At 37.4% G+C, this 72,089-nt stretch overlaps 1 protein-coding gene and 2 long non-coding RNA genes across 4 annotated transcripts; 1 reads left to right on the plus strand and 2 right to left on the minus strand.

Annotated features, from left to right (window-relative positions):
* Positions 1-4,646: 4,646 nt before the first annotated feature.
* Positions 4,647-6,330, plus strand: LOC131655448 (uncharacterized). Its single transcript, XM_058925322.1, has 2 exons — positions 4,647-5,757; positions 5,944-6,330. The coding sequence occupies exons 1-2, from the start codon at positions 5,443-5,445 to the stop codon at positions 6,049-6,051; spliced, it is 423 nt and encodes a 140-aa protein (XP_058781305.1). The 5' UTR covers positions 4,647-5,442; the 3' UTR covers positions 6,052-6,330.
* A 26,248-nt stretch (positions 6,331-32,578) lies between these two features.
* LOC131655449 (uncharacterized) lies at positions 32,579-33,512 on the minus strand. The gene is made up of 2 exons (XR_009299767.1): positions 33,393-33,512; positions 32,579-32,886 (listed from the first exon to the last, which is right to left on the minus strand). It is a non-coding gene; the product is annotated as an uncharacterized LOC131655449 (long non-coding RNA).
* Positions 33,513-42,359: 8,847 nt separating this feature from the next.
* Positions 42,360-44,209, minus strand: LOC131655450 (uncharacterized). Of its 2 annotated transcripts, XR_009299769.1 has the most exons (5): positions 43,789-44,209; positions 43,575-43,673; positions 43,336-43,372; positions 43,089-43,194; positions 42,538-42,574 (listed from the first exon to the last, which is right to left on the minus strand). It is a non-coding gene; the product is annotated as an uncharacterized LOC131655450 (long non-coding RNA). The 2 variants fall into 2 exon arrangements; XR_009299768.1 differs by having other exon boundaries at positions 42,360-43,194.
* Positions 44,210-72,089: the final 27,880 nt, after the last annotated feature.

The following is a 72,089-nucleotide window of genomic DNA, read 5'->3' on the forward strand; positions in this document are numbered from 1 at the left end:
CACACAGTAATTGAGGAACAGAAAATTAGAGGTTTGACACAGGTTCCCTTGTCAGTATACCTGGGACCAGAATTCAACATTTGAAAGTTCAAAAGGCTGACACGGCCACATGTGTAAGCTTACACGACCCATGTCAGCATGTGACGTTGATTTCCTGATATTTTCATATTTTGTCCATAGGTTAAGTTGTGGGGGCATTTTTTGGTATTTCCAACCGATCTGAGTGAATGTTTGCTATTTAGATGAGTTTTGAAGAGGAATTAGGGATCTTTTTTAGCAAAGAAGAAATCCACGACTGAGAATTTAAGCATATGAGATTTATGGTGAATGGAGAATTTTCATGAGCGGAAGCGATTGAAGACTAAAGTTTATCATTAATTTATAATGTCTAATTCTTATGCTTTTGAAATTACATTAAACAATGTGAGTAGCTAAACACCCCAATTCTATGGGGTGTCCCTGATTTGCTATGTAAACAACTTTGATTTCGGATTTCTTTAATATATATATATATATATATATATATATTTTTCCTACTCAATTTGATTTCATAATGTTTATCATTCTTTCCTTGTCATACAAACTAGGGTTGATCCGTGGTTAACAATTAGGCTGGACCGCCATTATTAAGATTTTTATGCAATTAAACTATTGAAGATATTACATAGGACTAAGGATAACTTATAGTTACCGGCTAAATCTTGATATAACTAGGGCTTGATGTTATCATAAATCTCTAAGGACTTAGGATTTAGGATAAATGCTTAAACGCTTGCATTTAAGGCTTTAGAGAAAAATACTCTAAAGTTTTGGTAATTGAACATTTTGAACTTGTTGAAGAAATTAGGATTCAAGGTTGTAACAAGGCAAATCATACACTTTACCCTAGCATTTCCTCATATTTGTGAAAAAGCCATTTTTATATTTTGCTTATTTTTATTAATTGCTTATCACCACTCATGAAACAAAATCCCTTAATCGTTTTGTTTAATTGAACCACAAAGTAAACTCGATAGTTAGTACGTAGTCCTTGAGTTCAACATTCAAGGAATTTACCCCTACAAAAAACAAAATAGTACACTTACTATTTTCTGATTAGTTAACAACTGAAATATGTTATTTACTTTCTGCATATTCCTTTAAATTATTCATTGTTACTTCTGTTGTTACGATGTCTTAACATTGCGCTCGACATTGTGTTTGACATTCTGGTACCGTGAAATCGTGTCATACTCAAAAATTTTCCCTCATATATTTGCAAATGTCATTTTATTTCGAATAAGTGATGTTGCACAATTGGTAAGAATTTGAGGTTAAAAGGTACAAGAGCAAGACGTCCCGGTTTCGAATCCCACTTCTAACTTTTTTTCCTTTCATTTGTTTCTAACCATAATTTATTTTTATTTTTATTAAAAAAATCACAAAAAAAAATCATTTTTTATCATTTTTATTTTAATTTTCGTAGTTAGTTAAATATTTATTTTTTTAATAGTCAATTTTTCATTTTTTGCATTTTTAATCAAAAAATTAACAAAAAGTCATAAATAAATAAAAATTTGAGATTATGTTATTCATGTTTATAGATAATGCATTTTTAGGATAGTTTTTATTTTTAGGAATAAATCAATCCAATATGTTAATAATTGAAATCAAATTAAATTTGATTTAAATTTTTAATTATATTGTTTAACAAATTGATTATTACCTTTTTTTAATTTAACCTAAAAATTCAATATAAATAGAACCAAAACTAACACTTAGAGAATTTTTTTTGGTGAATTCTTATTTACCCACCTCAAAAAGGTGGGTAAGGTTACCTTTAGTGTAAAATGCATTGAAAATATCAAACAATTGTTCTATATGATAAATAATTAAATACATAAAAATTAAATGGCGTCATCTGATTGGTGGAATGTACACTACCCATCTTTTTGTGATGGGTAGAGAAGTTGTCCCCTTTTTTTTCTAACCCTATTCACCAACTTTTTTCTCACCCCTAATGAACACCATTCACGTATGAAATACCGCCCACCTTGTTTAACCCTTTTGGCCGTATCATACAAATTTTTGCATTACCATCCACAATTTTCTTTCTTAACTTCGGTCACCTACATGTTAATCACAACATCACTCACACAAATTTTCCATAAAACCTACACAATATTTTCATCAGAAAAACATACATAGCTCTCTTTTATGTTTTTACAGTACTAACAATACACCATTACAATTTCAAAAAAATTGCAAAGCAAGTATCCAACTTTCAAAATCAATGACAACAACAGTCCCTTCGTGCAGCACCTCTGTGCGGATCAAACACCACAATCAATAACCTTTCACCATGAGTCACAAAAGAACTAACAAGTTTTCTAGTTTTTATTCTCTTTGCAGAAAAAGGATCAAGAAAAGAAGGATTGAAGCAAGTCGGTAATATCTTGAAACTCTAGATGGATCTACACGCCAAAACGCACGACAAAGGAAACCGCACCGCATACGACGGATCCCGTCCGCCTGCCACCACGGGGAACAGTCCCGAAAGCCCCCTTGTGCACCGATGAAACTGCGCCGACGGATCTCCGCCGCGAGCTCCCGGCATTCAGCTCTGGTCGAACCTCCTGAGCCATCGCTTCAAGCCGCGCCTCCGCCGTTAGGATTCTCGGATCCGGTAACTCTTGCGATCTCATCTTGTTTTGTTTTGAGGTGTGTTTCTGTCAATTGCAATTGGTATTTAGAAGGAGATTGTGTTCATTTGATTATGATTATCTTCTTTTTGTTTGAGATTTGGAGTTTAAAATATGAAATTTGATATTTGTTTGAAGAAAACTAATCTGGAAGAAGAAGAAGAGTTCTTTTAGTTAGTATTTGCTTTTCCAAAAAATTTGTTGTTGTCATATTATTTGATTGTTTCTTTTTATTTTTTATTAGCCATGTGTCAACTAATTAGCAGTTCTTGTGTCATGGTTGAAAAGTCAAAGCATGTTAAATCCATATAATTCTATTAACTTGGAATTAGTCTTAAAAAACAAAAAGGAACACATGCTTGAACCTCTCCACTGCTATATTTTCTAGGGTTAAATAAGTTTTTGGTCCCTATAAATATTGCAGTTTTCATTTTTAGTCCCTCTCTACCTTTAGGCAACAGTTTTTACAAAAAAAACTGTTGCCAAAACCAACTAAAACTGTTGCCAAAACTCAGGAGGGACTAAAAATGAAACTGCAATATTTATAGGGACCAAAAACTTATTTAACCCTATTTTCTATTTCTTTCTTTAGTCATATTTTGTTTTTTTTTTTTACTACTTTATTAGTTTTAATTAATAAAATTAGTGATTTCTAAAAATGTACCCCTTTTTGACTCTCAGCCATTTTCAATTAACACCCCTAGCATATGTATTTTATTTTATTTTCTTGATATTTGTTTAGTTATTTTTTTATTCTAATTTAATTATTATATGTAATTATTATAGTTTAATGTTATTCTAACTATTAAAAAATACTAAGAATATTTGTTAATTTTAATTTCTCCTTTTTAGGATTTAAGATAAATGTTTTTTTTTATTAAATTTTGATATGTCATTTATGTTTCATTACGAACACTTTCTTGTTTTTGCGAGGTGCTACCATCGTGAGCATTTGACTGCTTTGCAGACATTCATAGCTTATGCATGCGCGGATCAATCCAACGTTTCTGAGTCTGCAGTTTTATGGTGGACCTTCAAGAGTCGACCACACCTGATTCGAGCATCCAGTTTTTTCAGGGTTATCATCAGGGTTCTTCCGACTACGCGCCACGCCAATCGAGAAGCTAAGTCTTTTATTATTTTAAATATCATTTTATTTTGCCTCTTTTATCTAAAATTAGGGTTTACTTTTAAAGGTCAATGAGCTCCTCCTACACTTACCCTCTTTTTTTCCTTGCCTTTATTATTTTTCAAGGTTAGCTAGCCGGTCAAAGCTCGATTGTTCGGTAACCCTAACACCTAATTTATTTTAATTTCTTTTTTTTAATTATTACTTATGTCAGACCTACTGCTCTGTTGGGGTTTTATCATTGCTTTCTCCCCCTCCCCATGTTTTATCATGTAACTGCTTCTGGTTTGTATTGCTTAGCCTTGAAGGCACTTAAATTTGTCATATTATATTATTGTGTGGTTAGTAATCCTAGGGAGTGATAACCATGAATTAAATTAGAATCACCTAATTATAAGATAATTTTTGAATTAATCACGTGATTGTTGCACCCACGCACCTTTTATGGTACCTCTCTTGTTGCCTGTTGCCTTGTGTTTTTTTGTTTTTGCAGAATAGCCTTTTCCCTCTAATACGAGAATACCTCAGCAATGTTCCCTCAGTTCATTCAAAGGTCATAAGTCCCTAATGATGCTGCCTTCGATTCGCCAAATATGACCTCGTCCCTTGAAGTTGCCTACGAAGTGCTGAGGTATCCTCTGGTTGCCTAAGGCTATGTTTGGGAGTTTGGAGGGGAAGGGAGGGGAGGGCTTTGAAAAATAGGAAGAATTGAGTGAAAAGGATAAAAGGATTTTGAATAGGAGGGTTTTGGAGGGTTTGAGTTTATTCATAACGCCAAAAACCCCATAAAATGGGGGAACTTAAAAATTGTATTGAATGAGGGTTTTGGAGGGTTTTGAAGGGCTTACATAAATTTTCCAAATATCTTTTAGGTTGTTATACTATTTTGAAAATTAAAAATTTAGTAATGATAATGACTCTTTTATCATTCTAAACAAAATCATTTTTTCAAAAATGTCAAATATTTTCCTATATTTTTTTTTTAAAATTTTGTTTTTGGAAGCCTTCCCCTCCCCTCCCCTCCAAACTCCCAAACATAGCCTAAATGAAAGGCTATTCTGATCCTTCCCTTAGACTACCTGTCCCTCTATGGCATGGGACAGTCTTATGGCGAACGATAATTCGACGACCCTTCAACCTCCAAATCAAAGGACTTCCTTATCCTCCTATGATATGGATAGCCCTGAAAGGCTAAAAGAACATTTTTCATCTAACCAGGTAATTTTCCCCTAATTGCTTTGCTCTGTTTTAAATTTCTTTTTCTACCTTTTTTCTAAAAAACTTCAATAAGGCTACGCTCATTTACGAGCTAAAGTCCTTGTTTCTCTTCTTCTACATTTCTAAATTTTTGGTTTCAAAGAGCAAAGCAATTAAGAGCCCATGGAAAACCATGGATGCAAAGGGTGTCTTACACCTTCCCTTTGCATAAATTACCCCCCGTACTCAGTTTCTTTTTAAAAAAGGTTTTTTCCTGTTCTTTTAGCCTTTCTATAAATTGGATAAAATAAAAGTCGGTGGCGACTCTTGCTATCCGCACATTTCAAATAAAGTCAGTTCACCGTATTACAAATCGTATATGATATCTTTCTTGTTGTGCCACAATTTCCCTTTTGTTATTTTTTTTCAAGGATAATGGCTGCAAACAACGACAGGATGAGACTCAGTCGTCCCACCCTAACCTCGTCTGCTCGCCGCAAGGGGACTCGTCAGCATGAACAGGCTAGAGCCGTCCCTATGCCTCACGACAGGGGGGCGTCGAGCTCTAGGAGCATACTATCAAATAGGTCGTCATCCCAGGATCGTGCACACCATAAGGATGAGGTCCTAACTACACAGCAGATCCCATCTGCACAGGAGGCCCCACTTGCAGATCCTTATCCCGGAGGGCCCACTTCATTACTGATTTACTTTGGAGATCATGTGGCTTCGCATATATGGGACGGAGAGGTATATTTCTTAACGGTTCTACTTTTTAATATTTTAACCAAATTCAATTTGAATCAGATTGTTATATTTTATTTTCAACAAGAACGAGAGTGTTCGAAATCAATTAACCATTCCATAAAGATTCACAGGGTTGCTCAGCCCAGGCAGAGTGGTTCCTTAGTGTACTTATGTCCTCCGATCTTGCAGGTCTTTGTGCTTCTAGGTACAACATCATCAGCCATGGCATGCAAGCGGAATTTGCTGAGAGATGGCATAGCGAAACGCCATATTTCCACCACCCTATTGGCGAGATGACTATTACTGTAGATGATGTAGCTTCCTTCTACACCTCCCCATCAGAGGAAGGTTATTTGATCATTCTAAGACCACCAAGACTAATGCAATGGAGATGATGGTGGTTTATTTGGGAGTTGACCCTGAGGCAGCCATGAAGTAGTGTAACAGCATCACAGGTGCAGATGTTAAGTTTTTTTGTTTGGAGACGTTGTAAAATGACAACTTGCATCTTCGAATAAAATTTAGACAAAAGAATGATATTTGATACATTCAGAGTGTCATACCCCAATTTTTGACCCTAAGATCATACATCATGTACATCCCAATCATTAATCAAGAGCTTCACTTTGAAGTTCTGTTTTCGGTGTTTTGCTCGCTTCGTCTCTGAGGGGAACTATCAGGCACCTAATTCTGTTTAATTTGTTTTATACTAATCAAAATCCAAAAATATGCATTTTGTCTCCTTTGTTTGTGTTTTGCAGGAGAGAGGTCGAGCAAGAATCAAAAACAGTGCAAGAAGAAATTTTTTTGAAAATTTGAAGGTGGAAATCGATTTACCCATATGGGAAATCGATTTCCTGGGGCGAAAATTCAAAAAAATAGAGAGGGAAGAATGACATCATTTTGGCACCTATTTTCTTTGATCATTTTTGTTATTTTACCAATTTTCCACCTCACCAAAGTTAATTCCCTTTATTAACCCCATTTTACCAATAAAACATCAATTAAACACAAATTAATTACCAAGTGCAGAATGACCAAATTGTCACTACTCTTTCTCCAATTCTATAAATAGAGGCCTTCACTCCCTCATTTCACAAACTTGGAGAGCCAAAGAAATTCACTTCTCATCCTTTCAAAAACCCTCACCCAAAGTTCATTTTTATAGAATTAGTAAGATTCACCTCGAATCTTGCTAGTTTTGAACTAAACCTTCTTCATTTCACTCTTTTCTTTGTTTGTTCATCTCCAATTTTGAAGGATCTACTCATTTGGTGTTTGTTATTGAAGCTACTCCAACATTTTGTTCAAGAAGTGGTAAAATTCTAAACTCTAAGATGTAGATCTTTGTTTCTTATGTTCAATGCATCTTGATGCTACATTGGTCCTATTTGATGGGGAATTGATGGAGAGCCAAAGAAATTCTTGCATTTTCACTTCTCATCCTTTCAAAAACCCTCACCCAAAGTTCATTTTTATAGAATTAGTAAGATTCACCTCGAATCTTGCTAGTTTTGAACTAAACCTTCTTCATTTCACTCTTTTCTTTGTTTGTTCATCTCCAATTTTGAAGGATCTACTCATTTGGTGTTTGTTCTTGAAGCTACTCCAACATTTTGTTCAAGAAGTGGTAAAATTCTAAACTCTAAGATGTAGATCTTTGTTGCTTATGTTCAATGCATCTTTGATGCTACATTGGTTCTATTTGATGGTGAATTGATGGAAATTTCGTGCTCCAATTAATATGTGATCATAAGGTGTTTGTATGTTTGTTTAAATCAAGTTTTATGCTTCATAATGCTGTTTTTTTGAAAACTGTATGCAGGAAATCGATTTCCTACAGAGGGAAATCGATTTCCACTCTGTTTTTTGCGCCAGATTTGAAATCTGCACTCAGGAAATCGATTTCCTACAGAGGTAAATTGATTTCCACTGAGGCAGAATGTTTTTTTTTGTTGCTTTTTTATGCTTGTTTTGACTTCCTTCTTCCTCTACTTCATTAATATCATTGGATTTAGGATGTTGATAGGTTTGAAATGACCAAATTCATAATATTAGATTAATGATATTAATGATAGTGTGAGTGATTTTATTTTTATGCATTTTATTCTTCTTCTCCTTCTTTTTTCTTTTGATCGATGAAAGTCTTTGATACCTTGAGAATTCTTATGGATTCTCGGTAAAGACTAGATTGTTACATATTTTCTTTTCGTGTGGTATTGCTTTCGGAGAGTGATCTATATATCGCTTTTCTCGTATGCATTAGCACACAATGTTTTGACCGGCCTCGTTGTAGGGTGATTTCTATATAAATCACTTGGCGATCTGCTTAACATATTTCGTGTCCCGAATAAAAAAAGATCAAACATGAAAGAGAATTGTATGCGGTTGATTTATGACTTATGGAAGTTTAGCGTGTAGTCGCTATGATTTTATCAAGATTCTGATAAATTTCTAATGAATTTAAATCCGAGAACATCCTTCACTCACCATTGATCTTCATTACTAACTTTGATAACATACTTGACAAGTTTCAAGATGGTTATCTTTAACATCTAACAATTGACTTTAATTTCCACATTTTATTTGTTCTTTATATTTCTCGCTTTATCGCTTTATTTTATCATTTCATCATGTTTATGTTTTCGCTATTTTCTCTTTGTCCATTTGGACGTTTACATTCCGCTATTTTCTCTTTGTCTATTTGGACGCTATGTTTATGTTTCCGCTATTTTATTTTTTTCCACTTAGACCATACTCTATTTTTGTGCTAAAACACTAACAAATAACAAAAATCTAAAAAAAGCTTAAGGCTCTCTATGGACTATTAGTTACTAACCCGAGCATTTTGGAGACTTGGACTTGTTGGACTTAGTACCTCTGGACCCTATTATTCTGCTATTACTTTGTCGTTATTCTGTCTGTCTAGCATTGGATTGATGTCTGTTTGTGTATGCAAGTTTTTCCTTGAAAGTCCTCGATGGTTAATTCCAAGGCATTGATATAAGGATTTTACCCGAAAACAGCCGTTACTCTGCCCGATTTTCGTCAGAATTTTAATGTGCTTAATGCAAAGCAGTGCTAAAATAATAAGTTCATCTGGATCCCCAAGTGGTAATGTGTTGGTTTAGTATTGATAGTCCAAAGGATGGGAAATCTACCTTGACTCTTAATGTCAAGTGTTGGCTTCTTCTTCGGTTAGACCGTTTCTTTCCTTAGCTTTTATTTTACGTATTAGGATAGCCTCTTCATCTCCTCCCCTTCTTAGATTTTCAAAATTTTCTCCCTTTTTCAAAAATCTTCTTATGTTTGTAAATCTCTTTTAAAACCTTTCTTAAGAATATCTTTTGCCCTTAGTGGCTTTTCTTCAAAAGTATAGACACGATTAATTGTTGTAACGAGTGTCGATACCTCACGATTTTGAAATTGATTGATATAATGAGATCTTTTCCGCGTGAGAGAGATAGTGGCATATGTCATACCCCAATTTTTGACCTAAGATACCACCTCATATCATTTGCATATGCATCATTTGCATCTCTAACAAATTGCATAGCTTGTGTTTGTTACTTGTGACTCAGCAGGATTTAATCAAGAAATCACTCAGCAGTACAAGTAATAATCAATTAGGGTTTTGTTCTCCCTTCATCTTAAAAGAACTATCTTCATCAACAATCAACATTTGGTCCTCAGAAATTCATTTCAACAAGCTCAAAGGCACTGAACCAACCAGATTAGGGTTTTGACTGAAGATAGCATACTCCTGACCTCTGCTCAGGATTTGACCTAATGACTTGGGACATGACCTCAAGACCCCAAGTGCATCATTTTGACCTAATCCATTGGCTCAGAACATCTCCTATACAAAGATTGATCAGACAAATCCTCAGATCAGGGTTTTTGAACTATCAGGGACTGAAATCAGGGATCACATTTGGGAAACCCTAAAAATCCCCAGGAAGTCAATAAAAGGTTTCAATCATCTTCAAATAATCCCTATGACAATATACAATGGAAATTACATCTCAATTCAAGACCTACAGTCATCAATTTCATCTTGTCGACAATTAGGGTTTTTGACCTAATTCACTGAACAACTGCCTTTTTAATCAGGACATGGTGTCACAACTCAAACTATGATTCAATATCCTCCAATACCTCAATATGATCCATTCATACCATTCATTTGATGAGGATAGCCTGTTTCATTTGAAATCTCCAGAAACGCGATTCGTCTGAAAAAGTCCACTGTACAAGATCACCATTGACTTTTGGGGAATTTTGGTCAACCATGACTTTTGAAGTTTTAAATCATCAATATATGATATGAGAAGTAATTTGATCAAGGAAAATCAAGAAAATCAATCAAGAATCAAAAGTCAAAAGTTTGACTTTTCATACTTAGAAAAATTTCTAAGTGTTTTTCAATGGTTTTTTCCAAACTTTGGAAGGGAATTTCTCAAAATTTCACCTACAAACTGAAAAAAACTCCCAACATGAAAGTTGTAGATTTTGATCCAATAAACAACTTTGACACATATAAATTTTTTCCATAAGATCAACCATTTAAGAGATATGGTGCTTCAAAGTTGGTATCTTTGGAAAATTTCACTTAAAACTTCATTTTCTTCAAAGTTCATGGATCTTTTTCACCCACTTCCTTAAAGATCTTGAAGAAACTTTCAACTAGGGTTTTGAAGTGTGTAATATGAGCTTTCCAAAATGTCCAAGAGCATGAAAAAATTTGAAGTGTAGCTATGGTTTTGAATTTTGACATTAGTGAACTTTTCACTTGAAATTTCATGCCATTTTCACTAAGTTATGAGCCAATTTGCCAAATGATCCAAATAATGATGCATAGAGGCAATAATTGGAGATATTTTTCTGATTTGAGATCAGAATGGAAGAGGATAAGAAGCTTGAGTTTTAACCATGGTTTGGTCACTTTAACCATTTTGCATTAAATGTAAAAGATTCCTTTTTATCTCTTAAGCCAAATCACCAATTCTTGATCAACTTGCAAAGGTCTGAGTTCAGAACTCTTGGCCTATAAATAGAGGTGCAAATCACTCTTCAGTTCACACCAAAACCTCACAATTATATGTTTTCTCTCTTCTTTCTTGAATTGCAAGTTTCTTAAGTTTCAAAGAGGTAAAATGCTCAACCTCTAAACCTTTGAAGTTCTGAGCAAAATGATGCTTCCCACAACTCACAAACATCATTTGGAAGTTGTTTGATCCATCCATACACCCCAAAAACACCAAGAACTCAAAATCACTACCTCACTTCCATATGAACACATATTGAGCCTTATCATGCCAAATCTCACCCAAGCTCATTTCTGTCTAAGCTAATCATCCAAACACATCCTATATACCATATATGAGCTGTTCCAACCGTCATCCATGACCTGTAACTCCAAAATCACATAGCATGATTCTCACTTGAGCCATACTGCAGATCGGGTTCCATAGCTTTACACAGATGAATCCAAACAGTTCCAGGCATTCAAACATGATTCATAAGGTTCGTTGAAGGTGTTCAGATCAAGAAACAACATCTGGAAGCCCTCATTTGCAGAATTCGATTTCCAGTTTGGCCGTTTTTGAAGGTAAGTCACTTGAACTTCAAACTCATATTTGCACGCATCATAAATGAAATGTGAGCATACCATCTTGTTTCTGCACCTATGAGGATCATTAACCCTCAATCAATTGCATCATAACTTGCACATACACGATTTCACATTGAATTTCAGTTTTAGGGTTCTTCATGTTCATGCGAAAATTGACCCCCTTAGAGTGAAAATAAATGAAATTAAAGACCACCATCATGTTCGTCGTGAAAAACCAAGTGGAATAGACCCTTTACCTGATCAAAACAACACAGATTTGAAGAAATTCAAAATTCAGTTAGGGTTGTGTTCTTGGCGCGTTTTTTGGTTTGGAAATTTCAAATATTTGTTTGAAAATATAATTGAATGGAAGCGTATCATAAACAAGCTGCACGCGCAGCTCAGTTGGTTGTTGTTTTGAGTAGTGAACCTCAGGGCGTGGGTTCAAGCCCTTGTGTAGACAAAACCCAATTTTTTATCACTATTTTTCTCTATTTTCTTTACAACTTTAACCCATTAATTAACCAATCAAATTAATTTATTTTCTCTTCATTTTTTACACACCTCTTATTTAATATACATATTTTGACAATATCAAAAAAAATCACAAAAAAAGATTTATTTAATATGCTTTTAATTAGGTTTAAAATGATACATTTTAAGTGTTTTTAAATACTTTAAATATTGTTTTTCATTTAATTTTCAAACCTAATCACTTGTAAATATTTTTTGTGATCAAACCCTAATCGCTTAGGTCTTAATTAAGCATTAAAATTTGATTTTAACTTAATTAAGTTGATTTTTGTCAAATTCAAATTGTTTTAAAACAAACGATCATTCTTTTCAAAACAATGAACCATTTCTTTTTGAAACTATTGATTAAATCTTTTTAATTGATCAATTGATTTTCAAAACGATGTGGGGCCTCTCAAATATTAGAGAGTATAAGACCCACTCCTTTTTTCCTTTTATACAATTTTTTCTTCAAACAGAAAACTCTTTCAAAACAACTTTCAAACAGTTTTACAAAAGCGAAACCTCGCGTCCTGTAAATAAAACAATCAACCATGTTTTGTAAATAAAACACGGGCCTCCATGTAGGTATAAGTCCCAAGCCCCTTTTGTACATACCCATTCCTGTACATGAAATTAGGTATTTCATTGTACACACACCGTTTTGTACATATCTCGATCAATTTGATTTTTAACTTTGAATAACAAACCAAAAATGAAGTTTTCTTTAAATCTTCCCAAAATATACCATGGGCCTCCATGTAGGTATAAGTCCCAAGCCCTTTTGTGAATACCTGTTTACATAGCTTTGAATAAACTCAGTGGACCTCTCCTCGAGTATAAGTCCCGAGCCCCCGTGTATACAAATGGATCATGCTTACAGGTATATTTCCTTCATAAACTCCATTATATACACACACTTTGTCATATATATAATTGTTCATACCTGTTCATGTTTGTTAATACTTGTCCATGTTTGTTCATATGTGTGATATGTGTGCTTGTTCAACTTAGTACAACACTAGGTTCCCCATAGCCTCCTATTGGGCTTCGTGCAAAGAATCTCCACTAGTTTAGGTTAGGACATAGAGTATGGTTTCCCGGTGAAATCGCTCTAAGAGCTCAAACCAACTATACCATGCCTCCCCTTGGGCTTTGTACAAACGAGTGACCCTCCCATAGCCTCCTCTTGGGCTTACAATGCAAGGACCCTGGATTGTCCCTCCCATAGCCTCCTCTTGGGCTTACAATGCAAGGACCCTCGGATAGCCTCCTCTTGGGCTTCGTACAAGGACCCACGGGCTTCTTATAAGCATTCCCAATATCCAAATCAAATACCCTAGGAGATTAGACATTTATCATCTCTATGATAGGAGTATCTCATCTATATCATCACAAACAATCAATCAATCAATCAATCAATCAATCAAACTTATCAAACTCTTTTTGCCACAAGGCTGGCTAATCAATCAAACCTTTTTCGCCACCGTACTGGCTGATTAATCAAAGTTTTTGTCACAAGGCTGACTTCATTGAAACTTTTGCCACAAGGCTGGCTGATTAATCAAAACTTTTTGTCACAAGGCTGACTTCATTGAAAGTTTTTCGCCACAAGGCTGGCTAAAAAACATCTTTATCATTCTAAGCACCATAAGTGGCATGGCCCAGGGCTTATAATGAAAAGATTTTCAAACAAAAAACAAACAGATGTATGTGATGATATAGATTAGATACATCGAACATTGAGATGACATTTGTCTCTTTTCCTTTGCTTCCACTAGCATAAGTGGGAACTACGATTGCTCTGACTTTCTCAACATCCCTTTGAGAATACGTAGGCACAAGGTCTTATTCCTTGGCGAGCAAAACTTCCCTCTCAAACCACTCAAACCTTAGCACCCGTAGACCCGAGCTACAGATGCTCTGATTCCCTCTAGGGGATATGTATGCAGAGGATCGCGATGATCTTTGCGAGCATAATCAAACAAACACCTTAGGTCCCACCTCTTTCTCACAAGAACCTCTCAATAACATGGAATGAAAAACAAAGCAAAGAAACCTATAGAGTACTATAGATACGTTGGGTGCTAATACCTTCCCTTCGTATAACCAACCCTCTTACCCAAAGATCTCTCCCCCACTTTTAGGTTATTGCAGCTTTTTTCCTTCTCCTCCTTTGGAAATAATAAAAAGTTTGGTCGGAACAAAAGAAAAATCATTTTTTTTGAGCACTCGAGCCCAAAGAAGGCATCAGGTGTCTCATCCCAAAAAAAGACAAACGATTTTTCCCCGCGACAGAAAAATGGCGACTTCACTGGGGATCATCTTTTTATTGTTTCCAAAGAAAGGGTTATTTCTATTTGTTTTGTTTTTATTTTGTTTGGTTCTTTGATTCTGTTACTTGTGTGGTTCTGTTACAAGTGATACATTAAGTGATACATTATGGACAAATCCTAACCCGGATTAAGTACACATAAGAATTAGGTGGAGGGTATAGTCATGTGCAGGCGCACGTGAGAATCCTTCCGCTCAGTGGAGGTTCCTTGTTTGTAATATATGTTTAGCGAGTTAATTGCGAAGACATTATTGCTTTCATTGAACTGTAGAAGCTGAGTTGGCTGTAGAACCCCAACCCATCCTGGCCTTATTAGGTTGTGGTGCAGAAACTATTCAGGTGAAGACTTGGATTAGTTGTCATGCGGAGAACCACACTCAGACGAGTTTTTCTTGAGAATATTGCTGGCTCATGAGTTTAATTGTGGAAGGCCGGTAATATCCGAAAGAAAAATGTAGACTCTGACGTATCAGTAGAACATGTTGTACAGGTGATTAACTAGAACTATCCCATTTTTGGTTCTCTGACCTCATGCTCGTGACTTTGGACCTTTGAACCTATGCGTACCATGTTTGTATACCATATTTGTAGTACCATGTTACCATGTTTGAACTACCATGTTTGCTTTACCATGTTTGAATATGTGGCATCCATGCATCCATGCATTCATACATTAAAAAAAAAACCATCTTTTTCCATAAAAACATGATTTTTCCAAAAAAATTTAGAGAATTTTCTTTGCAAACATTATAGGATTAAGTTATGGAAAAAAGGTATACCAAAAAGTACGGTTTCAAAGCGCCTGATGTAGAAAGACTGATAGAGTTAGCATCTTCTGTACAAGATCCTTGTAGTTTTAGGAAAAGTTATGGAAAGCTTTTGCCTATTCTGAATACTCATGTTGATGAAGGACTTCTCAAGACTCTGGTTCAGTTCTATGATCCCGTCTACCGTTGTTTTACCTTTCCAGACTACCAGTTGGTACCGACCTTGGAAGAATATGCCAATCTTTTGGGTATTCCTGTGTCTGACAAAATACCCTTCAATGGTTTGGAAGCCATTCCTAAGTCACACGTCATTGCAGCAAGTATCCACATGAAAAAGTCTGAAGTAGAGAGTAATTGGACTACCAAAGGAAACCTCCCGGGTTTAACTTCACACTTCCTGGTAAAGAAAGCCTTTGATTTCATCGAAACTGGTAGCATGATAGCTTTTGAAGCTACACTAGCCTTGCTCATCTATGGGTTAGTTCTGTTTCCCAATATCGACAACTTTGTTGATATCAATGCCATAAAGATCTTTCTGATTGGAAATCCTGTTCCGACTTTACTTGGTGACATGTATTTCTCTATCCATCATAGGAATCGCCAAGGCGGTGGAATCATTGTTTGTTGTGCACCTTTATTGTTCAAATGGATTGTTTCACACTTACCTGAGTCTCCTATTTTCACAGAAAACCGAGAAGGCTTGCGTTGGCCTCGAAGACTTATGTCTCTTACTAATAATGATATTCATTGGTATACCTTGGCTCGCTGTGGTACAGAAACCATTGATAGTTGTGGAGAGTTCGCCAACGTACCCCTCATTGGTACACAAGGAGGAATTAACTACAATCCGGTCCTAGCCCGACGACAACTCGGGTATGCAAATTCAGCTAAACCCATTGGTCCTACAGTGGAAGGTTACTTCTACCGAGAAGGGGATAATCCTAAAAGGTTGAAAGCGAGAATGGTGAGAGCTTGGTACGACGTCCGATGGAAAGAAAAAGGCGAGGAAAGAAATTGCATTGCCATGGACGCCTACACCTGCTGGGTAAAGAAAAGAGCAAAAGAGTTTCAAATGCCTTATGCTTATGAAAAACCCATGTTTCATGCAGTATCTCAACGACCCAACATTCCCGCTATGGAGGAATACCAAGACACTTTGGCTAAAATGAGGACAGAAAAAGATGCTTGGGAAGAAAAGTTTCGTAGCACTGAGGTGGAAAATAGAAAGTTGAAGAAAAGAGTGAAAGATCACGAAGAAACTCTTTATTATCAAGATGGTTGGCTCATGAGTAAAGATGAGAAGATCCGTCAGAAAGATGCTGCAATCAAGAGATACATCAAAGAAAGCAAGAAGAATCTTGAAGGCTCGACAAGCAACGCTCCGACTCCTGATGATTGGAAGAATATTGTTGACAAGTTGAGGACTGAAAAGGCCGAATTGAAAGCTCACTATGGGAAAGAAATCATGAAGCTCAAGCTGCACAATGCATTTGGTTCTTCGTCTGATGAAGATGCTTAGGATTGTTTAGCCTTTAATTTATCATTTGCTTTTGTAAGGAGCTACGCTCCAATGTTGTAACATTTCCCATTATTGCAATAAAAAAAATGAATAAAAGATTTGTTTGTGTTCAAATGTTTGCAAGGAAATAATCTGTAAAAATGTTTGGAAAAATCATAAATTTCTTTTTACATACATCATTCTGCATATCGAGTCCGTTGTATAGAGTCTCATCTTTTGGATCTTTCTCCAATAGATCGTCAAGCTGCCGCGTCTCAAAGTTTCTCGACCGCGCTCGCAATCAGATCACAGATACAATACTCGTTCAAACAGAAGAAGAGTAGTGGAACACTCTGAACAAGAGAATATTGAGCTTCGTGGTACATTGACCACTCTTCAGGAAAAGTTGGAAAGTCTCACTACTCTGGTTGACTCCTTAATGGCTGCACAGAACCAGCCGCCGCCACCCAACAGTCAAGCAACAGTAACATCTGAAGTCACTACTCCAGTTTCTACAGTTGCGTTCGGTATTCCATCTTTCTCCATGCCAGAAGGTTGGGGCCCGCCTTTCAGCTTTGGTACAGGATTCCGCCATAATATTTCTGGGGTTCAAACATCCACAACTGAAGCGCCTGCTGCACCAAGTTCGCAGTTTACTCCAAATCAGGGGTAACTTTTTCTCAAGTCACTATGGCACTTTCTCAACCCACTATGACAGTTCCGACCCCTACGGTTCACACTGTTCCTTATGATGGCAATGAGATTTATCATGATCAAGGTGATAGCACAAATCAGCGTAATCTTGTAGGAGATCTCCAAGAACAATTCAACAAGATTCAGCTGGAAGTTAAAGCTATTCGGGGAAAAGATTTGTTTGGAAAGAATGCCCAGGAGCTATGTTTGGTTCCCAGTGTACAGATACCAGCTAAGTTCAAGGTCCCAGACTTTGAAAAGTACAAAGGTAGTTTTTGCCCACAAAGCTATCTTGTGATGTATGCCAGAAAGATGTCTACTTATGCAGATAATCATCAGTTGCTTATCCATTACTTTCAAGACAATTTGACTGGTGCCGCACTGAAGTGGTACACAGGCTTGGATAGCACTAATATTCGGACTTTCAATGACTTAGGTGAGGCCTTTGTCCGACAATACAAATACAACTCGGATATGACAGAGATCAGCTTCGATCCATGGCTCAGAAAGACCATGAAACTTTCAAAGAATATGCCCAACGATGGAGAGAAACTGCTGCTCAGATTAATCCACCGTTAAAAGAGAAAGAGATGACAAAGATCTTCTTGAATACTCTCAGTCCGTTTTATTATGAACGCATGATTGCTAGTGCTCCAAGTGATTTCACCGAGATGGTAAACATGGGGATGCGTCTAGAAGAAGGAGTCCGAACCGGACGTCTAACTAAAGAAGGTGGATCTTCAAGCGGAACCAAAAAGTTCGGAAGTGGTTTCCCAAAGAAGAAGGAACAAAGTGTTGACATGGTATCCTAAGGGAGGCCAAGAGGAAATGTCAATCGTCAACGACAGATTGCTGCTATCGCGCCAGTCGTTAATACCACACCGAATCCGGGGTTTACTCCGCAGTTTCAACAACAACAGCCCCGACCACAGGCTCAGCAGTTTAACAATAATCAGAATCGTGTACAAAGAGCTCCACAGTTTGATCCGATTCCAATGACCTACACAGAATTGTACCCTGCTTTGATTGAAAGAGGTCTTGTTCAAACTAAAGCACCCCCACCAGTACCTGAGAAACTCCCATGGTGGTACAAAGCTAAGGTCTCATGCCCTTATCATCAAGGAGCACCTGGCCATGATCTCGAGCATTGCATAGCTTTGAAACATGAAGTTCAGAGGTTGGTAAGATCTAATCTCCTCTCTTTCAGAAATTTGAATCCAAATGTGCAAGCAAATCCGCTGCCCAATCATGGAGGGCATGTTGTAAACATGGTGTATGGATGTCCTGGTCCATACCGAGTCTATAATATCAACTTCTCAAGAGCAGATTTGGTACAAATGCACGCTACTCTCTGTCGAGGGCCGAGTTTTCGCCAACATCACTACGGTTCCTGTAGCATATGTTGTATAGATCCTCATGGATGTTCGATTGTGAGAAGAGATCTCCAAGTTCTGTTGGATAATGGTACTATTCAGATCTACAGAAATAGGGATGAAAATGAAGTTAACATGATAGGATGTTATCCGCATGAGCTTTTAGTCTCAGATATCAACTCGGAAATGCCTACAGTTAACGTCATCGTTCCTCATTTCAATATGCCCGAGCGCATAGAAGTTACTTACAACAAGCCGAAGGTTCCTATTGCTCCTTTGATCATTTGTCTACCTGGACCTGTTCCCTATGACTCTGACAAGGCAGTTCCATACAACTACAATGCAACAATGATAAAGAATGGACAAGAAGTTCCTTTACCTACTCTTTCATCTGTCGTGAATATCGCCGATGTGAGCCGAGTAACAAGAAGTGGACGTGTGTATACTCCACTACCTTCAAAGCAACCTGTTGCTCCTGCAACCGGACAAAATCCTGTCAATGTTCCAGTGAGGAATCCTGTGGAAACTCCTGTCAGTAATACAAACACTGATGTTGGCCAATCCAGTGGAACCAATGTGAATCCTGATTTTGATGAAATTTTGAAGCTTATCAAAAGAAGTGAATACAAGATTGTGGATCAGCTTATGCAGACTCCTTCAAAGATCTCAATACTTTCATTGCTGTTGAACTCTGAAGCACACAGGGAAGCCCTGATGAGAGTCTTGGATCAAGCTTTTGTAGATCATGTTGTGACTGTTGATCACTTTGATGGGATAATAGCCAACATAACAGCTTGCAACAATTTAAGCTTCTGTGATGAAGAACTCCCCGAGGAGGGTAGAAATCACAATCTTGCTTTGCACATTTCTATGAATTGTCAGTCAGACTCTTTGTCCAATGTGTTGGTAGACACCGGATCTTGCTTGAATGTTATGCCAAAGACGACTCTTGCTCGCTTGTCTTACCAAGGAATGCCTATGAAGTTCAGTGGTGTAGTTGTCAAAGCATTTGATGGATCGCGAAAATCTGTTATCGGCGAAGTCAACCTTCCCATGACAATTGGTCCACATACATTCCAAATCACTTTCCAGGTCATGGACATTCAAGCTGCTTATAGCTGTCCGTTAGGACGACCATGGATCCATGAAGCAGGGGCAGTAACTTCTACGCTCCATCAAAGGTTAAAATTTGTAACAAATGGAAAATTGGTAACAATAAGTGGAGAACAAGCCTTAATGGTGAGTCATTTATCCAATTTCTCTTTCATAAGTGCCGATGATGTGGAAGGAACTCAGTTCCAAGGTCTCTCTTTAGAAGACGAATCTTCCAAAAAGAAAGCATCGATCTCTTCTTACAAAGAGGCAGTGAAAGTAGTGAAAGATGGAACTACCACTGGCTGGGGGCAAGTTGTGATCCCTACCAAGAATGAAACTAGAGCAAGACTCAGATGTTCACCGATGTTTTCAAACTACACTAAGAAGGATGAGACCCTTCGTCCGATCAAAGAAACATTCATTAGTGGAGGATTCCTTAACCCAATTCCTCAAGAGATTAATGTCCTTATCGAAGAATGCATCGAAGAAGGTTTATCCGATCCTGAAGAAGAATGGAAGTGTTATCTCAATGACTCGGGATATATATATCTCAAGAAGAACCATATCCTCCTTCAGAAGAATCCAAAGGCAAAGAAACTGAGCCTATTCCTGCAGAGGTCTGGGACACCTTGGGACAACCAAGTGGAAAATTTGATTACATGGTGAAATATACTGCACCTGAAAGTTACAAGATTGCGATTGAGGATATCCAACCAACTGGATGGGGAGATTCCTTTGAATATAATAGTCAACCAGAAGAGGTTTATCAGCCCTGTCAATTTTCTCAGCAGCCTGAAATTACTGAAGATTTTGGATTCAATGCATCTACCAAGGTTGATAGCCCTGAAGATGGTTATTATCACATAAATGCCATTTTTGAAGATGAAGGGGAAGATGGCCCCGCAACTGACTCAGAAAGTGTCGCTGACAATGAGTCTCTTCACCCTGAAGACTGGGAAATACATCCTGAAAATTCTGAAGATTGTGACTCATCTTATGCTCTTCAAGAAGTAGAAGAAGACCGTTTCAACTCTACAAAGAACAAGGTTGACAAACCAGGACCTTCAAATTCTGCTCGACCAGCGGTCAATGTCAATACTGAAGATAATTCTGGGGAGAATTTTCCTGAATACATAATACATAGAGGAGTTCGTTGCTACTGGAAAGCTGTCGACGTTCCGAATGTTGTTCGCCGCTCAAAGTAATCACCTCGCTGTTATTTTGACCTCCTGCCTTGCCCAAAGCAGAGAGATGTTTTATAGGGCTTTGCTTTTAAATGTTCCGCCCAAATAACTTTGTGTATAGGGCTTTGTTTTAAAAGTTTCCCTCTTTGTCCTACCCAAGACAAATGAGTTTGTGTTTAGGGCTTTGTTTCAAAAATGAATCATAAATAAAGTGTCATTTTGAATTCCCTACATTATATGTTTTATTTTTGCCTTTTTTCTGGAAATGGTAATCCTAAAAAACCAAAATAAAAAAAGCTTTTCAAAAAAATCTGCATACACTCTTGCATTCATAAATTTTTTGAAATAAATATAAATCATATGTGCAGATTTACTATTGATAAACCCATTGAATGCAATAACCCTATGCCCTCTCCCAACTTTGAGTTTCCTGTGTTCGAAGCCGAAGAAGAGGAGATCCCGGACGAGATCTCTCGATTACTTAAGCACGAGGAAAGAGCCATTTTGCCTCACAAAGAGCCTTTAGAAAAGATCAACTTGGGTTCTGAAGAAGACAAAAAAGAAGTGACCATTGGATCCCTGCTTGATGCTGATGTCAAGAGTAAGTTGACAGACCTTCTCAAAGAATATGTTGACGTGTTTGCCTGGTCCTACCAAGACATGCCTGGGTTGGATACCAATATTGTGCAGCATTACTTGCCATTGAAGCCAGAATGTTCGCCGGTTAAGCAGAAATTGCGAAGGACTCACCCTGATATGGCTAACAAGATCAAAGTGGAAGTTCAGAAACAACTCGACGCAGGTTTTCTTGTCACCTCCGAGTATCCTCAATGGTTAGCCAACATAGTGCCAGTTCCGAAGAAAGATGGCAAAGTCAGAATGTGTGTTGACTACCGTGATTTGAACAAGGCCAGTCCAAAAGATGACTTTCCATTACCGCATATCGACATGTTGGTTGATAACACCGCTAAGTTCAACGTCTTTTCCTTCATGGACGGGTTCTCTGGTTATAATCAGATCAAGATGGCTCCTGAAGACATGGAGAAGACATCTTTCATCACCCCATGGGGTACCTTTTGCTACAAAGTGATGCCGTTTGGATTAAAAAATGCAGGCGCAACTTACCAAAGGGCAATGACTACTCTCTTTCATGACATGATGCATAAAGAAATAGAAGTTTATGTGGACGACATGATAGCCAAGTCCAGCACAGAAGAAGAACATATTGAATACCTTTTGAAGTTGTTTCAACGACTAAGGAAATATCAGCTTCGCTTGAATCCTAACAAATGTACTTTCGGGGTTAGATCTGGAAAACTCTTAGGTTTCATTGTCAGCCAAAGAGGTATTGAAGTAGATCCCAACAAAGTCAGAGCTATTCAAGAGATGCCTGCACCAAAAACTGAAAAGCATGTAAGAGGATTTCTCGGACAATTGAACTATATCTCCAGATTTATCTCTCAAATGACTGCTACATGTGGGCCGATTTTCAAGCTTCTCCGCAAAGATCAAGGGGTTGTATGGACTGAAGATTGCCAGAAAGCGTTCGACAGTATCAAGGAATACCTGTTAGAACCACCAATATTGATTCCTCCGGTTGAAGGAAGACCATTAATCATGTACCTTACCGTGTTGGAAGAATCCATGGGTTGTATGCTTGGACAGCAAGATGAAACCGGTAAGAAGGAGCATGCCATATATTACCTAAGTAAGAAATTCACAGATTGTGAGTCTCGTTACTCCATGCTCGAAAAAACATGTTGTGCTTTGGCTTGGGCTTCAAAACGTCTCCGCCAATACATGATCAACAATACTACGTGGTTAATCTCCAAAATGGATCCGATCAAGTATGTCTTTGAAAAGCCTGCCTTAACAGGAAGGATTGCCCGATGGCAAATGCTGTTATCTGAGTATGACATTGAGTACCGTGCTCAAAAAGCGGTCAAAGGAAGCATTCTTGCCGATCACTTGGCGCATCAACCAATTAATGAATATCAATCTCTCAAGCTTGACTTTCCTGACGAAGATGTCTTGTACTTGAAGATGAAAGATTGTGACGAACCGTTACTAGAAGAAGGTCCTGAGCCCAGATCAAGATGGGGCCTAATTTTTGATGGAGCAGTAAACGCTTTTGGCAATGGAATTGGGGCAATCATCATCACTCCCAAGGGTACTCATATCCCGTTCTCCGCCAGATTGCTATTTGAGTGCACCAACAACATCGCAGAATATGAAGCTTGTATCATGGGTCTCGAAGAAGCCATTGATTTAAGGATCAAGATCCTCGACATATATGGAGATTCAGCCCTTGTGATCAACCAAATCAAAGACAAGTGGGAAACTTACCACCCTGGCTTGATTCCTTACAGAGATTATGCAAGACGTCTGTTGACTTTCTTCAACAAGGTTGAGTTGCATCATATACCTCGAGATCAGAATCGAATGGCAGACGCCTTGGCTACTCTATCTTCCATGTTCAAAGTCAATCATTGGAACGATATGCCTACAGTCAGAATCACGCGCCTTGAAAGGCCCGCCTATGTATTTGCAACTGAAGCAGTCATCGATGATAAACCGTGGTTTCACGACATCAAACGCTTCCTTCAAACTCAAGAGTACCCACTTGGGGCATCAAACAAAGATAAGAAAACTCTAAGGAGACTTTCTGGCAGTTTCTTCCTGAATGGAGATGTGCTATACAAAAGAAACTTCGACATGGTTTTGCTCAGATGCGTGGATAGACACGAAGCAGATATGCTAATGCATGAAGTGCATGAAGGGTCCTTTGGAACTCATTCAAATGGGCATGCAATGTCCAAGAAGATCTTAAGAGCAGGATACTATTGGTTGACAATGGAATCAGATTGTTGTAAACACGTGAAGAGATGTCACAAGTGCCAGATCTACGCAGATAAGATCCATGTGCCACCGACTCTACTCAACGTTCTCTCATCTCCGTGGCCTTTTTCCATGTGGGGTATTGACATGATTGGAATGATCGAACCAAAAGCTTCAAACGGTCATCGTTTCATCTTGGTAGCAATTGATTACTTCACCAAATGGGTCGAAGCAGCATCTTACGCCAATGTTACAAGACAAGTGGTTGTGAGGTTTATCAAGAATAATATCATTTGCCGATATGGTATTCCCAGCAAGATCATTACTGACAATGGTTCGAACTTGAATAACAAAATGATGAAAGAATTGTGTGAGGAATTCAAGATTGAGCATCATAACTCTTCTCCTTACAGACCAAAAATGAACGGCGCAGTTGAAGCTGCTAACAAGAACATTAAGAAGATCGTCCAGAAAATGGTCGTCACTTACAAAGACTGGCATGAAATGCTGCCATTTGCTTTACATGGGTACCGTACTTCAGTGCGTACTTCAACAGGGGCAACTCCTTTTTCTCTAGTATACGGCATGGAAGCTGTGCTCCCCGTAGAAGTTGAAATACCATCAATGAGAATCCTCATGGAGACTAAGTTATCAAAGGCTGAATGGTGTCAAAGTAGATACGATCAGTTGAACTTAATCGAAGAAAAACGTATGACTGCTCTATGCCATGGACAGTTATACCAAGCAAGGATGAAACAAGCTTTCAACAAAAAGGTTCGACCTCGTGAATTTCGAGAAGGCGACCTCGTGCTTAAAAAGATCTTGTCTTTTCAACCAGATTCTAGGGGCAAATGGTCTCCTAATTACGAAGGCCCGTATGTTGTCAAAAGAACATTTTCTGGCGGCGCCATGACTCTTGCAACCATGGATGGTGATGAACTCCCGCATCCTGTGAATGCTGATGCAGTCAAGAAATACTTTGTCTAAAAAATACAAAAGAACAGCTCGGTAAGTTGAAAACCCGCAAAGGGCGACTTAGGCAAAAATGAGCGTCTCGGTGGACTGAAAACCCGAAAGGGCGGTCCAGGCAAAAATTAGAGACAATAAACAGAAAAAAGTTCATCCTGGTAGATTGAAAACCTGAAAGGGCAATCTAGGCAAAAATTAGGGATTTATGACAAAGTAACTGCATCAGTCCGTACTTCGTCACCTGAGGAGTCTTTTTCATCAAAGGATCTTCCATCAAATCATCTCCAATCTGAAGCAACAAGCACAGTTGGAACTCAAAGTTGTTAGGGGGAATAGTGGTTATTGCTTTCAATGTAGCCTTTTCCGCATAATTACCATTTCCAACTTTTGTAAATACTCCGTGGAATCATGCCTTTAGCTGATTTCCATCCTATTAAATAAATTTGAGCCTTGTGCCCATTTGTTTGCAATCTTTAATTTCCTTCAGCTTTCAAAATGACGCTTTAATTGTGTTATTCACTTTTGAAAAAAAAAAAGAGAAAAAAAGTTTTAAATGAATTTACTTCACTTTTTCAAAATAAAAGCGAAACTTTCCTTTGAGTTGTGAACAACAGAAGGAACATCAACAGCTATCTCCATAGGACGAAGCTCTTCTATCCCCAGTGAAGAAGCTCTTCTATCCCCAGTGAAGAAGGTCTTTTATCCCCAGTGAAGGAGGTCTTTTATCCCCAGTGACGAAGATTTTCCATCTCCAGTGAAGAAGCTCTTTCATCTCAATAAGAAAAGATGCTCATCTTCCCCAGAGAAGTTTAAAGCACGCAACACCATTCATCACCCGTGTTATCTACACCGTGTTGAAGAACATTTGCCAAGTATCTGGTTGTATTGCGGCATCGGTCCCTCTCCAGTATATACTCTTTTGTCTGTCAGTAACGTCAGCATGCATGCTACATTCATGACATTCATCATTCATACATATTTCATCATTTATGCATTCTTGCATTTTTCAATGTTCACTTGTTTAGGATATATCTATCCCAAAAAGAAAAAAAGCAAAAAAAGAAAAAAAGAAACAAGTATGGGCGTGTCATCTCTCCAGTAGGTTGTCACCCATAAGCAGAAATAACATCTTCTTTCTCCAGTTCCCCACTGAGATCATTCCTCGTGGAAGAAGGTTGCTTTAGTTTCTCCTCTCAAAACAAAGGAGAGAATCCCCAGTTGAGTTCATTCCTCATGGGTACAAAGTCTTGTTTGACTGTCTCTTTCCAATTCATTTTTGGTTAGAACCTTGTCTTTACCAGAGATTCAAATTCCGATTCCTCAAACAGAGTCGTGAAAAATAGACAATAAGCAATAGCCTCATCATCCGAGCAGCTTATTTCAAAACAATATTCCTCTCAAGGAAATCAATCATGAAGATCATTTGACGATCAGGGCCTTATTGCTGTTCACAAGGATGAATAACCAGTAATTTCCCTAACAAAGTCTCCAGGATCATTTTATCACTTGGCTGATAATTGATCATGTCTTCAAAACCACTATCACAAGGCTGGTAGTCGGTAAACTTTTTGTTCTGGTTATATTATTCAACATGTCTATCACAAGGCTGATAGTCGGTAATATTAACCGAACCTTTGAAACTCTTTTACCTTGTCAAGTCTATCACCATGCTGATAGTCGGTAACACAGCTTCATACCTTTCACCTTCGCATTATTAACAAGTCTATCCCCATGCAGATAGTCGGTAATGTCGATAGGTAAGCTTTTCTTACAAAGCTATCATTCCCCGGCGAAGCATACACTTGCTTTCCCGAAAAACAAAAATGGATTCTCTTCCTAAAAACGGATTGAGGCATCCTTCCCAATCTCTTTTCCCCAGCGGAGTCAGTTCTTGATATTCCCTCGGTAGAGATATCCTTGCATCACTCGCAATTTTGGTATCTTAGGTCCAAAATTCGCGTCTTCTGATATTTAAGTCTCTTCCACCCTATCAAAACGAAGATTTTCAATCTTCATATCTCAGGTTGAAGAAACTTAAATAGGGGCATCTGTCATACCCCAATTTTTGACCTAAGATACCACCTCATATCATTTGCATATGCATCATTTGCATCTCTAACAAATTGCATAGCTTGTGTTTGTTACTTGTGACTCAGCAGGATTTAATCAAGAAATCACTCAGCAGTACAAGTAATAATCAATTAGGGTTTTGTTCTCCCTTCATCTTAAAAGAACTATCTTCATCAACAATCAACATTTGGTCCTCAGAAATTCATTTCAACAAGCTCAAAGGCACTGAACCAACCAGATTAGGGTTTTGACTGAAGATAGCATACTCCTGACCTCTGCTCAGGATTTGACCTAATGACTTGGGACATGACCTCAAGACCCCAAGTGCATCATTTTGACCTAATCCATTGGCTCAGAACATCTCCTATACAAAGATTGATCAGACAAATCCTCAGATCAGGGTTTTTGAACTATCAGGGACTGAAATCAGGGATCACATTTGGGAAACCCTAAAAATCCCCAGGAAGTCAATAAAAGGTTTCAATCATCTTCAAATAATCCCTATGACAATATACAATGGAAATTACATCTCAATTCAAGACCTACAGTCATCAATTTCATCTTGTCGACAATTAGGGTTTTTGACCTAATTCACTGAACAACTGCCTTTTTAATCAGGACATGGTGTCACAACTCAAACTATGATTCAATATCCTCCAATACCTCAATATGATCCATTCATACCATTCATTTGATGAGGATAGCCTGTTTCATTTGAAATCTCCAGAAACGCGATTCGTCTGAAAAAGTCCACTGTACAAGATCACCATTGACTTTTGGGGAATTTTGGTCAACCATGACTTTTGAAGTTTTAAATCATCAATATATGATATGAGAAGTAATTTGATCAAGGAAAATCAAGAAAATCAATCAAGAATCAAAAGTCAAAAGTTTGACTTTTCATACTTAGAAAAATTTCTAAGTGTTTTTCAATGGTTTTTTCCAAACTATGGAAGGGAATTTCTCAAAATTTCACCTACAAACTGAAAAAAACTCCCAACATGAAAGTTGTAGATTTTGATCCAATAAACAACTTTGACACATATAAATTTTTTCCATAAGATCAACCATTTAAGAGATATGGTGCTTCAAAGTTGGTATCTTTGGAAAATTTCACTTAAAACTTCATTTTCTTCAAAGTTCATGGATCTTTTTCACCCACTTCCTTAAAGATCTTGAAGAAAATTTCAACTAGGGTTTTGAAGTGTGTAATATGAGCTTTCCAAAATGTCCAAGAGCATGAAAAAATTTGAAGTGTAGCTATGGTTTTGAATTTTGACATTAGTGAACTTTTCACTTGAAATTTCATGCCATTTTCACTAAGTTATGAGCCAATTTGCCAAATGATCCAAATAATGATGCATAGAGGCAATAATTGGAGATATTTTTCTGATTTGAGATCAGAATGGAAGAGGATAAGAAGCTTGAGTTTTAACCATGGTTTGGTCACTTTAACCATTTTGCATTAAATGTAAAAGATTCCTTTTTATCTCTTAAGCCAAATCACCAATTCTTGATCAACTTGCAAAGGTCTGAGTTCAGAACTCTTGGCCTATAAATAGAGGTGCAAATCACTCTTCAGTTCACACCAAAACCTCACAATTATAGGTTTTCTCTCTTCTTTCTTGAATTGCAAGTTTCTTAAGTTTCAAAGAGGTAAAATGCTCAACCTCTAAACCTTTGAAGTTCTGAGCAAAATGATGCTTCCCACAACTCACAAACATCATTTGGAAGTTGTTTGATCCATCCATACACCCCAAAAACACTAAGAACTCAAAATCACTACCTCACTTCCATATGAACACATATTGAGCCTTATCATGCCAAATCTCACCCAAGCTCATTTCTGTCTAAGCTAATCATCCAAACACATCCTATATACCATATATGAGTTATTCCAACCATCATCCATGACCTGTAACTCCAAAATCACATAGCATGATTCTCACTTGAGCCATACTGCAGATCGGGTTCCATAGCTTTACACAGATGAATCCAAACAGTTCCAGGCATTCAAACATGATTCATAAGGTTCGTTGAAGGTGTTCAGATCAAGAAACAACATCTGGAAGCCCTCATTTGCAGAATTCGATTTCCAGTTTGGCCGTTTTTGAAGGTAAGTCACTTGAACTTCAAACTCATATTTGCACGCATCATAAATGAAATGTGAGCATACCATCTTGTTTCTGCACCTATGAGGATCATTAACCCTCAATCAATTGCATCATAACTTGCACATACACGATTTCACATTGAATTTCAGTTTTAGGGTTCTTCATGTTCATGCGAAAATTGACCCCCTTAGAGTGAAAATAAATGAAATTAAAGACCACCATCATGTTCGTCGTGAAAAACCAAGTGGAATAGACCCTTTACCTGATCAAAACAACACAGATTTGAAGAAATTCAAAATTCAGTTAGGGTTGTGTTCTTGGCGCGTTTTTTGGTTTGGAAATTTCAAATATTTGTTTGAAAATATAATTGAATGGAAGCGTATCATAAACAAGCTGCACGCGCAGCTCAGTTGGTTGTTGTTTTGAGTAGTGAACCTCAGGGCGTGGGTTCAAGCCCTTGTGTAGACAAAACCCAATTTTTTATCACTATTTTTCTCTATTTTCTTTACAACTTTAACCCATTAATTAACCAATCAAATTAATTTATTTTCTCTTCATTTTTTACACACCTCTTATTTAATATACATATTTTGACAATATCAAAAAAAATCACAAAAAAAGATTTATTTAATATGCTTTTAATTAGGTTTAAAATGATACATTTTAAGTGTTTTTAAATACTTTAAATATTGTTTTTCATTTAATTTTCAAACCTAATCACTTGTAAATATTTTTTGTGATCAAACCCTAATCGCTTAGGTCTTAATTAAGCATTAAAATTTGATTTTAACTTAATTAAGTTGATTTTTGTCAAATTCAAATTGTTTTAAAACAAACGATCATTCTTTTCAAAACAATGAACCATTTCTTTTTGAAACTATTGATTAAATCTTTTTAATTGATCAATTGATTTTCAAAACGATGTGGGGCCTCTCAAATATTAGAGAGTATAAGACCCACTCCTTTTTTCCTTTTATACAATTTTTTCTTCAAACAGAAAACTCTTTCAAAACAACTTTCAAACAGTTTTACAAAAGCGAAACCTCGCGTCCTGTAAATAAAACAATCAACCATGTTTTGTAAATAAAACACGGGCCTCCATGTAGGTATAAGTCCCAAGCCCCTTTTGTACATACCCATTCCTGTACATGAAATTAGGTATTTCATTGTACACACACCGTTTTCTACATATCTCGATCAATTTGATTTTTAACTTTGAATAACAAACCAAAAATGAAGTTTTCTTTAAATCTTCCCAAAATATACCATGGGCCTCCATGTAGGTATAAGTCCCAAGCCCTTTTGTGAATACCTGTTTACATAGCTTTGAATAAACTCAGTGGACCTCTCCTCGAGTATAAGTCCCGAGCCCCCGTGTATACAAATGGATCATGCTTACAGGTATATTTCCTTCATAAACTCCATTATATACACACACTTTGTCATATATATAATTGTTCATACCTGTTCATGTTTGTTAATACTTGTCCATGTTTGTTCATATGTGTGATATGTGTGCTTGTTCAACTTAGTACAACACTAGGTTCCCCATAGCCTCCTATTGGGCTTCGTGCAAAGAATCTCCACTAGTTTAGGTTAGGACATAGAGTATGGTTTCCCGGTGAAATCGCTCTAAGAGCTCAAACCAACTATACCATGCCTCCCCTTGGGCTTTGTACAAACGAGTGACCCTCCCATAGCCTCCACTTGGGCTTACAATGCAAGGACCCTGGATTGTCCCTCCCATAGCCTCCTCTTGGGCTTACAATGCAAGGACCCTCGGATAGCCTCCTCTTGGGCTTCGTACAAGGACCCACGGGCTTCTTATAAGCATTCCCAATATCCAAATCAAATACCCTAGGAGATTAGACATTTATCATCTCTATGATAGGAGTATCTCATCTATATCATCACAAACAATCAATCAATCAATCAATCAATCAATCAAACTTATCAAACTCTTTTTGCCACAAGGCTGGCTAATCAATCAAACCTTTTTCGCCACCGTACTGGCTGATTAATCAAAGTTTTTGTCACAAGGCTGACTTCATTGAAACTTTTGCCACAAGGCTGGCTGATTAATCAAAACTTTTTGTCACAAGGCTGACTTCATTGAAAGTTTTTCGCCACAAGGCTGGCTAAAAAACATCTTTATCATTCTAAGCACCATAAGTGGCATGGCCCAGGGCTTATAATGAAAAGATTTTCAAACAAAAAACAAACAGATGTATGTGATGATATAGATTAGATACATCGAACATTGAGATGACATTTGTCTCTTTTCCTTTGCTTCCACTGGCATAAGTGGGAACTACGATTGCTCTGACTTTCTCAACATCCCTTTGAGAATACGTAGGCACAAGGTCTTATTCCTTGGCGAGCAAAACTTCCCTCTCAAACCACTCAAACCTTAGCACCCGTAGACCCGAGCTACAAATGCTCTGATTCCCTCTAGGGGATATGTATGCAGAGGATCGCGATGATCTTTGCGAGCATAATCAAACAAACACCTTAGGTCCCACCTCTTTCTCACAAGAACCTCTCAATAACATGGAATGAAAAACAAAGCAAAGAAACCTATAGAGTACTATAGATACGTTGGGTGCTAATACCTTCCCTTCATATAACCAACCCTCTTACCCAAAGATCTCTCCCCCACTTTTAGGTTATTGCAGCTTTTTTCCTTCTCCTCCTTTGGAAATAATAAAAAGTTTGGTCGGAACAAAAGAAAAATCATTTTTTTTGAGCACTCGAGCCCAAAGAAGGCATCAGGTGTCTCATCCCGAAAAAAGACAAACGATTTTTCCCCGCGACAGCATACTCGTTGATTTCTATCCGAGTTGGAGCCTTTCTTTCATTTGCGATGCAAAGAACTCATTTGTTCTCATGCTCAAGATCAATGGCTGAGTATTTCTCTCCGACGACGATAAAGTGTTTATTCGGTTTTTTTAAATGTTTTTTCTTTTTTAAGTGGAACTACATTAGCTCTGACTTCTCCATTGCACCGAGGAGGTATGTAGGCACAAGGCTTAATGTTTTGCTGAGCTTATTTAAAAAAATAAAACAAACCCCTTTTTTAAAAAATAAAAAAATAAAAGTAAACCCCTTCTCCACAACACATATTTTCAAAAAGGCTCCTGTGGAGTACCACAAATATGAGGGGTGCTTAAAACCTTCCCCTTGTATAATCAACACCTGTACCTAAGATCTCTTTCTTGTTTTAAACTTTGGGTTTTCTTCGTTCTTTTCCCTTTTTCTTTGGAAATAATAAAGCGCGGTGACGACTTTCACTGAAATATTGAGGCGAGTCAACATAATGGCTTCGATCTCAAATTTTCCCCGCTACACATAGATGTATCTCCGAATAAATCAAAGAATCTTTTAAGATTTTTGTAATGAGATTTTTTTTTTCTGGCTTCAATCCTATCAGCCGTTTATTTGACATCCAAAATTTGGATGCTTGGATGCCAACTTTTTATTAACATTTTAAAATAACTTTTCATGAAACAAAACATAGCTAAGTATATAATAAAAAATACAAATGAGACAATTTCTCTACTTTTTAATTGAAAATACATTACGAAATAAAAAGTATATAACTTGATAATTGTGTTCAAAGCCAAAGCTTAGGCAACTAAATAGAAATTGAAATCATATTAAGATTAATTGAAATAAAATAAGTCACACAAGTGACTATAATTAAGGGTTATGTACTCCTTGACGAAAACTGCAAAAAGCTAGAGATAATATAAATAAATAAATAAATTAAAGACAAATAATTATATAGATAGCAGAAAAATAAAGTACAATGCAAATGGTAGCTGATAAACAATACAAAATGAGTCGAAAAACTAAACAAAAAGAATGCCAAAAATCAGAGCTAACAATTAAAGAACCATAAATATAATTAACTTATTAAGGTTGTATCCTCAATTCCTCATTTCATGGACCACGCAGAGACATTGGTTAGTTCTTGGTGAGCATATACCATCTATAAAACCTCTAAACGTACAAAAGATTTTGCATTCACCTTCAATGCATTTACTTCCTTTTGTTTCTATCATCATCTCTGCATTCATCCATCAATTAGATTAACACACACATAATATATTTAAAACTTTTTGTTTATATTTTTTTGAATAAAGTCATATTTTTAAAATGAATTTGTTGTTTCTTAAAACACTTTTGTCCTATCCTTTTAAAATGTTTGTATTTTAATATTGGTAAGAATAATTAAAAATTAAAAATTAAAAATTAAAACTGCATTGAATCACACTAACATATAAATCTATACTATATATATATATATATATAAAGGCAAAATGTGTAGCTTTTTTTTGTTTCAATTATGTTCTTTTTAGTTTTTGTTTTTAATCTCAACTTCTTTTTTCCTAATTGTCATATATGACAGTGTGCTTATTTCTTTCATTTCATTTTTTACTTTATAAATAATTAAAATTAAATAAAAAATAAACACACAAATAATACTATTTATATTTTCACCAAAACGGACAGGCAAGCACTAGCGTGCCCGCCTAGACGCTAGTTATCTTATAAAGGAGGAGTAAGACTTACGAGAAGAAAAGAGAATAAGCAAAATGAAAGACAAACTAAAGTGTGTTTTGTTCATGATTGACACTTATTTTGTACAATGTTCGGTTATCTATTTATAAAGATGGAGGGTGTAAACAGTTATTACTATTTTTATTTGAAAAAACTTGGCTTTTAACTTCATTTCGTAGTAAGTGTTCCTTTGATTATGAAATTAATTAAAAGTAATTTACTAGAACTCTTCCAACACCCCAAAATTTATGCACCTCTTCTACACCTCAATGAATGAATATAAGAACTAAATAGAGTTACACATGCTTGAAAAAAATTAGAAACGTAAAACCGGACCGGTTAGTAAATCGGTGAAGGTATCGGATTACTGATTTATTGGTCGAATTATTGAGTCATTGGTTGAATCGCATGATTAAACTAGATAATTCGGTTGAATAAATCAGTCTCTATAACAAAACTATATATTTATTAAAGCAGACAAATTAGATATCTTAAATCTCTATAAAATATCACGACACCTATAAAATTTTAAAATATTATTATTTCACAAGTTCATTCTTTAAATTCAAATTCTAAACATAGTTATCACCCAATAAAATAGTAAAAAAATACAAATCCAAATAAATTTTAAACAGTGACTAATTGCAAATGAGAGAAAGTTGTTTAAAATAAGTTTTGAAAAAGTCTACTTATATTTTAATTTTTTTCGAAAATTATCAAAAACGACGTCGTTTTGCGTGAAGAAAAAAACATACATTTAACCTGTCAGTTTTCCAAAACCGGCGATTTACCGGTTTTTACGAGTTTTGGGTTATGGCTAGTTTCTACTGGTTCAATAGCATACATGATCCAACAATCAGACCAGACAAGTAATCCCTCAAGTTTCCTTTTCGATCGGCCAGCTTGATTCAGTTTTTAATACAATGCGTATATTTTTTAGAGTAATTAAATAAATTATCAAGAATCCAATTCTAATAGGTCTCTTTTGGAAGGAGTGAAATTCAAATAACTATTTAAGGAGGAAAGGGAAAGGTTAGAGGATGCATTCTCCTATGAAGAGATTAGAGAAGTGGTGTGAGAAAGTGATGGAAACAAGAGCTTGAGGCTCGATGGATTCAACTTGTTTTCCTAAAGAAGTGTTGGAAAATAGTGAAATAAGATATAGTGACGTTTGTTAATGAATTTTATTGGAAAGCCAAGCTTCCTAAGGTGATAACCACTTCCTACCTAACACTAGTTCCAAAAGCAAATAATCCCCGAGATTTGAATGAGTATTGGCCAATCTGTTGGGTCAGGTGCCTGTACAAAATTATCACAAAAATTCTAGCTTCAAGAATCAAAAGATTCATTAAGAAAATAGAGTAAAAGAGGTAGCCAACTTTTGTACTAGGAAGACAAAACCTTGATAGAGTATCAGTGGTCAATGAAATAATAGACCGAACAAACAGAAAAAGGAAGGGATTTTTGATGTTGAAGGAATATTTTGAAAAAGCCTACGATTGTGTTTGCTGGTATTACTTAAGATATATGATGAAGAAGAGTGTGAAGCGTTCTATGCCTAAAAATCTGTAGTTCTCTCTATTGTAATTTTTCTGTTAAATTTTTCTCTGCCTTAATTCTCTTAAAATTAATATAATGTTCTGTTCTATATGTTATCTGCTGAATATTTAAATTGTTTGCTACATTCTTAATTATGAAACAGAAAAGATATATATGAACTAAAATCAACTGATTATAAGCTAAAAGATACATTGATAACTCTTAAGACTACCAAGTTCAGGGGGAGCTATGTGACAGAAATAAGTTCATATGGTTATCTAACTCAGGGGGAGATTATACATCTCAGGGGGAGAAAATAGTTCTTAAACCTGCATCATTTCACCTGACCCTCTTAATAGTTTTTTGATTATGACAAAAAGGGGGAAAAAGAATAGATTTTTTGATGAATAAAATAAGTTGCTTGATTGAACATGTAAAAGGGGATGAAATATACTTGCTTAATTATTATCACCTCATAAAATTGTTCCATCAAAATACATGGTTTTTGTCATCATCAAAAAGGGGGAGATTGTTAGAACAAGATTGAGAATCTACGTTCAGAATCTGGTTTTGATGATAACAAACATATATTTTGTGAGTAACAATTTTACTACTAATGCTTTCATTAAGTGTGCATATATTATGCTATAAGACTTATACGACAACATTAGAAAGAAATTCAGACAAGCTTCGAGGAATTAAACAGAAATATCATATACATGAATAACTCATTACAATAAGAAGATCACGTGAGTAAATGATCAGAAGTTCTGCACATAGAGCAAGAATTCTACAATCAGTGACAGAAGATCATAAGTCATCGTAGAAACAAAGGCTTGACATTACAAATAATGTTAAGCTTCCTCAGAAGTACAAGGGACATCAACGTTCACAACAACAGAAGTTATGACTCTGTATTCAGAAGCTTCGAAAAACAACATAAATTGCTCCAATTAAATCGCATGCAAGAAATCACAGTACTCAATGCAAATACAAAATTATGACATCTATTGTTGTCTACATTTTGATAAAATATAGGAAAACACGCTACCAAGAGAAATTGTCTTGAAAGAAGAAAAACAAGGAAGACACGCTACCAAATATAAGATTCGCCTTGGAAATAGGTGTGTCATCATTTAGTCTACGGCAAGCATTAAATGCCATGTTCAAATACAGTTCAACGGAAATATTCCAACGGTAATAACAGACTTCTATAAAAAGAGCAAAACTATGATAGAAGGGAGATAGAGATGATAGTGAGACAGTGGGAGCAAGCAAATAAGCATAAAATTAATTAAGCTGCTCCATTAGAGGTAACACACACAAAGTGTGTGATGCAACGACTATGTTGAAATACATATCATAAGCCTATGAAAAGAAAATCAAAAAGAGTGAAAAAGAAAATCCTGCATGTTTTGAAGTATGCTCCAATGGAGTTATAAGAAATCCAAAAATACTTGATCAATCCATACATTTCTCATGTTGAATGACCAAAGAAACTAAATACACTGAGTTGCTGCTCGACAGCGTTTCATGTTTACTTATGATCATCAATGTGTTATCAGCTGTAACAAGCTTCATGATCAGTATTGATGAAGAAGAAGATAAAGAAGATCAATGAACAAGAAGAAATTCATACAAGAGCTGCTACTCTTAATCTGCTTTTAGAAGAAAAGGAAGATCTCATCCAGAAGTTGAAGAAAAGAATACTACAAAAATATTTTTATTTCTTGTAATTATATGTAAAACACATAGAGTTGTTGCTCGTATTGTGTTATATCTTACGAAAATTCTGATAGATCGTTTAGGCACCAGAAGTGACTTCTAGTCAGTGTGTCGTAAACATATTTACTTAGAATAGGAGAAAATATGCTTGACTAAAAATCACACTTGTAATCTCTAGAAGAACAATTCTGATAGAATTGATGCTCCTTGGGTATCCTCTGATATGGATACTTGAGAAGTCCTTGAGATCTGGTTAGACTCTTGGAGGGTTCTAGGTCAATAAACGTTATATCTCGTGAAGATCACTAAACAGTTTATTGTCTAGGGTTAGTCACGAGCAGTTGGCTTGTGCAGGGTTAGTCACGAGCAATTGGCTTGTGCAGGAGTTACTAGGTTGATGAACTTTATATCTTGCTGAGATCATTGAATGATTCATCATCTAGGGTTAGTCACTCGCAGATAGCTTATGCAGGAAGTTAGTCACAACAGTTGATCGTGCAGTTGTAATCAGTTTGGTTATAGTGGATTAAGTCCTCGGCTGAGAGAGGAAAAATCACTTGAGGAGGGTGGACTGGAGGTAGCCTTGTTGAGGTGAACCAGGATAAAAATGAATGTGTCTTTTATCTTCTGTATCTTTCATTTAACTCAGAACATTCACACTGATTATCTTCAGAACTGTATTTGACAAAGTCGGAAGTTCTGATGGAGTTAAGAAGTTAAATTAAATATATATCTCATTGGTTATGTGTTGAAATAGTATTGTGGTGTACTTTTCGTTTATATCGTATCCACAGGGATTATTGCGATATCACCGCTGTTCTATAGCCTATTTTGTCTCGAGTTAATGTTACTTTGGTTTTGAGTTTGCAAAAGTTCATTCAATCAATTTAGTAGCAAAGAGTAAATTAATGAAAGTTCTAATGTTAAAGAAAATGTATCAAGATTTGATTTCATCAACCTAAATTTGTATGTCTCCTTATAAATATATGTATATGAACTCGGTAACGATCAATATAATTACGTATCGACGCCTATATCGTCCGTGTCCGCAACGATAGAGTTAGATTTACTGTTGTCGCACGCTCGCGAAAAAATGGATCAGAGTCGCCACCAATATATTTATCCCATAAGGGAAAGGAATATCAGAAAACCTAACAAAGGAAGGAACAGGGTCTTGCGACCAGAGAATCAAGGTACGGGAGTCGGTTACGCGAGGGGAAGGTACTAGCACCCCTCACGCCCATCGTACTCGATGGTATCCACCTATGTTTGTTTCTATCTAAAGGGTGTATAACTATGTCTATGTCTAAATGCGAAATGAATGCAGAATGTAGGGAAAATAAAGAATTGTACTCGCACGGGCCCTACCCCGCTGCCTACGTATCCTTTTCAGGAATCAGAGTTACCGTAGCTCGGCTAAAGATTTTCTGTTTGTTTTTGTGTTTTTTAGTTGGGCGGAGTTAACGCTCACGCTCTTGCATAAGGGATCGACCTAGGATGCAGTGGAGCGGAGATAACAATGCCCTTAAGAAAGGAGAGAAGGGAGAGAGTTTGAGTGTTTCGAGGAAATCCCTTAAGCAAGGGAAACTCGAGTTACTCTTTGGTTTGTGTTTTTTAGAAGTTGGGAACTTACGCCTGAATGGGACCCTTAAGCAAGGGAGATCCAAGCACTCGAACATTCCCTTAAGCAAGGGATGTTTCAAGGTTCCATTCCCTTTTTAAGAATTTTCACTTTGATTATTAGTGTTTTAAGTGTTTTCTTTGTATTTTTTATGGGAAATTAGTCAAGTAGTTGTTAGGTGAATTAAAGTTGAAATAGAAAAAAGAATGAAAATGGGGGAGACTAACCTAAGCATTCTACCCTAATTGTTATTCTAATCTAAGTCTAATGCTATGGTAACAATTCTAAAAGGAGTATTTAAAATGGTATTAACAAAGTAGGCCTAAAATGTGGCCAAAACAAGTGACAAAAATCACATCACAATTATACAAAAAATAGCATGGAAATCGTACAAAAGAAAATATTCGAGCATTAGTACGATATTAATCTAAAAATACTATTATTTGTTTTTATGGTTTTTTATGAATAAAATTAAATGTCAAAGTTAACCTAAAAAAATTCTACTATTTTTATGAGTTTTTATGAGAAAATTCTAAGACAAAAATCTAGCAATTATATTCTAAACAAATTACCTAAACTCTACTTAGCGAAAAGATGATGATTTTTATTATGTTTTAATCCTCTAAAATCTAACCAAAATGAAGTGATTTATCAACTAAAAATAAAAATAAAAAAACTAAGTAGAAAACCTAAATTCTATCAATTTTAAAATGGAGTCAGGGGTTACAATGCTAAAAATGGCAGTGCAATTAGTAAAACAGGCGCCTGGCCCAAACAGAGGAGGCCCAGAGGTTTTTTATGTTGCAAAATATATGGTGTGTGGGCCTATGGGGGTGTACGCGCAGCAAATCGTGTAAGGCCCAAGTTGATTGTTTTCAGATTTTTTATTGGTGAAACGCATGGGCCATGGGGTGAAAAATCGTTGGCCCAAAGTTATTGCATAGCTTCTATTCAGCCAAGAGAGAAGGTGGTGTGACGGGCGCTAGAGGGGTGTGGCGATGATTTGTATGGCCCAGGCTTATTATTTTGATCCATTTCCTTACTATCATCAGATTTTATTATTCAGAACAAAAAATAAATAAAACAATTACTAAAGAGATAAATAAAAAAACATAATTGAAAGGGGATTAGGGTTGAGATTACCTGTGGCGATTGGAGTATTCTTCTTCCTTTTCACGAACTGCGACGATGGTGGCGGCCGGAGAGCTCCATCATCTCCGAGCAAAATCTTCGAACATCACCAAAGAAACGTCGCTTCCTTCACTTTCATGAAGCTCGCCTCACACCTCTCTCGTCTTCATGAACAGCACAACAAAGTTCTTCTACTCTCTTCTCGCCGATCTCCCTCGCGATTTCAGATTCTTGTGTGGTTGGCGTTGCTTGTAGCGATTGAAGTTCTAGAAAATTGTAGATAACGCAGTTGTGGTGATGGAGCAACAAAAATCCGATGGAGATCGTGAATTCTTGACTGATTGATGATTCGCGGTTGATGACTCGCAACTGATGACTCGTGGTCGATGATTGCTGAATTTGAGGATTGTTATTGCGTTGATTTGAAACCAAGATTCAGTGATGATGATTGGAACTTGTTGCGATGCGAAGAAGACGAATGTTATCGCGGCAGGTTGCGTGAAGATGTTGAGATTGGCAGTTGCGAATTCTGGGAGATTGAAGAGTAACGTTGCAATGCGAAGTTGTTATGGCAGATGGAGAAGATTGGAGAAATGCCGAGAGGTGCGATGAAAATTGCTGCGATTGAAGTTGTTGAAGAATCGTGATTACAGTTCAGAGGATTGAAGTTGTTGAGGAATCGTGATTACAGTTCAGAGGCTAAAGACGATGAATCGGCCATCCTTTTTTGAGTTTCTTGGAGAATTGCGATGAACAAATTGAAAATTTCGAGTCAGAGAAGAGAATCTGTTACAGGTTTGTTCTCCCTTTCTTCTAACTGCCTCTTCTTCTTCTTCTCAAAATTCTTGCTCTTCTTCTTCTGTTTCCGATTTTTGTCTTCTCTGAGTCTCGTGTGTTGTGAGTCCTTGGTGCATTTGAGAGAGTGCTGAGGGTGAGTGAACTGAGGTGAGGGATGAAGTTGCAGAGAATGATGAAGAGTGAAAATGGTGGATGAAGATGATGAGAGTTGATAGGTGAGTGATGGTGGTGATGAAGTGGTGAGGAATGGACGTGAGAGAGTGATGAAGAGATGGATGGAAGTGGCGTGAGTCCTTGATGAAGATGATGGTGTTCAGTTTATATAGTTGAAGTGAAGATGAATGTTAGTTAGAGTGAGAAGGATGAGAGCCCTTGGATTGAATTTTTCGGTTATGAGATTGAAGGGTGAGATTGAGAGTTGATTATGAGGGTTAGGAGTTGGTTATGAATTCTATTTTCAAAACTGTTAGGTTAGTTAGAACAGTTAGGGTGTTGTAAAGAATCTGTTAGGAATTTGTTAAAAGAGGTTTGGATTGTCTTAGTTAGTTATGATTAGTTTGGGAATTCTGTTAGAGATGTTTGAAAGTTTGTTAGGAGGTAGTTATGAAAGTTGGGTCTGTTTGATAGGAATGAACTTGTATGAATGTATGGAGTTGTTTATTTTTTGTTATGAATGAAAGTGTGGGACTGCCTTTGTATTTGTTCTGAATTTTTGGCTTTTTGAAGTGTGAAGTTTGAATGTGACAGGCTCTGATATTTTGAATGGTGTGGTAGGTTTTGATCAGGTGCAGAAAGCTTGAAGGTAATTGGTTAATTGATGTAGGGACTGTGTAGGAGAAATGTTAGTTTCAAGATTGTTTTTCTGTTGTAAATTATGAGAACAGTTAGTTGCTTCCTCTGCTTTTGTATTGGTTTTGGAACTGTATGAGTTGATTTGAAGTTGTCTTGAACTGATCATGAATATGTGTATGGCGGCAGGTTTGAATGGTAATTGTGTAGGGATTCTGTTATGATTTTAGTGTGTATATGCAGGGATCTCTTGATGCAATATGGGACTGTTCTGGATGATAATATTGTGTAGTTGAACCGGTTCGATTTACCTTTGAAACGTGCACAATTTGAATTAGCTTGAGTATCTGAACTAGTTTTTTTCTTATTGATGCAGGGCTGTTCGGTATATGCAGTTAGTTTAGATACCGAGCTTGGTGAGTTTTCCTATGTTTTGAAGCATGACTCAGAGGTAGGACCATGGAAGGCGAGACTCGAAGACAGGCGAGCAAAGTGAAACCGAAGGAGACTTGGTAAAGGAAGATGAAGAAAATTTAATGTGTATTCTGCACTGTGTAATTTTGTACCGAATGTAACATGGCCCTTTTTTATGTACATGGCAATAATAGTTGAAATTTGAATGAGTGTATGATTATACCAGAATATGGATCTGCATATGTTTGTAATTTCCTTTGTAATCTCCCTGGCTTGTATCATAAACTTGTACCAAATTTGAATGAAATAGAATTTCCTCCTTGTCAATTTTGACCTTTGAAATTTACATCTATCAATATGAAGCATTCCTTGGAAAGGTGGTAGTGTATAAGTATGAGGCAACAGGTTTAGGGTCAGTTTGACTTCGGTCAACCATGTAGTTTTTCAATATGGTGTAATGACTTCTCAATGGTGTAATGACCTTCCTTGGATTCTGTCATACCCTAATTTTTGACCCCCCTGAGATGTCACATCCTAGGCGTCAAATTCAAATATATTTCTTGATCGGTTTGGAAGCCGTGATCAAGATTTCATTCGTTCACTCATTATTTGCAAAATAATTTCATGTCCATGGAGGTTTTTCAAATAAAGTGTGCCATTTCCAATTTATGGATTCAAGAGGGTCGTTTGGAATTTATTTCGTGACTTTTAGCCTATGGATTCATCATGGTGAAGAAATTCGTTCATATGGATTGCTTAGAAGAAGTGTGCTATCCGAATTCATGATGCAAGAATATGTTTCAAGACTTTAAATTCAAATTTTCACTACATGGATATTCCACCATTTCCTTTTCAAAAGGGATCATCCAAGTTTTCAACATTTCAAAGGAATTCAAATTCCATTCAAGAAATATTCATGTTTCATACAACTTCATTCAAAGATTTTAAAGGAAATTCAAACATCCACAAATGAAGATCATTCTTTACAAAGTTCTAAATTCCAAAGTGGACTTCATTCAAAATTCAAGATTACATTCAAAGTTCCAAGAATACAAGTTCATACAAATTCTTTTGGAATTACAAGAATAAAAGAAAGTACAAAAAAAACATTCTTGAATCCATTCTTGAAATCTTCAAGTATCCATTCTTGATGTCCAAGTCTCCTTCTTCATGTTTTCTTCAAAAGTCCTCATATGACATGAAAGAAAAAAGAGACATAAAAGGGGTGAATTTAGCAAAAGTTCAAATCAAGTCAAAAGTCAAAGAAAGTCAAAGAAAGTCAAAGAGAGATTTTTATGTCATAAATTTCTACAACTTAGAGATATCATAAAATGACATGAAAATTTTCTCACATGGCTTATGTCATAAAGGAATCTTTTGGCTTATGTCATGTGGAATCTTTTTGCTTATGTCACAATGGATATTCCTTTCTTACAAGAATCACAAACTTGACTACCAAGTTACATAATGCCTAACATATCCTTTTCTTTGCCTATAAATAGAAGGGCTCTCCATAGTATTTGTTACACCAAAGCAACTTAAGTTCTTGCTTTCTCTCTTCTCTCTCTATTGCTCATATATTGTTCAATAGACCTCTTGGCAAGAAGAAATTCTCAAGCCAAGAGATTCTCTATTGGAGGTGAGCATTCTAGTTACAAAGTAAGGAAGAAGGAAAAGGTAGTTCTTCATACCTTTCTTGAAGATCTTCATCTTCAAGCTTCCAACAACTTGAAGTTCCATCTTCAAGGCGCTCCCATAAGTCCAAAGAGGTGTTGTGGCATCACCTTCATCAAAAGCCTACAACAATTTCAAAGAAAGAGAGGTTGTTAGTAACAACAATTCAAAGTTGTTCTACAACAATCAACAACAATTTGAGGGTGTTCTTCAACAACACCACTCGAAATTTCCAGAAGAAAGAAAGGAGGGTTGAAACCATACCTCCAACTTTCAGTTGCAGCCCCACATCAACTTCAACCTGCAGCACCAAATAACGGTTCAAAAATTCAGCAACAACAAGAAACCGAGGTTCAGAATCACTCATCCCGACAGCAACAATTTACAGGAAAAATTTACAACAACTCAGGAGCAACTCAAAGCAAAATTTAGCATCACAACAATAATTCACGGTTCAGATATAAGCAACAATAACTCAGAAGTGCAAGGAACCAGGAGCTTACCTCGATGAATAATCCGGCAAACACCTCCTTGCCGCAGGTAAGTCCTTTCTACTACCACTCTTATATCACTGTTAATTATTTGTTGCTGTAAGTTTTCCCCTACAATTATTCAGACACTAAGATTAGGAAACATAGTATAATTTGTAAGCTATCACTGCTATATCACATATCACATAACACGGAAAAAATCCGAAACAACGAAATTTAAGCTTACCCAGATTTCCGCCACTGTTCATAATTCTGGTAAAATCAAATTAGGATTTGATGTAGAGTTGAGTTCATCCTTGTTATTCATCATATTTGTCCAAAGCTTTCCAGAAAATCCTCCATGGCTGAGTGTTGCTGTTGCTCGGTGAGAAACCGAGTGAGAGAAATCATCGTGAGAGTGAGCACCGCGAGAGAGACTGTGAGCCACCGAGAGAACCGAGAGAGAGAGAGAGAGAGAGAGAGAGCGAAAGATCGTGAGAGAGGCCAAGAGTGAAACGAGGGCCGGTTCGTTGTTGTTTGAGCAAAGGAAAAAATCCGCCATGGTTGTTCATCGCGAACGAAATTGAGATATAGGGGGAGAAGATTTGTTCTGTGTTCTTCCATTTGTTTTTTCCCAGAATCGTGAAAATGAGGGAGAGGAAAGCGCAGCCTCATTCCCTTAATCTTAGGGTTTTCTCTCTAACCCAATTAGTGTGTTAAGACATGGGCGGATCCGGGTCACACTGACCCGACCCGGTCCGGTCCAGCTTTTATTTTCTTTATTTTATTCAGCCCTTTAATATATTTGGGCTGCACCCCTATTTTATTTTTAGCACCTACTGGCCCATTTAATTAGTTTTTTTTACTAATTCTCCTCTAATTTTCTTCCATAAATATTTTCATAAGAATAAGTGTTTTAATTTAATATAGGATTTTAATTTCTTTTATAATCCTTATTAAAAACTCCAAAAAAATATATATTAGATACATATTTAAGTTTATGTTCTCTAATTATTTTCTCCTTTTCATAAAAACTACAAAAATATCTTTCTTTAGATTAATCTTGTTTGAATTTGATATTTTCATATAATTTTGTGTAGTTAATCATTTAAATTTCTATTTTGATTACTGTTGCACATTACTTGAATTTTCTCACTTCATCGGAGACTTCGAGATTATTTCTCTGTGTTTCTTCGGACTTTGTCTGTTTGTTTGGTCTTCCATTTGCTGTAGAAGTCTTTAAACAATTACTGGATGATCACGGAATGCTGTAAGCTGTGAGCTTATTCGACGTTTCTTTTCTGCTGGTGTGGATGCTCAATAACTGTTGAGATCCCAATTTATTCCAAGCATATCACTTAAGGATCAAGGTAACACCTCAAACTCAGAAATCCAATTTCTCATTCTTCGAGGTAAGCCTAAAAACTCATAAAATTGTTTTCACAACAGTAATCATTTCAAATCATTAATCAACTGTTTTCGCAACAGTATTTCAAAATCTTTTCAACTGTTTTCATAAACAGTAAATCATTTTTTAAGTGGGCCTCTAATAGAGTGTAAGTCCCAAAAACCTTCCCTTCTTAGCTTGTTTTCAAAACTGTATTTTCAAAATCTTCTTTCTGTTTTCAAAACATTCTTCTGGTATTTGAAGGGCATTATTCCCGGTGAAACTCTTCAGATACCTATGTGACCTTTGTCCATCTTCACTTCTTCTGTTTTCAAAAACCATTAACTGTTTATCATATATATATTCAACTGTTATCAACAAAAACAACAAAAATACTGTTGAGGCTCTGTACATACTTCTTCAATGGCCTCCACTCCATCCAGGTTAGGCTTTACAAGCTTTCAATTTACAGTCTTTGTTTAAATTACTGTCAAATATAAACTGTGCACATATATTAGTTTAGAACTGCGTTTGAGTATAAACCTTAGGACAGTTAAACTATATATATATATTATAGGAATATGACCTAGGATTGAGAATGTCTTCCCGGTGAAGGCTCTTTCCTAATTAGAGATCTGTAGTTCAAACCCCCAAGATGAATTATTCCCGGTGAAACATCTTGGCAAAAACCTTAGAATCCAAAAAATAGGACACATCCACCCAAAGAGGAATTATTCCCGGTGAAACCTCTTACCCATTTGCTTAGAGCCAAAATAAGTTCAAAACTACATAGCTTTCTCTTGTGCTATAACAAGGACCCTCGATTAGCCTCCTCTTGGGCTTTGTACAAGGACCCACAGGCTTCTTAAAAGCATTTCCAGCTTCCTCTTGAGCTTGTATACAAGGACCCATCAGGTTTCTTATAAACATAGGAACAGGTCTTTAGTCACCTTTTAGCCTACCCTGGTGAGTTTCTTCCAATTTAAACCAGACTTTAAACAAGCTAAGTTTGTCTCAATTTTGCATTGAGTACACTTTTTGGAATGAGAGACATGGACAGTCTCTGTCACCCTTATCTTCATCAATCTTCCTTAGCAGAGTCTAGGATCCATGTTTGATCATCCTCAGCATGTGTCAGCCTTCATCTTGGGCTTTAAACAAGAAGTCTCACTAGATAATCTTTCTGCCAATCCTTTCATCCTTTAATAATTAATGGAGTGCTACCCAAATCAATTATCATTTTAACAAAAACCCCTGGAAAGGGTTAGCCTCCAACATCTGTCTAAAATGTCAAAATCCCTGGAAAGGGTTAGCTTCCACACATTCTTTCATTTTTAATATAAACCCCTGGAAAGGGTTAGCCTCCAAAGTCAATTAATAAAAATATCAAAAAAATAAAGATTCATTCTCTTAGGAGATAATTTCCCCAAAAGAGTCAAAACCCCTGGAAAGGGTCAGCCTCCAAAAACATGATAAAAGTCAGTCTTTTAACAGACAAATTCACCAGCTGAGTCAAAATCCCTGGAAAGGGTTAGCTTCCAAAGAAAAACAGTCTTTTAATAAATAAAACCTCCTCAGTAGAGTCAAAACCAACAAAAACAGTTAGCCTCAACCTTGGGCTTCATACAAGGCACCCAAACAATAAAACTCCCCTGTTAAGAGTCAGCCTCAACCTTGGGCATTGTACAAGGCAGATAATAGAGTCTCCCCAGTGAGTTCTTCATCATTCAGTAGCCACAACCTTGGGCTTTGTACAAGGCAGATAAACCATATCTTTCATGTGTCAAAGATTCCTAACACTTAGGATCTTTCCCCATATAGTCATCAATACTTAATTCATTTAAGAGTCCGCCACAACCTTGGGCTTTGTACAAGGCAGAAAATAGTTTTTTTCCCTAGCTAGATTCAGCCACAACCTTGGGCTTTGTACAAGGCATATAAATAGAGTCTCCCTAAGTAGAGTCAGCCTCAATTCTGGGCTTTGTACAGAACACTAAAATACCCTGTAATTAATCCCCAGTGGAGTCATCTCCCAGAGTCAATAATATTAATTAATCAATCAAAAAAAAGCCTCAAGCTTGGGCCTCATACAAGCCAGCTAAAGTCAAATCTTTTATACAGTAGATAGACATAGCTTATCTCTATAGAGAGATATTTTTACTACTCTACCACATTCAAACAAACAAACATTTCATTTCAATTTTAATCAAGTCTCCCATTTAGGATTTTGAAAGGCATGAGCTGGCAGTAAAACCCAGACATGTGGTAACTTTCCCTAATTTGGATGAGCATCTTTCTTTCATTTAAGAGGCATTTGACTGGTATACTTGCACATACACAAGTAAGGTCCCCCTCTTGAATGAAATGAATTCAGTTATTCTGTCACTCCTTTAAATGTTTGTGGTAGAATAGTACTAATACCTCTCTGTAGAGATAATTTCATGTCTCTTTACTGTAAACAGAGATTTAATTCCAAGCTTCAACCTTGAGCTTCAAACAAGGCACCAAAAATAATTAATTTCCCTAGTTAGTTCCCCGAACTACATTAAGCTCTGACTTCCACTAGGGATATGTAGGCATGAGGTTCACAAGGAATCTCAGCGAGCTAATAAAATACCAAAAATAGTCAGTCTGTCTGTCTGTCTGTCTTCTTTAATCAATTCAATTCCTTCTCCTAATACAAAGGAGAAACTTTCCCAATCATTAGCAATAAACACAAACACAATGACACAGAGAAGGTTCCTGTAGAGTACTACAGATATGTAGGGTGTTTAAACACTTCCCTATGTATAACCGACCCCCCGGACTCCAGAATTTCTAGTCTAAGTGAAATCCCCACACTTAGCAAACTCCTAGGGTTTAGTTGAGATCTTTTTTCCCCTTTCCTACTCGTAGGACAAAATAAGAAAGTTCGTGTGATATCGTAGGAAGAACTGAAATAAAATTCATCCCACCACGGGCGCATTCTCCTTCCAAATTTCGCGTGAAGGGTTTAGCGTGCCGTCCTCCCAAGTGAAACGGGGAGGTAAAAGAAAACGACACCACAGATTCCAATGACACCATCCATGTAATCCGATGATTTTGTGTCTAAAAAGAATTCCCTCCAATATCACTTTTGAATTTCAACTCTTTTCTCCCTTTGCTATATTTTCAAATTTCCAGCTCTTCAATTTGCAACATGACGAAGCATCATAAGGTAAAAGTCTAAAATAATCCATTATGGACTTTGGTCACAGTCAAAATTCCATCAGATGTCTTCAAAAATTGAAGGTGGCCCAATACAAACCTTTAAATGAATGAATCCACACCCTTTTAACGAAGCCTCAACCGAATAGCTTGTATTCCAAATAATCGGATGAAAAACTTCGAATGATCATAGGAACAACCCTGAAAATCCACCAATTGACACAAGCATAGTGAAATGAACCTCAATCCATGACCAATTGAAAACCTCAATAGAAACAAGCTTGTACAAGGTATGAATTTCAAACAACGTGAAACCTCAGCTCCATATACAAACTCGATCCCTTGCCATGTTTATTGATTAATGATGCATGATGTGTTAAATGACCTAGTGGAGGTATGCAGATGAAACACGAGTCTAAAGCCAGTTAGAAATTAAAGGGTAGGACAAATTTGGGGTATGACAGCTGCCCCTATTTAATCGTCTTAAACCTGAAGGTGAGATTGACGCTAGTCTTTCGAACCTTCGAGGTGGAAGAAGATTAAATATCAAAGTACCAGAAATTTGTCTTAAAGAGAAGATGGTGTAAGTGTTGCCTTTATTTTTGTATTTTGACATCTGCTGGGGAAAGAGAAATTTATTGTTTTTCTGGTGGAGAAATATACAGCGAATAACTGGATGTGAACGGTGATAGCTTGTAACGTAGCCAAGGTGCCAATACAAGGTTCTCAATGGAAATGATTGTTGTATGAAACTGTGGTTGGAAAGTATGGGTTTGATGGAAAGGTAGGACCTACGATCCGTGACTCGAAACTAGGGTAAGGTCAACGGACCTACGACCCACAAGAAATGAAAAAGATGAGGATAAGGTCAACGGACCTACGATCCACAAGAAATGGAAAAGATGAGGATAAGGTCAACGGACCTACGATCCACAAGAAATGAAAAAGATGAGGATAAGGTCAACGGACCTACGATCCACAAGAAATGAAAAAGATGAGGATAAGGTCAACGGACCTACGATCCACAAGAAATGAAAAAGATGAGGATAAGGTCAACGGGCCTACGATCCACAAGAATTGAAAGAAAGGATAAACATCAACACTGGGGTTGGAGGACATCAACGCTGAGGTTGGAGCATATCAACACTGAGGTTGGGAGACATCAACACTGAGGTTGTGAAAGGAAAGGCGTCGACACTGAGGTCGAGGACATCAACACCGAGGTTGGGACGAGGAAAGATAAACATCGAAACTGAGGTTGTGAATAACGATTGGCATCGACACAGAGGTCGGTGAAGGAGTGATAGGCATCAACACAGAGGTTGGACAAGGAAAGGATAAGCGTCAACACTGAGGTTGAAAAAGGAAAGGTATCGACACTGAGGTCGAAGGAAGAAAGAATTAATATCAACACTGAGGTTGGAAATTAGTCTTGAAATGGTTTGCCAGGACGGAAGGCAAAGGATACACAACACAGGGGTTGGATCTAAAAGTTTTCCCATACGGGGGAAGGGATCACGGAGACTAGTGACGACTAGACTCGATCGAAAGACATAATCACGAAGATGTTGATGCTGGCGAAGCATAAGAATTGCATTAATCCCTCAGGCCAAAGGCGGGGTGTAACTCTTCAAGAGCGGCAATCGTTCGAATTGCCACACACCAAGTATGGTTATTCAAATGATTGAAAAATGAGGTGGGTTGAATGCCCACCCTCACTCACACTCTAATCTTCACGCAGCACACGAGAAATAACCTCGGAGACAACGATTCTGACGAAGAAAGACAGGAGAGAGAAGATAAGATTTCTTTTTGGGATTGAGAATACCAGGTATTGGCACCATGGTTTGAGGAGATTTGTGATGTAGTAGCAGATATCAATCAGAGTTTGTAAGGACAACTTTTTTGTGGGGATGTATCATCGTCTTGATTGAATGTTGATTTGTATTATCTGGCTTATGCTTTGTATGCATGTTTGAATTTTTCTGTGGCGTAATGATCCGACTTGACGGATATGCTACGCTTTTGAGGATGCAATGTTATATGCAATGAATACTATTTGCAGAGTGCCAAATAAAGGCATTGATGAGTGATAAACATCAGGGAGAATCCCCTTAGTGTTAAGAATCATGTGGAGGTGCCAATAGACATTGGACTTTGATTTGTAAGATGCACCTTCTTTGATTTGAAGAAAAAATTCTGACTTCTCACCATATGCCACTGCTTGGAGGATTTTCAGCTTGAGGAGATTCCCTCGATTCACCATGTTGGGGATGAGAGATCCAGATAAGGAGCCTTGATTAGGGAAGTGGAACGACTCCTAGGAGAAATAAACTCCTATGCTTGAGGAGAGACCAAATTTCTAGGAGAAATAAAACTCCTATGGTCATGGAGCGACAAAAAAACTCAGAATTGTGCCCCAAGCTTCGTGACTTATGGAGGAATTTGCCCCAAAGGATCCTTGGAGAGATTTGTCGAATCTCGACGTAACTGCCCCAGATTGGTTTAACTCAAGAGATTCCTCGACATGATTGCCCCAGATTGATCAACGCTTGAAGAGCTTTATCGGCGTGATTGCCCCAGATATGCTGAATTTGAGAGGTCAAACCTCGATTCAATTGCCCCTGATTAGGTACATCTTACTAGAATCCTCAAGCTTTCTTTGTTTTGAAGTCAGACGAACATGGAGACAACTTTACCACGCTCAACGGAGTCTTCAAACTCTTCCTCTCAGGGTAATCAAAGGAAGCATTAACTGTTCATGCCCAACGGATTTTTCAGAGAACCTTCCCCTTGATGGTCAATATTTGAGATGATTAGCTTTTACTCCTTGGAGTTCTCAAGTCTTTTATACTTTGACATGATCAAGTCATTCACTAATTCTCATCATTGAAAATTTCCTTGATGTTAAGCACATATTTTTGCATGCAAAAGAATGTTTATTCTAAGAATGATAATTCTAATGCAAAGCCTATGTTAGTCTTGAAGTTTTAAAACTTTTTATGAAATGAGGTTGCGACACAACCTCGATTTTTGCATGTGGAAGATAAAGCGAGCATACGATACCAACATGGATATGTGTCTCGCTTCATTGGGAGTCAGTTAAACGCTATCTCATCGGAGTGCGCTTTCAAAATAAACCCTACTTCAATTAGGACTTTTAAGGGTTGTAACTTGGCCAGGTTCACGGTTTTGGAACAAAGGATTTTTTTAGGCTCAAAATTATTTGGTGCCCACCCCCTTCGTGATGTTCTCCACTCCTAGGTTCAACTAACTCGACACGAGTGTTCATCCCTCACAAGGAATTTGAAATGGTTGAGGAATCAATGAGGTTCTTTGGACATGGCGGTCGCTCACCTTTTATTCTTCTGATTCATTGTCACACGACTTTGTTCTTGCTCGGCAATTTCATCATCTTTTTTCTTTTGCCATTTTCTTTTCATCCTTTTTATTTTCATTATTTTTTCGCCATTTTTTTTTTGAACAAGTCGTGTGACCTCGCATAGTCTTGGATTTGTTGGAGGTGATTGCGACTGCCTCACTCCTTTGATTTGATGAAGGATTACCATTGTGGTATCGTCATCTCTCGATCTCTTGATGGAATAAGGATAATCGTTGCGGTTTTGACATTCCTCAACCTTTTGAAGGATAACCATTGTTGTATCCTTAGATGCATATCCTTTTGGAGAGTTTTGAACACTTGATCAAGCTAAATGAACACTACCCTGCCCCAAGGTTAAAATAAGGGTTTTTTATGATTAGAAAAGAAACTCCTACTTCAAGGCCCAAAGGGGTTAACGAGGGTCTATCTCCCTTATATCTCCGGTGTTTGGGGATTTGAAATAATGCCTGTACATCCTCAGTAGGGTTTTATTCAAAAACACACGATTAGAGATTTTGCATTTTTATTTTTCATCATTCTCCCTCGGCTTTTTGCCTAAGCAAGCAATTAGTAAAGTTGGTATCGTAATGCCACAAACATTTTATGAGTGAAAACGAATGGGTTTCTTCAAGACAAACATAAACAATGTATTATGATTTTTCATTCAGAAATTAACAAGTTTTACATGCTAGCAATGCTTAAACAAACAATGAAATGTTACAAATGAAAATGCAATAAAGAAACTAGGTGAATGCCATTGTTGAGGAGACTTGACTCCGTCTGGACTTGTTGCTCTTGAATACTTTCTGCAGTTCCTTCCAAACACTTCAAATTACTCCAAAAGAGAACTCCAACGAAGTCACCCATGAGTTGTAAACTTTTGCCTTGCTTTAGGGATTCGAGCAATGCGAGTGATGCAATGCTCAAGATAAGAGTACGTCTTGCTTATCCCTCGTGCGGGAGCCCCAAGCCTTGTATGGTCATCAAATTGAAGAGATCTATTTGTGGTGAAGAGGACCCAATACTCGAATCTTAACCAATTGAAGTTCCAACAAACAGGGAGGCGAATGGGAACGAGGCAATAGAATCACGTCAATTTGTTTCTCATATTCTTCTCGTCTCTGTTAACATGCGAAGGCCATTAAGAAGGAAATCCTGAGAAGAGGCAACTGAGATATGAAGTAGAACCTTGAGAATGAGAAGCGTTGTGTAGAACATTCTTGATTACCATACGGAGAAAGATTCTGACAAAGTCATCCAGGAATTTGTAATGCCTTAAGGGATTCGAGCAATGCGAATGATGCAATGCTCAAGATAAGAGTACGTCTTGCTTATCCCTCGATCGGGAGCCCCAAGCAACTTCCACATATGCACAGGAGATGATTACCAATTTAGCTTCAATATCCATCATTAGGAGTGAGAATGGATGACCATTACATTTCTTGATATCAGGCATTAGGCACAAACCAACAACATATGAATCAGTAGAGTCATGACTTTTATGGCTTCCCAACTTTCCTCCAAGAGGTGGAACCTTTTGTCAATTTCAATACTCAGAAACTTGAATACTTCAATGATGTAAATTCTCCTTACCAAGAATAGGAATCTTAACAATACTTTAAACATTCTGATTCATAAGACCTTCTCATGGATGAGATTAACATTGACATTCGGCCTCTGAGGAACTTGTCTCAATTCTTCTTGTCAAAGAGAAAAGGCTTGAATAACCTTCGTACACTGATTCATACCAGACCCTATTTCCGTTCTTATCTCAGTCAAAACCCCACGAAGTTGTTCCATTGTTAACTTTCAAGCACATAGCGGTGAGAAGTCAATTTGTTGTTGATCTTGAAATCTGGATAGAAAGGGTCCCATAAGTCTTTGAAAGAACCATGAAATGCATGATAGTATGAATGCATGTTTCATTTATGAGAGATCCTAAAGTCTTTCCGCACACTTTTTTTTTTCTTTTTTCTTTTGGAATCCAAGCTTTGTTTTATATGGAGTATATTTTCTTTTCTTTTTTCTGCTTTTCTATTTCCTTTTTTCTTTTTGTTTTTTTTTCTTCTTGGAAATAGGCTTTAGGATCCCCCACAAATGAAGTGGATAAAGCAATGATGTTATGCGATGCAAAAGCATGGGATCAAGGTCCATATGATCTGTGCAATCTCTGGATAACTGATGTGAAGCCTCTGTATAAGTCAAATGTCACAGGATCAAGGGTTCGACGCCTTTTTTTAATACCAGAATATCAAGCACCATGAGAACAGACCAAATAAAGGTCCGACCTCAAATATGAAGAAGCAATGGTATGTAGGAGTCAAGGTTTCCTGTCCCACCCCAATCTCACGGGTATAAAGTCTAGACACGGACAAGTGGTCCCTAATGGTCACCAGGGTCTACAGTTCCCACGGGGTACAAAGTGTTTGAGGCAACAAGCGTGCCAGACACAGTGTTCCATGAAAGAACCTCGCCTAGTTGTGGTACCCAATGTCAAGCTCGATCGTAGCAAGGGCTACGGGAGTCGACATGAGCATCCACGCTAATCCTATGTGTCACTGGCCTGGGTAGTGGGCCTTTTACCTCATACAAACCCCCCACCTGCAAAACAGAACAGAAGACCCTAGGGAACACAAAATATAATCCATATGCATGATGTGCAAACAGAAATAAACATGATATGCAGGCAAAGAATAAGCATGCAAACATATATACAAGGTATAGACATAAAACAAGTAAACACCCAGTAAATAAACAAACAAACGCAGGCTAGGATCGACTCGCTAAGAATGGACCCGCAATAGGTCTAGCAACATCCCCAGCAGAGTCGCCAGCTGTCGCACGCTCGCGAAAAAATGGATCAGAGTCGCCACCAATATATTTATCCCATAAGGGAAAGGAATATCAGAAAACCTAACAAAGGAAGGAACAGGGTCTTGCGACCAGAGAATCAAGGTACGGGAGTCGGTTACGCGAGGGGAAGGTACTAGCACCCCTCACGCCCATCGTACTCGATGGTATCCACCTATGTTTGTTTCTATCTAAAGGGTGTATAACTATGTCTATGTCTAAATGCGAAATGAATGCAGAATGTAGGGAAAATAAAGAATTGTACTCGCACGGGCCCTACCCCGCTGCCTACGTATCCTTTTCAGGAATCAGAGTTACCGTAGCTCGGCTAAAGATTTTCTGTTTGTTTTTGTGTTTTTTAGTTGGGCGGAGTTAACGCTCACGCTCTTGCATAAGGGATCGACCTAGGATGCAGTGGAGCGGAGATAACAATGCCCTTAAGAAAGGAGAGAAGGGAGAGAGTTTGAGTGGTTCGAGGAAATCCCTTAAGCAAGGGAAACTCGAGTTACTCTTTGGTTTGTGTTTTTTAGAAGTTAGGAACTTACGCCTGAATGGGACCCTTAAGCAAGGGAGATCCAAGCACTCGAACATTCCCTTAAGCAAGGGATGTTTCAAGGTTCCATTCCCTTTTTAAGAATTTTCACTTTGATTATTAGTGTTTTAAGTGTTTTCTTTGTATTTTTTATGGGAAATTAGTCAAGTAGTTGTTAGGTGAATTAAAGTTGAAATAGAAAAAAGAATGAAAATGGGGGAGACTAACCTAAGCATTCTACCCTAATTGTTATTCTAATCTAAGTCTAATGCTATGGTAACAATTCTAAAAGGAGTATTTAAAATGGTATTAACAAAGTAGGCCTAAAATGTGGCCAAAACAAGTGACAAAAATCACATCACAATTATACAAAAAATAGCATGGAAATCGTACAAAAGAAAATATTCGAGCATTAGTACGATATTAATCTAAAAATACTATTATTTGTTTTTATGTTTTTTTATGAATAAAATTAAATGTCAAAGTTAACCTAAAAAAATTCTACTATTTTTATGAGTTTTTATGAGAAAATTCTAAGACAAAAATCTAGCAATTATATTCTAAACAAATTACCTAAACTCTACTTAGCGAAAAGATGATGATTTTTATTATGTTTTAATCCTCTAAAATCTAACCAAAATGAAGTGATTTATCAACTAAAAATAAAAATAAAAAAACTAAGTAGAAAACCTAAATTCTATCAATTTTAAAATGGAGTCAGGGGGTACAATGCTAAAAATGGCAGTGCAATTAGTAAAACAGGCGCCTGGCCCAAACAGAGGAGGCCCAGAGGTTTTTTATGTTGCAAAATATATGGTGTGTGGGCCTATGGGGGTGTACGCGCAGCAAATCGTGTAAGGCCCAAGTTGATTGTTTTCAGATTTTTTATTGGTGAAACGCATGGGCCATGGGGTGAAAAATCGTTGGCCCAAAGTTATTGCATAGCTTCTATTCAGCCAAGAGAGAAGGTGGTGTGACGGGCGCTAGAGGGGTGTGGCGATGATTTGTATGGCCCAGGCTTATTGTTTTGATCCATTTCCTTACTATCATCAGATTTTATTATTCAGAACAAAAAATAAATAAAACAATTACTAAAGAGATAAATAAAAAAACATAATTGAAAGGGGATTAGGGTTGAGATTACCTGTGGCGATTGGAGTATTCTTCTTCCTTTTCACGAACTGCGACGATGGTGGCGGCCGGAGAGCTCCATCATCTCCGAGCAAAATCTTCGAACATCACCAAAGAAACGTCGCTTCCTTCACTTTCATGAAGCTCGCCTCACACCTCTCTCGTCTTCATGAACAGCACAACAAAGTTCTTCTACTCTCTTCTCGCCGATCTCCCTCGCGATTTCAGATTCTTGTGTGGTTGGCGTTGCTTGTAGCGATTGAAGTTCTGGAAAATTGTAGATAACGCAGTTGTGGTGATGGAGCAACGAAAATCCGATGGAGATCGTGAATTCTTGACTGATTGATGATTCGCGGTTGATGACTCGCAACTGATGACTCGTGGTCGATGATTGCTGAATTTGAGGATTGTTATTGCGTTGATTTGAAACCAAGATTCAGTGATGATGATTGGAACTTGTTGCGATGCGAAGAAGACGAATGTTATCGCGGCAGGTTGCGTGAAGATGTTGAGATTGGCAGTTGCGAATTCTGGGAGATTGAAGAGTAACGTTGCAATGCGAAGTTGTTATGGCAGATGGAGAAGATTGGAGAAATGCCGAGAGGTGCGATGAAAATTGCTGCGATTGAAGTTGTTGAAGAATCGTGATTACAGTTCAGAGGATTGAAGTTGTTGAGTAATCGTGATTACATTTTAGAGGCTAAAGACGATGAATCGGCCATCCTTTTTTGAGTTTCTTGGAGAATTGCGATGAACAAATTGAAAATTTCGAGTCAGAGAAGAGAATCTGTTACAGGTTTGTTCTCCCTTTCTTCTAACTGCCTCTTCTTCTTCTTCTCAAAATTCTTGCTCTTCTTCTTCTGTTTCCGATTTTTGTCTTCTCTGAGTCTCGTGTGTGGTGAGTCCTTGGTGCATTTGAGAGAGTGCTGAGGGTGAGTGAACTGAGGTGAGGGATGAAGTTGCAGAGAATGATGAAGAGTGAAAATGGTGGATGAAGATGATGAGAGTTGATAGGTGAGTGATGGTGGTGATGAAGTGGTGAGGAATGGACGTGAGAGAGTGATGAAGAGATGGATGGAAGTGGCGTGAGTCCTTGATGAAGATGATGGTGTTCAGTTTATATAGTTGAAGTGAAGATGAATGTAATTTAGAGTGAGAAGGATGAGAGCCCTTGGATTGAATTTTTCGGTTATGAGATTGAAGGGTGAGATTGAGAGTTGATTATGAGGGTTAGGAGTTGGTTATGAATTCTATTTTCAAAACTGTTAGGTTAGTTAGAACAGTTAGGGTGTTGTAAAGAATCTGTTAGGAATTTGTTAAAAGAGGTTTGGATTGTCTTAGTTAGTTATGATTAGTTTGGGAATTCTGTTAGAGATGTTTGAAAGTTTGTTAGGAGGTAGTTATGAAAGTTGGGTCTGTTTGATAGGAATGAACTTGTATGAATGTATGGAGTTGTTTATTTTTTGTTATGAATGAAAGTGTGGGACTGCCTTTGTATTTGTTCTGAATTTTTGGCTTTTTGAAGTGTGAAGTTTGAATGTGACAGGCTCTGATATTTTGAATGGTGTGGTAGGTTTTGATCAGGTGCAGAAAGCTTGAAGGTAATTGGTTAATTGATGTAGGGACTGTGTAGGAGAAATGTTAGTTTCAAGATTGTTTTTCTGTTGTAAATTATGAGAACAGTTAGTTGCTTCCTCTGCTTTTGTATTGGTTTTGGAACTGTATGAGTTGATTTGAAGTTGTCTTGAACTGATCATGAATATGTGTATGGCGGCAGGTTTGAATGGTAATTGTGTAGGGATTCTGTTATGATTTTAGTGTGTATATGCAGGGATCTCTTGATGCAATATGGGACTGTTCTGGATGATAATATTGTGTAGTTGAACCGGTTCGATTTACCTTTGAAACGTGCACAATTTGAATTAGCTTGAGTATCTGAACTAGTTTTTTTCTTATTGATGCAGGGCTGTTCGGTATATGCAGTTAGTTTAGATACCGAGCTTGGTGAGTTTTCCTATGTTTTGAAGCATGACTCAGAGGTAGGACCATGGAAGGCGAGACTCGAAGACAGGCGAGCAAAGTGAAACCGAAGGAGACTTGGTAAAGGAAGATGAAGAAAATTTAATGTGTATTCTGCACTGTGTAATTTTGTATCGAATGTAACATGGCCCTTTTTTATGTACATGGCAATAATAGTTGAAATTTGAATGAGTGTATGATTATACCAGAATATGGATCTGCATATGTTTGTAATTTCCTTTGTAATCTCCCTGGCTTGTATCATAAACTTGTACCAAATTTGAATGAAATAGAATTTCCTCCTTGTCAATTTTGACCTTTGAAATTTACATCTATCAATATGAAGCATTCCTTGGAAAGGTGGTAGTGTATAAGTATGAGGCAACAGGTTTAGGGTCAGTTTGACTTCGGTCAACCATGTAGTTTTTCAATATGGTGTAATGACTTCTCAATGGTGTAATGACCTTCCTTGGATTCCAATGACACCATCCATGTAATCCGATGATTTTGTGTCTAAAAAGAATTCCCTCCAATATCACTTTTGAATTTCAACTCTTTTCTCCCTTTGCTATATTTTCAAATTTCCAGCTCTTCAATTTGCAACATGACGAAGCATCATAAGGTAAAAGTCTAAAATAATCCATTATGGACTTTGGTCACAGTCAAAATTCCATCAGATGTCTTCAAAAATTGAAGGTGGCCCAATACAAACCTTTAAATGAATGAATCCACACCCTTTTAACGAAGCCTCAACCGAATAGCTTGTATTCCAAATAATCGGATGAAAAACTTCGAATGATCATAGGAACAACCCTGAAAATCCACCAATTGACACAAGCATAGTGAAATGAACCTCAATCCATGACCAATTAAAAACCTCAATAGAAACAAGCTTGTACAAGGTATGAATTTCAAACAACGTGAAACCTCAGCTCCATATACAAACTCGATCCCTTGCCATGTTTATTGATTAATGATGCATGATGTGTTAAATGACCTAGTGGAGGTATGCAGATGAAACACGAGTCTAAAGCCAGTTAGAAATTAAAGGGTAGGACAAATTTGGGGTATGACAACTGTATTGTTTAACCGACGATTTCTCCACCGTTTAAACAATACGAATAACATTTTTAAAACCGATACTAAGTAAACATCAAACGCTAAATCCATGTCTGCAATTCATAGTTTGATAGATGATAACGTTAGGTCTAGATACAAACATTGATGTCTCAAACACTTATACCAAAGAAAAGCTTTAATAAACAAACTAAACCATCTATATTGATCATCACTTGTTCATACATATCATATTCACAAGAAAAACATAACAAAGGCTAGGAAGATTACATCTTATCTTGATACAAAAGAAATTTAGCTATCCATGAAAATGGTAGCTTGCTCAAGAAGGAAAGGATGAAGATCAACAAGCATCTACGGCGATTAATCAACGATCAAAGCTTCGAATCTCCAATTTTTCACTGGCTACAGTAGTTAGGGTTCCAAGAGCTCTTAAGAATGTCAAGAAGAAGGTCAAATATCACATTTACTCCTTATATAGTAAAACAGTTTTCTGTCAAGGGCGCGTCGCGCCCTCCAGCGCGCTTCGCGCTATTACACTTAAGAAATATAAACCGCCAATGCGCGCGACGCGCGCAACTCTCTGCTTTGAAGCTCCAAAATATCTTGCCCAGGGCGCGACGCGCCCATATCTCCACGCGACGCACGCTAACTTCTGCCCAGCACTCTCCAATGAAGGCCAAAACAAGCTCCAATCTTCCCAAAAATGGCTAAAATCTACAAGATCACAACTAAAACACATATTATCATTAAAAGAAGGCTTGAAATTATAAACTATAAATAATTATCTAAAACTTCAGGGAATTTTACGAATATCCGATAAAAACGGTCGAAAGGTGCCAATAATTAAACTAAATATTAACACAATTTGGCACCTAACAACTCTCCTCAACTTAAACTCTTGTTTGTCCTCAAATAAAACAATGATAAATTACCGGGAACACAAAATTTCACAAATGAAACAACCAGGCAGAAACAAGAACAATTGAGTGGTTCAAATTCCCACAGTACACAAAGATCAATCCTTACCAGTTTCCATCAAAGCACCATGATAACAATGCTAATCCTATATACAAATTCTATGTCAAAAATTCCATAAGCAAAAGAAGTTCACGAATGAATCACACCTACGCACTTCTCTATTGAGAGAACAAACTGGAGGATCCTAACACTCACCAGGCAATGACGCAAACATATTGAATTAATTATGAACTCATCTAAGCACAAAATAAATAAAAAGTATATAAGCATGAATCACTAAGGACTTTAGGGTTGTAGCTTGGCTCGGTTAACAAGGAAGTGTCATATCTCACGGCCATTGAATCGAAAGGGTCAATACCTAAGAGAGCATTCAAATACATTTACATCCACACCTCCTTATCAACCAATCAAAAAAATTTATTGCTCAAGAGCTCACCTTTTTAATTTAAAGGAAAACTAGCTATATACAAAGCTTTTTTCTTTTTTTTTTTCTCTTTTTTTTTTCTTTTTCTTTTTCTTTTTCTCTTGAGCAGTCACTTATTTTCTTCTTATCACCAAAACAACCAAATTTTTTTATTCTCCCCAACTTGAATATTACCACCACATAATCACGAATGCTCTCTATTCTAGGGCGAAAAGGAATCATTCCTAACCACATTTCATGGTACTCTTCAAGGTTAAAAGAAAGTCATCAAGATTCAGATAAAAAATCGGCAACTATAAACAAGGAAATGATACCGATTGAATCTTGGAAAAACGGCTCAAAGTGGTTATCAAATACTCACACTCACCGGGTAGGTTACATTTGGATTGGAAGTTTTTCTCATAGTGCAGAACAAAACGCCTTGATCACTTTCATGCTTAACACAATTTAATAATAAATGCAAGATTAATCATAATAAAAATGAGTTAAAACGCACATTGCTGGTATCCAGCACAATTTATTATATATCTACACAGTGGAAAGTCTCCTCACAACTACAGCTAGGCTAAAGTGATTCACAATTGAACTAATTTTATCAACAGAAATTAATGACAACTAATTTGTATAATTAAAAGCATCAGAATCAACGGTACTTGATAAACAAAACGATAAAGGATGTACCTTGCACGTACAGTTTTCAACTTATATCATCACCACTCAAATTGCGTTGCATCACCCAAATTCATCGTGACAACAAAAATTCATGTTCCAACTAATTAATCATCGGGACAACTTATTAAAATTAATCATATCTTAAATATAAACACTAAAAAAAAATATAAAACTACTTAAAAATAAATAAGTGCGATAAATAAAGTAAACTGAACTTATATATATATATAAAAATAAAAAACCACACCAAACCGGTGTTAACTATCCAAAAGGCGTAAACTTAGCCTTTCAAAGTACCTCATCCAAAGGATGGAACAAAATTAAAAGCAAAATAACTAACAATTATTCTAACATAAAACTAAAAACAATAAAACATGAAACAAGAAAGCATAAAAATCTACTCCTCATCAGAAGTGTCCTCCTCATCAGCCATCCCCTCCTCAGGATCTGGCCTGCCCTCAGGCCATGAAGCATATGCAGACAAATCCTCCCTGGAACCAACAGGCTGCTGCAGAGAAAGCTGCCGGATAGAATCCTGCAAAAACATAAATGCTCTCTGATGCGCCATATGCATCTGATAGTTCCAGTCACTTGCCTCACCATACTGAGAACCAGCAGGCGGTGCAGCAGCAACAGGAACAGCTCGAGCTGCGTCGGGAAGGTCAGGTGCATTAGTAGCAGCACCAAAAGGGCGGCCTCCAGGCAAACAGTACCTGTTAGCAAAAACATCATCGATAACACCATCCATAGGAATCATACCCCCAGGTGGAAACCGGACACCAGCTTTCCTGCACAAACCCATTATTAAACCAGGAAAAATCAACCTACATTTAACCCCATCTCCATGAAGAGTCCCATTCAGGGCGACTCTTTTCATCTCATTATCCACAATCCGAGACACATCAATGTTATCACCATTCAAGATACCCTGAACTAGACCTGCAGTATCAATGGTGATGGAGGAAGTGTGGCTTCGTGGCCTTATGTTGTAAAGGACCACCGAAGTCACCAATTGAGCATCCTCCGTCAACTGACTACGAGTGAAAGTCTTTGGAAGCCCAGCCTTAGTCAGAGTATAGGTGAAACCAGCCTTGCAAATCTTCTCCCAAATACTCTCCACATCCCAGTTTCCTCTATTCAACCTGGGATGGTACTCACACTCTTCCACCAAAGCAAGAGGGTTATCAAGAAAATCAAAAATAGCCTCTTTGCTAAAATCAATGGCCTTACCTCTCACCCATGTTTTAAACGTGTAAGCTTCAGTACCTGACCAACTGCTCGGAGGCAAGGCGTTTGCATAAAACTCTCTGACAATCTCCACCTGATAGAATTGTCCTGGAGTGAACAACTTGTCCCAACATGTTTCAGACAAAGCAGTCCACGCCCTTTGGAAGTGGCCGTGGTCAATAGGAACTACCGTGCGTTCGCTCCATACAACTCGGCTTTCGAGCTCATGGTACCTCGCCTCTTGCTCCGGACCTTGAAATTTTGCCCGATCAAACCTGCCAGATTGTGAGGAAGATCCCTCACCAGACCCAGCCTTCTTTCTCTTCAAAAAAGGTGTCATTCCTGCACAATTGTAATTTAAACAAAACACAGAACAATTGAAACAAAGTTAGCATAACCTCAAAATTAACAGCACATATCAAGCCACATTCATCATCAAGCACAAAACAGATCCTATACAACAGCACAGACAACATAAAAAAAATTTCAAAATTGAACCCAGGGCGCGGCGCGCGCAGAACAGGGCGCGACGCGCGCTCTGCGAAACCCAGAAAAATTCTTCATTTTTCTGCAAAATAGAAGAGAAGAACATACTTCTCCTCCCTTCTAAGGGTTGCAGCAGGCAAAAGATACAGCATATGGTTGTTTTCTACCCTAGTTTTTCAAAATCTATCAAAAATTCCTAAATCTAAAAACCTAAACTTCTAAAACTTAAATTAATGGAAATAGAAGAGAAAAGAGAACATACCTTTGATGATGATGACAATTAAGCAACGAAAATAGTGATGGAAAGCACAACAATGCAAGAACAAGCTGGTGTTTTGTTTTTCTTCTCTTGACAATATGAGGAAAAAGGGTGGAATGGAGGCAAAAACCTCCAAAAACCCTAACTTACTCTTCTGCCAACGAAACCGGGTCAGGCCCAGCATGGGTGGGCCCAAACCAAATTATTTTTTTTTCAAAAATATGTACAGCGCGCAGAACCGGCGCGACGCGCCCTCATCTCTTCCTGGAAGGGGTATTTGGATTCATCTAGCGCGCGACGCACGCTTATGGGTGCGGCGCGCGCTACACCAGAAACAGCAGAAAAACTGCATTAGTTGAGCATATCCAAAAATACCGGTAGATCGTTTCTGGCTCGACGACAACTCAAAAATCCCACCTGCAAAAATAACACAAAATACAAGCGAATATATACAACTTGGGGTGCCTCCCAAGAGCGCTTTGTTTAACGTCGGTCAGCTCGACGGTCAAAGGCAATCAAGGATCACCAAACAATAAAACACAAGTTTCACGATTAAAATCGCTTCCTCGATAAACCTTCAACCTCTGACCGTTAACTACCCATTCTTGCTTTGATTTTTGGTCCTCTATCACAATAGCCCCTTGGCTTCTCACATCTTTGACCAAAAACGGTCTGGACCATTTCGACTTCAACTTTCCCAGAAAAAGTCTTAACCAGGAATTGAAGAGTAACACTAATTGCCCTACTTTAAAGTCTTTCATTCTAATCTTACTATCATGATAGAATTTGGTCTTTTCTTTGTAGATAGAATTAGACTTGTAGGCATGCAATCTCATCTCTTCCAACTCATTTAGTTGGATTTTTCTTCTATCCCCACACAACTTTTGGTCAAATTTAAAAGTTTCAAGGCCCAATATGCCTTATGTTCTAATTCTACGGGAAGGTGACAACTTTTACCATACACCATTTGGAATTGTGTAAGACCGATCGGTGCTTTGAAAGCGGTCCGATATGCCCACAAGGTTTCATCAAGCTTCATCGACCAATCCTTCCTAGAGCTAGAAACAGTTTTTTCAAGAATTTTCTTAATCTCTCTATTGGTCCTCTAAACTTGCCCATTAGTTTGTGGATGATATGGAGTAGCTACTTTTTGCTTTACTCCATATTGCTCCAACACTTTCTCAAGCGGGGCATTACAGAAATGAGATCCGCCATCACTAATTAACACTCTTGGCGAGCCAAACCGCGAAAATATATTTTTCTTCAGAAATTTGATCACGGTCTTACCATCCGCTTTGGGTGAAGCAATCGCTTCCACCCACTTAGACACATAATCCACAGCTACCAAGATGTATTCATTTGACATTGAGGAAGGGAATGGTCCAACAAAGTCAATGCCCCAACAATCAAATACTTCTACTTCTACAATACTTTTTGAAGGGGCAGTTCCTCTCTTTTCCCTATTCCACCAGTTCTTTGGCAACTGTCGCATTAGACAACATGGTGGTAAGCATCTTTGAACAAAGTAGGCCACCAAAATCCCGATTGAAGGACTTTTGTGGCCGTACGCAAACCATTGAAATGACCACCATAAGGCGAATTGTGGCAATGCCACAAAATGCTTTTTGTTTCCTCATCCGCGACACATCTTCTCAAAAGATTGTCACTACTCAACTTAAACAAGTGAGGCTCATCCCAAACATAAAAATTGGCATCGTTCAAAAACTTTTCTCTTTGATTCCAAGTTAGATCCTCTGGTATCCAACCAGATGCTTTGTGATTAGCCATATCTGCGAACCAGGGTCTAACTTCTTGTACCATGTACAGTTTTTCATCAGGGAATTCTTCCCTCACTTCTTTTTCATTGTTTATCACCTCGGTATTCACTAACCGAGATAAATGATCCGCAATCAAATTTTCAGTACCTTTCTTATCTCTCACTTCAAGATCAAATTCTTGAAGCAAAAGAATCCACCTAATAAGTCTCTGTTTTGAATCAGGCTTGGTGAGAAGATATTTGATTGCGGCATGATCAGTATAACACACCACTTTAGAACCAATGAGGTAAGAACGAAAATTTTCCAATGCAAATACAATTGCGAGCAATTCTTTTTCGGTAGTGGCATAGTTAACCTGTGCCTCATTTAAAACATTGCTCGCATAATGTATAACATGGAATTGTTTGTTCTTCCTTTGGCCTAAGACCGCACCCACCGCATAGTCACTAGCATCGAACATGAGTTCAAACTCAAGCGACCAATTAGGAGCGACAATTATGGGTGTGGTAGTCAAATTCTCTTTGAGTTCTAGGAAAGCTTTTAGACATGATTCATCAAAATTAAATTCCATACCTTTGTTGAGCAAATTACTCAAAGGCTTTGCGACCTTGGAGAAATCCTTGATGAATCTTCTATAGAACCCAGCATGTCCCAAAAAGCTTCTTATGCCTTTCACATTCACCGGTGGGGGAAGATTTTCAATAACCTCGATTTTTACCGGATCGACCTCAAGCCCCTTTGAAAATACCTTGTGGCCAAGAACAATCCCATCCGTTACCATGAAAGTGCACTTCTCCCAGTTGAGAACCAAATTTGTTTCAATACATCTTTCCATCACCACATCAAGGTTTTTCAAGCACAAGTCAAATGACGACCCGTACACAGAAAAATCATCCATGAACACCTTGATGCTTTTCTCGATCAAATCTGAGAAGATAGCTTGCATGCACCTTTGAAATGTTGCGGGAGCATTACATAGTCCAAATGGCATTCTTCGGTATGCAAAAACGCCAAAAGGACATGTAAAGGCAGTTTTCTCGTGGTCCGCCGGATTCACTGATATTTGATTGTATCCCGAATAACCATCCAAGAAACAATAGAAATTTCTTCCGGCTAACCTTTCTAACATTTGATCCATAAAAGGTAATGGAAAGTGATCTTTTCTTGTTGCTTGGTTCAACCTCCTATAATCAATACACATACGCCACCCGGTCACCGCCCTCGAAGGAATCAACTCGTTCTTCTCATTTCTCACAAATGTCAATCCACCCTTCTTAGGAACCACATGCACCGGACTCACCCATTCGCTATCGGAGATGGGATAAATCATCCCCGCCTCTAATAACTTCACAACCTCTTTTCTAACAACTTCTTTCATGGTTGGATTTAATCGCCTTTGAGGTTGTGCCACGGGCCGAAAATCATCTTCTAACATAATCTTATGCATACAATAGGCCGGACTAATACCCTTCAAGTCGGATAAAACCCATCCTATTGCTTCTTGATTCTTTATCAATACTTCCTTCAATCGATGCTCTTCCTTGCTAGACAAACCGTTATTAATGATAACCGGCTTAGTAGAATTGTCACCGAGAAACACGTATTTCAAGTGAGACGGTAACACATTCAACTCCACCTTTTGCTCTTCAACTTTAGGTTCATCCTTCAACTCTTCAATTTGAGTTTCAAATGGATTCATCTCATCACAAGCCTCTAAATTTCTCAAGCAATCTTCAATTTCTTTCTCTTGACCTTTGGTGAGAACTTCAAGAGCTTCCATTAAAGTCTTCTCAAGAGGATTCGACAAGTGCATTTGATTCTCCACTTTCATAATAGCCCTTTCGGTAGCATCGATTCTAAAACAATCATCATCATCACTCGGATGCTTGATGGCTTCAAAGAGATCAAGACATAATTCTTCATCTTGGTACCTTAATTTCATTAAGCCATCATCAATATCTATCATCATTCGGGCCGTCTTCATAAAAGGCCTTCCTAAGATCAAAGGTATATCAGGATCTTCTTCCATGTCTATGACGACAAAGTCAACGGGAAACCAAAATTTGTCAACCTTGACAAGCAAGTCTTCCGCAACTCCATGAGGATGAGCTGTGGACTTATCTGCTAATGATAACGTCATTCTAGTCGGCTTCAAGTCATTAATTCCTAACCTTCTCACCATAGACAATGGGATCAAATTAATGCTAGAGCCGGTATCCACCAATCCTTTGCCTATTTGAACATTTCCAATAGACACCGGCAAGGTTACCCGTCCAGGATCATTTAATTTAATCGGTGTAGTGCGTTGAATTAACGCATTACAACAAGAGCTCACCGTTACTACCTCCGGATCCAAGAATCTTCTCTTCTTAGTAATGATGTCTTTGATAAATTTAGAGTACATCGGCATTTGCTCTAATGCTTCGGAAAAAGGAACATTGATTTGCAACTTGCTAAAGATGTCCAAGAACCGAGCATAGTGCTTCGCATCCTCTTTCTTTGACGGACCGGGAAGGTAAGGTAATTTCTTCACATGAATTGAGTTTTCTTTCATCTTCCCTTTTTCACTCACACTCAATTTTTTTCTCTCTTTTTCTACAAGTTTCTCACGAGTTTCTTTTTCCACTAATTCTTTCTCTTTCTCATTTTCAACTAAATCACCCTCAACATTTTTTTTCTACTTCAATCTCCCTATCTTTTTCACTTTCAACAATTTCTTCCTCAACTATCTCTCCTACACCCATATCAATATTTCTACCGCTACGAGTTAGAATTGACTTACAATGCTCACGAGGATTTTCTTGTGTAGTAGCCGGAAAGGGACCTTTGTTTTGATCGGCAAGTTGCTTTGACAATTGCCCGACTTGAGTTTCAAGGTTCTTTATGGCGGCATCCGTACTCTTTTGGCTCGCAATTTGCAATTGCATGAATTGGCTAAGAGTGTCCTCGATTGAAAGCTTTGTTTGTTGAGGTTGTTGATTGTAACCACCTTGATAAGGATTTTGACGATTCGATGGACCCGCATCCGGCCTCCATCCTTGTTGATAACCTTGATTACCTCTTTATTGGTAACCTTGGTTATTGTTGTAAGGTTGTTGTTGTTGTCTCCCACCATATCCTTGATTAGGATTAGACACGTAGTTCACCTCTTCACCCGGTGGAGGACAAAAACCAGTTTGATGGTCACCCCTACACAATTCACAACACATCACCTGTTGATTTTTAGAAGGGATCCCATGTATCTCTTTGATTTGTTGAGGGAGTTTTCACATTTGTTGAGTGAGCAATTCTACTTGTTGTGTCAATAACTTGTTTTGAGCAAGTATTGCATCACTAGTATTCAATTCAAGAACTCCAGGTTTTCTTTGCGATGCACTACGGTTGTGTTGCCCTTGATGATCATTCAAAGCCATCCTATCAATGATAGCAATTGCTTCAGCAGCTGTTTTTGACATCAACGAACTGCCCGCGGTCGCATCTAAAAGAGTTTTTGGTTGAGGTTGGAGTTCATTTCTAAAGATATGGATTTGAGACAATTCATCAAACCTATGCCCTTTGCATTTTCTAACCATAGACTTGAACCTCTCCCAAGCTTCATTGAGAGATTCACTCGGACCTTGGGAGAACACCGCTATAGAAGTTTTCGCTTCCATGAACCTATTGTGAGGAAAGAACCGATCCAAAAACTTCTCTTCTAACTCGTTCCAATTTGTCATGACATTTTTTGGTTGATCAAGGTACCATTCCTTAGCTTTTCCTATCAAGGAATGAGGAAATAGTCTCCTGAAAACCTGTTCTTCTTCGGCCTCCGGAGCACCAATGGTTCCGGCGATCTCATAGAACTTTGTTAGATGAGTAAAAGGATCCTCGTGATCTGCTCCTGTGAAAGGATTCTGATAAAGTAATTGAAGTAACCCCGTTTTCATCTCGGAGTTTCTTCCATTGGCTTGATCACGAGCAAATTGTGCATTGAGTCGAGGGCTATTAACACAAGGCCCTCGAGCTGGAACATTAGGATCCGCAGTCATTTCTTCCTCAACTAAGTTTTCAACCGGAGTTGAAGAAGAAGATGCTTCTTGTTGTTGTCTTCTTTCCCTAGCTAGTTGTCTCCTCCTACGAGTTTTGCTATTCTCTCTACGAGCAGTCCTCTCAATCTCAGGATCAAAAAGGAGTTGATCTGCAGGTATACGTCCTCGCATAAACTGTAATCTGAAAAACTAACCAAGCAAATTAACAAACACAAGGAAAATAAATTTAGAAACAAGATATTAATTATAAGACTCAATACAAAACAAACTATTGCAATGCTTGCAATATTTAAACAACAATCCCCGGCAACGGCGCCATTTTGTTGAAATAGTATTGTGGTGTACTTTTCGTTTATATGATATCCACAGGGATTATTGCGATATCACCGCCGTTCAATAGCCTATTTTGTCTCGAGTTAATGTTACTTTAGTTTTGAGTTTGCAAAAGTTCATTCAATCAATTTAGTAGCAAAGAGTAAATTAATGAAAGTTCTAATGTTAAAGAAAATGTATCAAGATTTGATTTCATCAACCTAAATTTGTATGTCTCCTTATAAATATATGTATATGAACTCGGTAACGATCAATATAATTACGTATCGACGCCTATATCGTCCGTGTCCGCAACGATATAGTTAGATTTACCGTATTGTTTAACCGACGATTTCTCCACCGTTTAAACAATACGAATAACGTTTTTAAAACTGATACTAAGTAAACATCAAACGCTAAATCCATGTCTGCAATTCATAGTTTGATAGATGATAAAGTTAGGTCTAGATACAAACATTGATGTCTCAAACACTTATACCAAAGAAAAGCTTTAATAAACAAACTAAACCATCTATATTGATCATCACTTGTTCATACATAGCATATTCACAAGAAAAACATAACAAAGGCTAGGAAGATTACGTCTTATCTTGATACAAAAGAGATTTAGCTATCCATGAAAATGGTAGCTTGCTTAAGAAGGAAAGGATGAAGATCAACAACCATCTACGGCGATTAATCGACGATCAAAGCTTCAAATCTCCAATTCTTCACTTGCTACAGTTGTTAGGGTTCCAAGAGCTCTTAAGAATGTCAAGAAGAAGGTCAAATATCACATTTACTCCTTATATATTAAAACAGTTTTCTGTCCAGGGCGCGTCGCGCCCTCCAGCGCGCTTCGCGCTATTACACTTAAGAAATATAAACCGCCAATGCGCGCGACGCGCACAACTCTCTGCTTTGAAGCTCCAAAATATCTTCCCCAGGGCGCGACGCGCCCATATCTCCGCGCGACGCGCGCTAACTTCTGCCCAGCACTCTCCAATGAAGGCCAAAACAAGCTCCAATCTTCCCAAAAATGGCTAAAACCTACAAGATCACAACTAAAACACATATTATCATTAAAAGAAAGCTTAAAATTATAAACTATAAATAATTATCTAAAACTTCAGGGAATTTTACGAATATCTGATAAAAACGGTCGAAAGGTGCCAATAATTAAACTAAATATTAACACACTTTGGCACCTAACATTATGTCGTGTTATCTCTAACATGCTTCCGCAACAATGATCTAAGCATATCGAGAAAATGATATACTATAGAAGAAAGAAAAGATTTTATAAAAAGGGAAATAAAAATATGAAAGAACACAATTCAAACCCCCATTTCTTGTATTTTTTCCCACCTTCAAGAAATTGGACGATATAAGCAAAATGATGTTATTGGTGGGGGGTACCATAATACATATGCTTATAAGGTTTATTGTACAAACAATAAGAGGTGGAATTCAACAAATATGTCATAGTGAAAGAGTTAAAAACTTGGTATTGGAACGTGTCTAATCCTGCCTAGGGTGTTAGAGTTACTTCTGAAGGAAGTTTGGAAGTTGTTTTAGAAGATGAGTCAGACTCTGAAGATGACTCTAAAGCTGAAAAAATATTATGACTCTGAAGGTGAATCAGAGTTGGAAGGTGACTTTGATGGAAATTCTAGAAGTGATCCAGAGTCTGGAAGTGATCCATGTTAGAACAAGATTGAGAATCTATGTTCATAATCTGGTTTTGATGATAACAAGCATATATTTTGTGAGTAACAATTTTATTACTAATGGTTTCACTTAGTGTGCAGATATTATGCTATAAGCCTTATACAGGATTCATCAGAAAAATAGTACAATGACTACATCATAAACTGGCTCAGATATGAAATAAGAATCAAACATCTAGAAGATTGAAGAATAAAAAATTCATCATATGTTCTTATTAAGAACGTGTAAAACAAGCCTACTCAGAAGAACATGCAACAACAAGTATCACAAGGAGCTAGATTTCAACATGACAATCTTCAAAGAGTTAAACAGAGATATCAACGTTCACATACAACAAGCACAGAATCATAAAGTACATTAGAAGCTTCAAAGGAATTGAAAAAGAAATATCAATATACATGAAGATCCGTTACAGCAAGAAGATCACATGAATAGAAGATCAGAAGTTCTGATAGAGTAACGCAGTGACATATAAAATGCAAACAACAACAGAGTCACTTGTGAACCAATGAAGAATCTACAACTCAGCATACAAATTGAATAAAATACAAAGCTTAGAATCAAATGGAAAGCCGTTAGAAACATCATCATAAGCAAAACGGTTACAACATTTAAAAGGAACAACTCCCAAGGTTGATTGAAGAAGCAAGCCACATGCAGCGCATTCGAAACACAAGCTTAACCAAAGAAACATGCCATCAACTACAATCATCATGTTGAAGATAAGGTTCTGCCAAGAACAAAACTTGTCATTAAAGTTTCAATCTAGACGAAGCATTTAAAACAATATTCAACAAATCTCAACGGCTAGATTCCAACGGTAACTCATCAAGCTATATATATATATATATATATATATATATATATATATATATAGAGAGAGAGAGAGATAATATTTCAAACTTGAAAGTGCTCCCATTCGTACACCAAAAATGCATTGAATATACATCCAAAGTGTGAATCCAAGGTGCAACTACATAGTGCAGAAAAAGAGAAATCTTGAGAGAAAATTTGTAGAGAGAAACTGAGCATGAAAGTAAAAATGAAGAAATGTGAAATCATGCATCAGAAGTTACACAAGAGATA

The sequence above is a fragment of the Vicia villosa genome, linkage group LG3 (assembly GCF_029867415.1).
Source record: "Vicia villosa cultivar HV-30 ecotype Madison, WI linkage group LG3, Vvil1.0, whole genome shotgun sequence".
In the NCBI taxonomy this organism is placed as follows: domain Eukaryota; kingdom Viridiplantae; phylum Streptophyta; class Magnoliopsida; order Fabales; family Fabaceae; genus Vicia; species Vicia villosa.

Coding starts and splice junctions, on each gene's coding strand:
- LOC131655448 (XM_058925322.1), top strand. CDS start 5,443: ATGGCTGCAAACAACGACAGGATGAGACTCAGTCGTCCCACCCTAACC. Junction 5,758..5,943: donor CGCATATATGGGACGGAGAG/GTATATTTCTTA, acceptor CCGATCTTGCAG/GTCTTTGTGCTTCTAGGTAC.